Here is a 72089-nt window from a genome sequence, read left to right as displayed (position 1 = left end):
ACACACACACACACACAAACTGGCCAAAAATGTGCATTTCCAATAGGCTAAAGCATGAAAATGAACTTGGGGGGAATTTGCACATTTTGACAAACCACAAGGCACAGACAGAACGGATTTTATACACAGTCTGTACATCCCTAGTTGTGCCTGCTCAGTCTGTTGTTCAGGTGCTATCTATTGATGAGCAACTCCCTTGCTGCTCTCCCTTCTTATAGTTATTTATCTTTATACTGGGCTTGGACTGGGCTGCCCTTCAAACAGAGGACTGTCTCCTGAGAGCCCTTCAAACAGAGGACTGTCCTCTGAAAAGTAGAACACCTGGCCACTCCTACTGGGAAAGACCAGACATACCAGAGAAAGCATGTAAAGCAGCCTTCCCCAACCTGGTGCCTCCCAAATGTTTTAGATTACAAATTCCATCATCCCTGGCCATTGGCCATGCTGGCTGGGGCTGATGGGAGTTGAAGCGTAACAAATGGACTGGTCATTATATCTAAGTCAATTTCTTTAGGACCCAAATCACAGAGTTAGATTCAAAAATCATTTTTACAAATACCACTTAGAAGACTGGACTTCGAACTAGACTTTGGGCCATTAACTTTAATTGAGGAAATAAACTGTTGTTTTGATTATAGTCTATAAATTACACCATTTGATGGATACATTATTATTATTATTAATTTGGTTTACAGGAAACCAATAATTACAAAAGTCTACTTTCAATTTAGCCTTTATCACACTCCTTCCACCAAACAAGGCAGTATCTGTACTCCGTCCTATGGTTTTATCAAAACATTGTGAGTCATCTTCTCTTGGCCCAGAGATTATTCACAATGGGAACATTGTAATGAAATTATGTAAACTAATTACCTTCTCAACTCTCCACATGCAAATGGGTATCTCTTCCTAGCCTGCCGCCATTTGCTTGTCTTTTTGTTTTTGAACTGTCTGGGATTTTTAAGTGATGCTGACTTATTTCAACCCTCCCCTACAAGATGTTTGTGTGTAAGATCCTAAAAATTATATATATATATATAGCATATGATATACAACTTATACATTCCTTTAGCAATATAGTGTAGCATCCATATGGAGTTCACCTCTATTGAAGGCAACTGTTCAACTAAAGTTCATTTCTTTTGAATTCTCAGGAAGTAAAATCAAGAGGGACCACTGAGTAATAAAGAATATCAGTTATACCAAGGACTCTGAAGAAAACAATGTAAAGAATAAGGGTTCATCTTCACCATCACCCTTTGTTTCGTTTCATTTCATTTGATTCTGCTTGATTTTGGTTTGTATTTATTTATTTATTTATTTCATTTCTATACCACCCAATAGCCGAAGCTCTCTGGGCGGTTCACAAAATTCCGTTTTGTATCCCCTGTGTTCTCCCTTGAGTCTGTACATATCTTTGTATATTTTTGCAGTTCACCTATGGAAAGATCAGGACAGGGCCAAGACACGTAAGTAGGACAGGAGCAGGCTATACACCTAAATGAATAAGGGTGCAGTCCTATGCATGTTTAGACAGAAAAAAGGTATGCTGACTGGGGCATGCTGGGAATTGTAGGACATTTTTTTTGTCTAAACATGCATAGGATTGCACCCTAAATAAGAGAGCTTATCAACTGATTAAAGACATTTAAAATGGGTTAATCCCTAGTCTTTTAAACCAATTAATAGTTTAAATCAAAATGCCTACAAAACCTGAATATAGGTGCCTATTTTGATGTACTGAAGTAAGTTGAAGGAAATGCCTTCTTTAATACTTTCTTTGCATTTCTCATTACAGTAACATATCACAACTAAAATAGCCTCAAACATTCAACAAGTGCCTTTAAGTTTCAGGATGACCAACTGAACTTGACCTCTTCCAGTTAATCAACGGAAGCTGACAAGTCTCCTAAATAAAGTTTGCAACCCTTACAAATACTTAATGTGGTTTTACTAGAAGGTGTTCTAGCATTTCACCAATCTGAGATGGATAATCAGCTCAAAGGATCTCTATTGTGATGTGCACCCACCAGGCATCAGTTTTCATTGTAAACAGGATTGCACACTCTGTCAGAACAGTCAGGAGACGAGTTGTCACATATCAGATAGTGCATGTTTTTACAAGGACTTTTGTTTGTTGCCATTCTTCCCACTTTAGCAGAAACAAAAGATGCCCTTCAGAAATGGCCATATATTGTGATCCCAAATACAGTTTTTGTTTTAACTCAGCACTTCCTTGCGGTCATATAAGTTCAAAGTTGTATACAGCGTGTGCACACGTACCTACTTCTGTCAGGTGCCATGGAGTCAAAAACTCTGGAAGTCGCGTGTCAGCTCCTGTCCTTAGTCAGAGTGCCACCAGGGGTGGTGAATGACAGGCCCTTCAAGCCAGCAGGCAGAAATCATAGGGTGGATCCTTGCCCACAAGTCAGGTGGTCAGGAGGGACCAATCACCACATAAGTCCTCCTATATAAACCTCAGGGCCTGGTCTCAGGGCCTTGTGGACGATGGAACAAAAGGTGCCTGACAATCCTCAAAACACAGGCAGAGCTGATTTTACACAGTCCGAACATCCCTACTTGCAAACAAATCAAAGACAGGGACACCTGTTTCCATGTAATGTGTCCAGGATAAGTGCTCAGTTGCAGATGAGAAAGTGTGAACCATTTTCCCTTGATTATGGGTGGTGTTCCTCTTATCACACTTCTGTATTAGGCTGAGGATTTCTAAGAGAGCAATCCTATGGTCCCTTGGAGAGCATCTCAGGGACCATAAGATTGCTTGAAAAATCCTTCCAAGGTTGGAGACAGCACTCAGACCTCAGAAGGGGGAGTCAGAGATCTGCTCCTATCCCCCACCCCCTCACAGCTAGTGCAGAGATAACCATGCCAGCTGCCTGTGTGAGGTTGGGAACTTGACCTTGGAGAGGGGGGCAAGGGGGTGTTCTAGTGGGCGGGGAGGGGAGGAGACTGGAGAGGCCAGGATGCAAGTTATCCTGAGCCTCTTCCAGCCTCCTTCCTTCCCCAGCCAAAGCACCTTCACTAGACAGGTTGAAAAGCCCATTTAGTGAAATCTGCAGGCCTGGAGGATGGGGCAGTGAAGATTGCATCCACTGCTCCTCCCACCCTGCATTGGATGGTTGGATGCCTCCGAATCAGGGGCTTCTAATCACTGGGGGCACAACTGATAGGACTGTGCCTGAAGAGTCCCTGCAATTCTTTTACAGGAGGGGTATTGACCGTCTTTCAGCCCAATGGCCAAATTCAATTTCAGGGAAGCTCTTGGGGGGCTCATTCCAGTGGTGCATTTGGCCAAAGGCAAAAGGAGCAGGGCCCAAAATACCAGAAATACCAAACATAACATCATACTTTAGCTTAAAGTTCTTACTGCCAGTAATTAAGCTTTAGGAGCACCATTCCAGCCATTCCAGCCTTTTAGAAGGGGGAAAAACTGCAAAAACTGGGAAACTACCCAGTGACAGGTGGTTGGGGAAAAGGAGCCAAGGGAAGGGGGTGGGGCCATCTGGGGAACCCCAGAGGGCTTGATTGGGACCCCAGGTAGGTCAGATTTGGCCCAAGGGCTGGAGGTTCAATACTCCTGTTGAACAGAAATCAAGAAAAAAGAAATGGAAGTAATGCTGTTGTTTAAAAAGGAAACTATTCATTAAAAAAAACATTTTTATAGAACATTAGTTACAATTTTCAAAGATGTCCCTGCTTTTTCCAGAGTTTAATTTCTGAGTGTGGTCAATAGATGTATACTGTTCACCATCTGTACCAGGATCAATAAAATCAGCATTTATGTAACACACTGAAGACGTGTTAGGCTGTATTCATTCCAACTGTTATTATCAGAAACTCAGGATTATATGGAGTGAAATCTTTTCAAACTCTCTTATGTAAAGGCTGTAATTATTTCATTACTCGATGTGCTACATGAAGATAAGTAATGATTATTCAGAGTACCCTCATGTACAGGAAAGTCAGTTAATGCTTGGAGGCAGCTCATTTTGCCATTTTATGGAGAACTAACATGGAATTATGTGTCTCCTTTGAACAATCCTACTTTCTGCTATTATCTGATAATAGCAAGTTTCACTTGCTTCTCTGATGAAAGACAAAAGTGTATTAAAAACAGTGTTGGAGTTATTGTTCTACTGGTTAATCACCACTTTTGCCAAGTTTAGACTTGAGTCATAATTTGTTGCCTAGAGAATGTGAAACTGTGTTCACAGATGGTTCAGAGATACTTGTGCACATCAAAGTATTGCATGCAAGGTGTACCTCTTTCATTCATATCTGCAAGAGAGATGGATGGAAAGGTGAACCGTTATCCATCCTGTGTAGGCAGGCTGGAGACACAGGTCACAGGTCACATAGGCATGGCATAAGCATGCACATATAATCCAGTAGATCCACTGTCCCATATGCATGGGATGCTCAGTTTGCCCATGTGGCAGCAGTACATGTGGAAAGGGTCTAGATCAGGGGTAGGCAATGTGGTACCAATGGGCACCAATGTGCCCCCCCAACACCTTTCTTGATGCCTGCCAAGGTGCCCTACCCTTTCCACTATTTTTTAAAATGAACATTTTTTTCTTACTGGCAACTGGGGTTAAGCAAAGGCAAGGTAAGTAACTGAAGTAAGCTAATACTATCTTCATTCACCACAAATGCCTCTGGGCTATGTGAAGGGGCTCAGAGACATTTTTAGGAAGTGAAGACAGTGGGTGGCTGCAGACCAATGCTTTTCTCTTTTCTCTGCTGCTGCCAAGAAACTATGGGTTCAAAGGAGTCGTTTAATATGTTGTGGCTAGGGATGTGCGAATCAGCAAAACCCACACTTGCTGAAGTTCTCCAAATTCCGTCTTGAAGCTCAATCCAGCTCAAGTCCATATCAGTTTGCGAGGTTTGTTTGTTTTTTCTTTCCACACAAAAAATCTGTGTGTATTTCCATGCATATTTTCCTGAATGTATGCATTAGTTGTGCACATCTTTGTAATGTGCACATTCTTCTCCCAATAATTAAAGCTTATTTGTGTGCATTTTTCAGAAGTATGCATTTTTCATGCGCATTTTTCAAATGTATGTCTGCTGTCGAGCGCATTTTTTTTGGTCCAGGAATCACATTGCAAAATGTAAGGACCTCAGCCACAGATTGCATCCAAGTACATATTTAGCCTGGAATGTGCAAACTGCGTAAATCCTGATCAAAAACAAACTGAAAGGAATTTCTCATGCATGTAGCTCAGACCCCACCTCTGCCCTTCCACAATCATTTGGACAGGTTACCTGTACTTTGTGACTAGCCACATGGCCACCATTTTGTGATGGTTTCTACGACAATTTCTCAAATTGCCAAATGTGCCCTTTATCTAGGTATCTTAGATGATTACAAGCAGAACATGAGCCAGGAGGGTGACACTTGTGCTAAAAAAGCTAATGCAATCTTAGGCTGGATTAACAGAAAAACAGTGTCTAGATCATGAGAGGTAATAGTTCCGCTTTACTCTGCACCAGTCAGGCTGCATTTTGAGTATTGTGTCCGGTTCTGGGTTCCACAGTTTGAGAAGGACAACTGGAGAGCAACCAAGCGTAGGGCAACCAAGGTGGTGAGGGGTCTGGAGACCAAGTCCTCTGAGGAATGGTTGAAAGTGCTGGCTTTGTTTAGCTTGGAGAAGAGAAGATTAAGGGAAAAGATAATAGCTGCATTCATATACAGGCTCTTTCACAGAAGATGGTGCAAACCTGTTCGCTGTTGCAGGGCAGCAGAGGGCAGGACTCTGAGAACAACCATTGGGTGGAAATTCCAAGTAGGCAGATTTTTTTATTTTTATTATTTATTATTAAATTTATTAATCGCCCATCTGGCTGGTCACCCAGCCACTCTGGGCGATGTACAACGTACAATGAAACAGTTTAAAACAATAAAATTCTACAATAAAAACATTTTCTAAAATACCGTAACCCACCCCAAATGCCTGCCTGAACAACCACATTTTTAATGCACAGTGGAAGCTCATTAAAGAGGGGGCATGGCAGAGTTCCCTAGGGAGGGAGTTCCACAGAGTGGGGGCCACCACAGAAAAGGCCCTCTCCTTCACCCCCACCAGTCTAGCTGTCCTGGCTGATGGGACAGAGAGAAGGCCATCCGAGGCTGATCTTGTTAAGCAGCCTGTCTGGTGCTGCTGGAGGCGCTCCTTAAGATAGGCTGGGCCGGAACCATATAGGGTTTTAAAGGTCAAAACCAACACCTTGAGTTTGGCCTGGAAAACAACTGGTAACCAGTGCAACTCCTTCAGTGCTGGAGTGATGTGATCTCTTAAAGGTAGAGCTAAACATGAGAAGAAATGCCCTAATGGTAACAGCTGATTGACAGTGGAATAGATTGCCATGGGAGGTGGTGGGATCTCCTTCTGTGGATATATTTAAGCAGAGGCTGGATAGCCATCTGCCAGGTTTGCTGTAATTGCAAGATTCCTGCACCGAGCAGATGGTTGGACTAGATGACCTCCAAGATCCCTTCCAACTCCAGAATTCTATGGTTCTAAGTGGCATCCAACAATGATTTTCCATGGAATACATCCATGGAAGAGAGATCTCTAGATTTCCTCTCTTCTTTTAGTACCAGAGCCATGGGATCCTGTATAAGTCTCTACATTTGATAAATCACAATTGCACATTTAGATCAGCATCTGTGCATTAAGGTTACTCCAGATATTACATAGCTGAGAAATCCAGTTTCTTAAGATCAGTAGTTATGTCCCTTCTGGGATGGTTAAAGGCATGTCAACTTCATGTTGGTTTAAGTGGGTTGCTAGGTGTATGCAGAGTTGTGCTAAGTGTCCATGTTGGACTGCTAGAGTTACTGCTTCAGCACCAGCTCATGACAAGAGAGCCACTGTGGTGTAGTGGTTAGAGTGCTGGACTGGGACTTCAGAGATCTGGGTTCTAGCCCCCACTTGGCCATGAAGCTCACAGGGTGACTTTGGGCCAGTCACCGAGTCTCGGCCTAACCTACCTCACTGGGTTAAAATGGAGAGAAGGGTAAAATGGATAAAATGGAGAGAAGGAGGACTATGTGAGCTGCTTTGAGTTCCTTGCAAGAGGGGGAAAAGGCAGAATATCAGTGCAATAATAAATACATAAAGAAATCTGGGAGAGAAGGAAACTGTGGGCCAGATGTTCAAGGGTCTTGTGCCTCAATGCACTCCACATACCTTTGAACTGATCACCTTAGGGCACATGTGGGGAAATGGTGGGCCACATGCAGCTTTTCGCTCCTGTCTGTGTGGTTGTCAGAGCCCCAGAGAGCCCCACTCTCCATTCCCCACAGTTCAGCTGATCAGCCAGAGCTGTGGGGTGGGGCTGTACAGATTTTGTAAGATCCATTCCATCTGCATTTCATGGATTCTCAGGTAGCTTTCATTCTGTTGTCCACTCACTGATGGAATTGGATTTTTTCCAGTTTCCCAATGTGTGCAGATTCACCCTTGTGAAAATGTGCAAATCCCTCCCACAATGTGCAAATTCCCCCCAAAAATATGCAAATCCCCCCCATGCACATTTTCATGCTTTAGCCTATGGGGCAAATGTGCATTTTCAACTGGTGCTTTTTTATTTTACGTAATTTCTACAACTAAATTTGCATAACATTCCAGAAAGTGAAGAAAACTATCCACAAGACTGCTAAATCCATGCGACTCAGGAAAAGCCGGTCCATAAATGTATCTGAAATCATTTGATTCAGTTGCAGATTTCTTCAGCATCCCTACTCTGGGGAACAGATAACTGGGGGGAGAGGTTAAATTCTCATCCCCCCCCCCACACACAAGCAATCCTGGTCAAGACTGCTGTTTCCTACCACGAACAGCAGGGGGAATGAACAATCTTGATTGGGATCACTTGGGAGGGGGAGGTTAAAGCTTAGAACTTCATTGCTGGGAAAAAGAGAAGTACTAGATATCCTGTATTTGTTCCAAGACTCGAAGCAGGGTTGTAGGTGCTCTGAAGGAAAGTGCCTTGGATTAAAGCAGGCCAGCATAACATCTGATGCCCCAAATTGAAAGCAGCCATCCATATTTGAGCCTGCCCTGTTTTTGCATCCCCAGGGTTTATCATGCCAGACATGGCTGGTGGGTTGTGGTTAGGGATGGAGAATGAGTGATATTTGAGCTCACAGAGGTTCTCTGTTTTCCACCACAATGCTCAATTCAGCTTGTTCTTGTTCCCAAATGTGAATGTATTTCTTTTTTAACAGGAAAAATGCATGTTTTTAAAGTATATCTCCCCCATTGATTAAAGTGTGAAAATGCGTCCTTTTGGGACACTGTGCATTTTAAAGTGCATATTTTTCAAAAAGGATGCATTTTGTGAGTGCAAGCAGAAGCTCGAGTGTGTGCAAGCTTTTTCTGGGGAAAAAAAGCAATTGTATTCGGTATGGGGCATATTCTGTTGTTTTTCAGACTGAAACAAAATTCTTGTACATCCCAAGCTGTGGTCGACTTGGTGGATTAGAAGTTATGCAGGCCTGAGTTAAAGCAATCTGTGTGTTAATCACAAAATGGTGGTTTTATTTTTCTCTAGTTAAGTCCCATACATTTACATATACTTCATTATGAAATCACTTCAGCAACCAAAACAACAAGCCTCCTTAACTTGAAGGGTCAGTCGAAACACTGCCAAAGCAACAGCAGGAAAGGAGGCAAAATTCACCCACTGTCTTCCCATCTCATTATCCAGATATTTCCAGGTGGTGTTCACTTTGTGGTATCTCAGCTTGCTTGAGGAATGCTGAATACAAAACGTTCCCTTCCTCCCAGGATGGACCTGGGGGTGGGTGGCAGGTGGGGTGAAGGATTGGAATCACAATGAAGTTCAGCCCCTCCTGGATTGGAGCAGTGCAGGTAAAACCCCAATGGCTTCCCTATCTGTTCTGACATTTTGTGGTCTTCACGTGTTCTTTCCCCAACCACAGCAGGTGAAGATTCCTAATTAGAAAATTATGGCAGTTTCCCTACCTATTTGTTTTTGGGCCCCTGATGTCTTGACCTCTGTGATACATGAGTATATCTTTTACTTCGTGGGCCTCTTGTGTGTCACTTTCACAGCTTCACTGTCTCAGTCACCCATTTTCCAGGTCAGGGGTGCAGAACCAACAATCGTTAGTTGTTTTCATATTGGGATAATATGGGATAATATGAGTATTATAATTAAAGGACAACTAAAATGATCAAGGATCATTTTAGCTCACCTCCCCTATCAGGGAAGGTTACAACAGTTGGGATTGTTTAGCTTGGAAAAAAGGAGGGTAAGGGGGAGACATGATGGAGGTGTACAAAATTATGCATGTTGTGGAGAATGTAGACAGGGAGACATTTGTCTCCCTCTCTCATAATACAAGAACCTGGGGTCATTCCATGAAGCTGGAGTCTGTTTCCCGCCTCCCAGCTGAGCAGAGCAGAGCAGAGCAAGCTGCTCCAGCTGGTCCAGGGACTACAGAAGCAGGCAAGCTCCCAGAGAGCGAGCGAACAGAGCGAGCGAACGGGGGGAGCAAACAGGAGTTGGCCAGGGGAGTTCGGCAGGGGAGGTCAAGGGGGAGGCCCCTAACATTTTTTTTTTTAACTAACTTTTTCCCATTTATTTGTCTTGTAACACACACTTCCACACCAGTGGGACTCTGCTTTTAATCTCTACTGAGTAGAGGAGCAGGCACAGGCTAGTCTAGAACAATCACAAAGCTAGACACAAAAAGGGAAACGGGGCTATGGAAGGACAAGACTCCCCAGTGGTGGTGACCTGCAAGGTGTGTGCCATGTTTGTTTTCTTGCCTGAGAACAACATGGCCTACACCTGCAACAAGTGCAAGTTGATCACGCTGCTGGAGGAAAAAGTAAGTGGACTGGAGCGGCGACTGTCAACCCTCCGGGGAATAAGAGAACACGAAGAGTTCTTGGACAGAATGGGGGAACTACAGCAGCAAAGGGCAGACCAGAAGCTTGAAGAGCAACAGCAAGATGAGGCAGAAGTGGGAAATGCTGAGGAGAAGAAAAATGGAGTAGAGGATACTCCTTGGAAAACGGTGACAGTTAGGAGAAGAAGAACTAGACGCCACTCTGCACCAGTGGAAGCGGTGGAGCTGTGGAACCGATTCCAGGTACTTGCAGATGAGACTGGAGGACAGCCTGCAGAGGAAGAATCACAGGGGAACCTGCATGAGAGTGAGCAAGAGGCTAAAGGTCAGTCAAACAGAGGCGATGAAACCCAGGCCTACAAGAAGAAGAAGAGAAGAGTGGTAGTAGTGGGAGACTCCTTGCTGCGTGGGATCGAGACCCAAGTATGTCGTGAAGACCCGTGGACTCGCCAGGTATGTTGTCTCCCAGGAGGACAGATTAGAGACGTGACTGAAAGGTTGCCTGCACTCATAAAGCCCACTGACAGGTATCCCTTTCTTCTCATCCATGTGGGAACAAATGATACCGCCAAGCGGAGCTACGAAGAGATCACGTCAGACTTTGAAGCTTTGGGAAGGAAACTCAAGAACTTTGGGGCCCAGATAGTTTTCTCATCCATCCTTCCAGTAGTTAGAAGAGGGATAGAAAGGGAACGAAAAATACTCCGGGTGAATGACTGGCTACGAAGGTGGTGCCGACGAGAGAGATTTGGATTCTGGGACCACGGGCTATACTTCCTGGAAGATGGGCTGTTGGCTAGGGATGGGTTGCACCTCACAAAGGCTGGGAAGAATGTGTTTGGCCACAGCATGAAGAACTTCATCAGGAGGGCTTTAAACTGAATCCTACGGGGAAGGGAGATGTAATGTTGGGGGTAACAATGGACGTAGGCGCATGCACTGCAATGGAGAGAACAGCGCTGATAGCGCCCAATAATAGTCTTCAGACACATATAGGAAGAAAGCCAGACTATGAAGCACATGGTCTTCGATGTCTATATACTAATGCCCAGAGTATGGGAAACAAACAGAACGAACTTGAACTCTTAATACAGGAGGGAAATTATGACTTGATAGGTATAACTGAGACTTGGTGGGATGACTCTCATGACTGGAATACAGCAGTTGAAGGATATAACTTGTTCAAAAAGAACAGGAGGAACAGAAAGGGAGGCGGGGTTGCACTGTATGTGAAAAATACATATCTCTGCACAGAAATACAGGAGGAGGAGCTTGGTAGCCCCATTGAGAGCATCTGGGTTGAAATAAATGGAGCAAAGAATAAAAGGAACCTGGTGGTCGGAGTCTACTACCGGCCACCCAATCAAGGAGAAGCCAAGGATGAAACTTTTGAAAAGCAAATAGCCAATGTTTTAAGGAAGCATGATGTAGTAGTAATGGGGGACTTCAATTTCCCCGATATTTGTTGGGAGACAAATTCTGCAAAACATGGCCCCTCCAGGAAATTCCTGACTTGTGTGGCGGATAACTTCCTCCTACAGAAAGTAGAGGAAGGAACTAGAGGATCGGCTATCCTTGACTTGATCCTAACCAACAGAGATGACTTAGTGGATAAAGTAGCAGTTACAGGAACTCTGGGGGAAAGCGACCATGTTGTACTTGAGTTCTTGGTTCTAAGGGAAGCAAAAGCCGAGTGTACTCAAACGCGTACCCTGGATTTTAGGAAAGCTGATTTTAATAAACTCAGAACAATGATCAGTAAGGTCCCATGGCAAACAATGCTAGCGAGAAAAGGAGTCCAAGATGGGTGGGAACTTTTAAAAAAGGAAATTCTCAAGGCACAATCACAAACAATTCCAACAAGAAGAAAAGGTGGAAGACAACAGAAGAAGCCAATGTGGCTTCACAAAAAGCTTAGGGATGACCTGAAAACAAAAAAGGACACATATAGGAAGTGGAAAGAAGGCCAAGTAACAAAGGAAGAGTACAGGCAGGTAGCACAGAATTGCAGGGATGGCGTCAGGAAGGCTAAAGCGGAGAACGAGGTGAGGTTAGCGAGGGATGCTAAAAACAACAAAAAGGCTTTCTTCAGCTACGTGCATAGTAAAAGGCAGAGGAAAGAAATGGTTGTTCAGCTATTAAATAAGGATGGCAAAATGATAACAGATGACAAAGAAAAGGCAGAAGTGCTCAATTCCTACTTTGGCTCAGTCTTCTCCCAAAAGAGGGTCTATGACCCCCCTGGCAAAGGCGAAGTACAGGCTGAAGGGGCAGGATTGCAGCTTGAGTTCGACAGGCATATGGTCAAGGAACACCTCATTACTTTGAATGAGTTCAAATCTCCAGGGCCAGATGAACTGCATCCTAGAGTAATAAAGGAACTGGCAGAAGAACTCTCAGAACCGCTGTCTATTCTCTTTGAGAAATCATGGAGGACCGGGGAAGTGCCAGATGACTGGAGGAGGGCTAACGTTGTCCCTATCTTCAAAAAGGGTAAAAAGGAGGAACCTGGGAACTACAGACCAGTCAGTCTGACATCAATCCCTGGGAAAATTCTGGAGCAGATCATAAAGCAATCCATCTGGAAGCACCTTGACAACAATGCCGTGATTACTCGAAGCCAACATGGATTTGTCAAAAACAAGTCCTGCCAGACAAATCTGATCTCATTTTTTGATCAAGTCACCTCCCTTGTAGACTGTGGGAATGCTGTAGACATCATATACCTCGACTTCAGCAAAGCTTTCGACAAAGTGCCCCATGATATCCTGATGAGCAAACTTGCTCAAAGTGGGCTAGATGAAACAACGATCATGTGGATCCACAGTTGGCTACAGAATCGGACTCAAAGAGTGCTTATCAATGGGACCTTCTCAAGCTGGGGAGAGGTAACGAGTGGGGTACCGCAGGGCTCAGTCCTGGGCCCAGTGCTCTTCAACATTTTTATTAATGACTTGGAGGAGGAGGTGCAGGGAATGCTGATCAAATTTGCAGATGACACAAAATTGGGAGGGATAGCTAATACTTTGGAAGACAGAAACAAAATTCAAAGTGATCTGGATAGACTGGAGCGCTGGGCAGAAAACAACAGAATGGCATTTAATAGGGACAAATGCCAAGTTCTGCACCTAGGAAAAAGAAACCAAATGCACAGTTACAAGATGGGGGATACGTGGCTCAACCACACTACGAGCGAGAAGGATCTTGGAATTGTCGTCGATCACAAGCTGAATATGAGCCAACAATGTGATGTGGCTGCAAAAAAGGCAAATGCTATTTTGGGCTGCATTAATAGAAGCATCGCTTCCAAATCCCGGGAAGTACTAGTTCCCCTCTACTCAGCACTGGTTAGGCCTCATCTGGAGTACTGTGTCCAGTTCTGGGCACCACACTTTAAGAAGGATGCAGACAAGCTGGAGAGGGTTCAAAGGAGGGCAACAAAGATGATCAGGGGACTGGAAACAAAGCCCTATGAAGAGAGACTGAAAGAACTGGGCATGTTTAGCCTTGAGAAGAGAAGACTGAGGGGAGATATGATAGCACTCTTCAAGTACTTGAAAGGTTGTCACAGAGAAGAAGGCCAGGATCTCTTCTTGATCATCCCAGAGTGCAGGACACGGAATAATGGGCTCAAGTTACAGGAAGCCAGATTCCGGCTGAACATCAGGAAAAACTTCCTGAGTGTCAGAGCAATACGGCAATGGAACCAATTACCTGGGGAGGTGGTGGGCTCTCCCACACTGGAGGCCTTTAAGACGAGGCTGGACAGCCATTTGTCAGGGATGCTCTGACTTGGATTCCTGCATTGAGCAGGGGGTTGGACTCGATGGCCTTGTAGGCCCCTTCCAACCCTACTATTCTATGATTCTATGATTCTAAGCTGATTGGTGGGAGATTCAGGACAGATAAAAGGAAAGCCTTCTTCACACAGCACATAGTCAAACTTTGAAATTCACTACCACAAGATGTAGTGATAGCCACCAATTTGGATGGTTTTAAAAGGGGATTAGACAAATTCCTGGAGGAGAACGCTACCAATGGCTACTAGTCCTGATGCCTATATGCTACTTCCAGTAATCAGAGGCAGGAAGCCTATGTACATCAGTTGCTGAGAAATATGGGCAGGAGGATACTGTTGTACTCATGTCCTGCTGCTTGTAGGTTCCTGTCAACGGTTGGTTGTCCACTGTGTGAACAGAATGTTAGATGTCTCTTCTTATGCTCTCATATGGGGCAGGCTGCAGTAGAACTTCTGTTATCAGATGCTTGGGCATTTGTAATTTTATTTACCCAGGTTCGTTGTGTTGCCCTCCACCAGTTCAGAGATGCCCAAAGGGTGTGCAGATAATCTGATGGAGCCCCCCCCCATTCTTTAGCCCTGTACGGGGGGAGGGTGAATTTAGGGGAGGAAGTGACTGGATGGAAAGGTATAACTTCCCTACTCATACACAGTAACCCCAGTCCAGATTGGGGCCCCCACACTAGAGGTAAAAAAATGTAAGATCACCTAGATACTACACATTTAATGTCACTTCGAGTTTAGCCCTAAGAGAGGGATTGCACCATTAGTAGAAAACAGTAAAACGATTCAGCAAGGTCGGTAGAGAAATGGAGACTATATGACTACTGCTCTGGGAGTCCCTCCCTGCTGCTGGAGAATGGATTGTGATTTTCCTCATGGCTCTTGGGCACATCGTAACTAGACAAGCTGTATGATTAAACTGACAGCGGCAAGCTGAGAGCAGAAGGTCATCTATGCCTCTCACTGTGACTCAGTTGAAATAAGGTAGATTAATAGGTGTGAATCCCCATGAGAGATGAACCCACCAGAAGAACAGCATTAGGGAGGAAACAGTATTTCTGACATGAATAGGTGCTCTCTGCCTCTTCAGGACTGCCATCAAATCAGAGCTTCAGATCTTTGTTGTTGAAATATATTTTAGATAGTCACTAGCAAAAAGCATAAATGTAAAAATGCCTAGGTTCTTTCCTTATGTGTCCCAGTCTGATAATTTATCACACACAGCAATCAAGTTGAATATATTGATAATGATTAGTGTTATATTACTAACATAGTTGTTTCTCCAGTAATGCAAGTCAGGTTGATAATGAGAGGTGCTAATTAAGAACAATAACAGATAAGATGGGGGGAGGGTTGCTGGTTGTTGCTGGGTTTTTTAAAACCTACTTAGGCTGCAATCCTATGTATGTTTAGCCAGAGAAAACTCCTACAACCCTGGCTAAACATGCATAGGATTGCACCCTTAGTCTCCTGTAACTTTGACAGGAGACTGTCCTGCCGATTAAGGTTAGTGGAGCTTGGAAACTGGACATTTCTACAGTGAATTCTGTCTCTTTGATGCTAGAGGTGCATTCACAAGTCAAGTCCCAGGGCATTTCTAAAAAGGTAAAGGTGTCCCCAACCAGTCGTGTCCGACTCTAGGGTGCGGTGCTCATCCCCATTTCTAAGCCGAAGAGCCAGCGCTGTCCGAAGACGCTTCCGTGGTCATGTGGCCGGCATGACTGAACACCAAGGTGCACAGAGCGCTGTTACCTTTCCCGCCGAGGCGGTACCTATTTATCTACTTGCAATTTCTTGCTTTCGAACTGCTAGGTTGGCAGAAGCTGGGACTGAAGACGGGAGCTCACTCCGTCACGCAGCACTCGGGTCTCGAACTGCTGACCTGCCGACCTTCCAGTCTGCAGTTCAGCATCTTAACCACTAAGCCACCACGGTCCCTACAGGGCATTTCTACACCAGCCTAAAATCCTGCATTTAAAACAGGGCTTTCTGCTTCAGTTTTAAATGCAGGATCACAACTGATTCCCATTACACGTGCTTCCTTCTCTGTAGATGTCTGTTCCCATAGCGTTATGTTTCCGTGAAGAGGCATTACATGCGCTCCAGGTTCAGCGATACTTGCTCCTGGGTTCCTGCCCTTTCTCTCCCTTGCACATTACTGGTGGATGGGGACTGACATGCAGACAGACCCCCCCACCGATCTCCCTGGGCTCCGCCTCCCTCTTCCATGCTTTTGACCAGGCCCTGCTGCTTTGGTCAAATGCAGCAGCAGTCGTAGCCGCCGTTTAGCACAGCAGGGAGGCGTCCCAGCAGGTTGGAAGGCCAGCTCGCTCTGCTGCTCTGCCGCTCTGTTTTGAACTGGCGGGCTGTTCAAAATGGCGCAGGCGTGGGAAGGCTGAACACCCATCAGACCTTCGTCACCACCTTCGGCATCACGACCACACCCCCCACAACTGCCCACAGCTGCCGACACTCCGTGCTTCATTCACACTAGGGGAGAAATACACGGGGAGGACATGGCGCTCCATTTGCGCATATCTGGAAAAATACCCAAATTTTTCCATTTGAGGAAAACACGGGATAGGTGGGAGGGAATAGTGGAATAATGACTGGATGATGATGACATCATGTAATGGACCTGCACAATTCAGTGAGTGAGCAACCATGAATGCGCAATAAACTTGAGGTGTAGAGATACCCCCAGTCTACTGTTGATGTGCTCCTGCCATTTCAAGCAACTTTTGGCTGTGTTCCTAAAAGGAAATTGAGAGTGGAGCTGAAAGGGAAGGCTAAGCCTAGAGAGAAGGAAAAGACATGGATATTGGGAATTATTATCTGTTATTTATATAGTACCATCCCTGCCATGTGCGCTGGGAGTGGAGTGTGGTTGGGAGGGTGGGGTGGGGGAATGCAATCTAAATTTAGTATCTGTTGGATCCAGACTTACTCAGAACAGACATAGTCAAATCAGTTATTTCAGTGGGTCTGCTCTATATTTGACTAAGTCTGGGTCCAGCTCTAAATGTGCCTGTGTGTGTGTGTGTGTGTGTGTGTGTGTGGTGGGGAGGATATGTTTGCCTAGGCCAGGGGTGGGGAAACTCTTTCAGCCCAAAGGCTGAATTTGGTTTCAGAGAAGCTCTCAGGGCCGCATTCCAGTGATGGGCAGGGCCATGGGCGAAAGACACAGGACCCAAACACCAAAAATACTAGCATAGTTTAGTTTGAAGGTCTTACTGCCAGTAACAAAGTCTGAGGAGAGGCATTTCAACCTTTTAGAAGGGGCGGTGGGTGGGTGGGAAATGTGCAAAAGTTGGAAAACCACCAAATGATTGATGGTCAGAGGAAAGGGGGTGTGGCCAAGAAAAGGGGGCATAGTTGTCTGAGGGTCCCCAGAGGGCCAGACTGGGATTCCAGGAGGGCCAGATTTGGCCTGCAGGACTGAGGTTCCTCACCCCTGGCCTAGGCCATGACACCCACTCACTGGAAACTCTTTGGATGTCTTAGAGTTGAGCAGATAGTCAGAAATAAACAGAACCATGGGGAGGCAGCTCTGCCAAAGCCTGAGGTGGGTAAGCAAAGACTGTCCCCTCAAATCAGGCTACTGCTGGCCCCTCATCCCTCTACCTGTGCACCTGCCATTGCTTCTGCCAGCCACTCACATTCCCCCATCCTACCAGTGCAGCTTACCTGGTCCTAGGGATGGTGCGGGCACCCGATTCCATCCAGGAATCTGGCAGAAACCCCCCTGCCCGCACTGCTGAGCCATGCTCACTGGGCCCCTACCCCCACTCTACAACCCCTTGCCACTCGGTGAGCCACCTGCACTCATCCAGGCCCCATTCTTGAGCTCTGCAATTGCCATTTTGGGAGGAAAATGGTGATGGCATTTTAGATATACACAAAATGGGGCAGCAAATAGCCCACATATGCAAGTTGATAGGTGTAAATATTTTCCCCCAAATCAGTGATCACGGAGCTCAACAATGGGGCCCGAGAATGTGCAGGAAGCTTGCTGAGCAGCGGGAACTTGAGTGCAGGTCTGGGGGTCCACAAGCAGGGGCAGGGGCTGGGCGAGCACCCAGAGAACCCAGATGGGGGGGGCATCCATCCCTACCTGGTCCTGGTGGTGGAAGAAGCATGTTAAAGTGGAAAATGCTCCTGCTCATCTCCACAGCACCAGCTGCATCAGCAGATGCAGCCACCATTTTAAATCCCCCCAAATGCAATGCCTGTAGGCTGATGGCAGCAACAGGGAAACTGAGTTGGGCAGCTGGCCAGGGGAGGGAGTGTCCTTGTTCACCTGTCCCTCTAAATTTGCCATCTGAGGCACAACGATCACTGAGCCTCATGGTAAGGCTGGCCTTTTGGGGGGGGGGGCTACTAAAATAGCAGGGTAATGGAGAGTCCAGTGAAGGCTATGAGTTGCAATCTATGCTTAATTTGGGCATGAATTTGTATTGCTCGGAAAGGTTTTGTCATTCACATACATTCCCAGTTGTTTCCACATATTAACTGCCTCAAACGTTAATAGACAACAAAGCTATCTGGAGCACTACTTTGTTTTATTTATTTATTTGTTACACAGCAAAGCTTTCGACAAAGTGCCCCATGATATCCTGAGGAGGAAACTAGCTTAAAGTGGGCTAGATGAAACAACGATCCAGTGGATCCAGTTGGCTACAGAATCGGACTCAAAGAGTGCTTATCAATGGGACCTTCTCAAACTGGGGAGAGGTAATGAGTGGGGTACCGCAGGGCTCAGTCCTGGGCCCAGTGCTCTTCAACATTTTTATTAATGACTTGGAGGAGGAGGTGCAGGGAATGCTGATCAGATTTGCAGATGACACAAAATTGGGCGGGATAGCTAATACCTTGGAAGACAGAAACAAAATGCAAAGTGATCTTGATAGACTGGAGTGCTGGGCAGAAAACAACAGAATGACATTTAATAGGGATAAATGCCAAGTTCTGCACCTAGGAAAAAGAAACCAAATGCACAGTTACAAGATGGGGGATACGTGGCTCAACAACACGACAAGCGAGAAGGATCTTGGAACTGTTGTCGATCACAAGCTGAATCTAAGCCAACAATGTGATATGGCTGCAAAAAAGGCAAATGCTCTGTTGGGCTGCATTAATAGAAGCATAGCTTACAAATACCAGGAAGTACTTGTTCCCCTTTACTCAGCACTGGTTAGGCCTCATCTGGAGTACGGTGTCCAGTTCTGGGCACCACACTTTAAGAAGGATGCAGATAAGCTGGAGAGGGTTCAGAGGAGGGCAACAAAGATGATCAGGGGACTGGAAACAAAGCCCTATGAAGAGAGACTGAAAGAACTGGACATGGTTAGCCTTGAGAAGAGAAGACTGAGGGGAGATATGATAGCGTTCTTCAAGTACTTGAAAGGTTGTCACAGAAAGGAAGGCCAGGATCTCTTCTCGATCATCCCAGAGTGCAGGACACGGAATAATGGGCTCAAGTTACAGGAAGCCAGATTCCGGCTGAACATCAGGAAAAACGTCCTGACTGTTAGAGCAATATGACAATGGAACCAATGACCTAGGGAGATAGTGGGCTCTCCCACACTGGAGGCGTTTAAGACAAGGCTGGACTGCCATCTGTCAGGGATGCTCTGATTTGGATTCCTGCACTGAGCAGGGGGTTGGACTCGATGGCCTTGTAGGCCCTTTCCAACCCTACTATTCTATGATTCTATGACTTACATCCCGGCTTTTCTCCAAGTAGCCCAAGGCAGCAGGCATGATCCCCCTCCTCTCCAATTCATCCTCAGAACAAGCCTGTGAGGTAGGTTAGGCTGAGTGTTACTGATTGGCCCAAAATCACCCTGTCAGCTTCATAGCTGAGTGGGGACTGGAAGTTGGGTTTCTTCCATCCCAGTCCAACATTCTAACCACTACACCACACCAGCTGTCAAGCTCATGCCCAGATTAAGTACACAGTGTACTTTCAAGGAAAGGAAACACTGGGGTATCTTTGAGACATTGGGGCTCTTCCAAACAAAGGGCCATGACAGGGTCACCTGCAACCCACACAGAGACAGCCCCTATCTCTGCTCCTCCAAACAGACAGTTGTCACTTTCTGGAGTTATTAATCGTGCCCTTTTAAAACAGAGCAGCTGTAGCAGCCAGCCATGCTGGCCTGCTACATTGATCTGAATTCAGAGTCCATTTCGTAGCAGTCTGACCCTTTCCCATGATTCCACTTAGTTTCGCCATCCAAAATAATTAGTGCCAGGCACTGGTTGTGCTGGGAATTAGATCAACTGAACTCTGCCGCTTCTTTTTTATGGCAGTTTGCAGTTTTTGACTTGGCAGGTCCTTGGCCTTTAAAAAACACATTACTGATAGTTCTGACTCATTCATTTTGAACCGAACTCTGTAGGAGGCATAAAGGAATGTATACAAATTGAGTTGGTAGCATCATAAATTCCTTTTAAAAAGAAAGATTCTAAAATGTACTGTTGAATGGTTTCCTGTTGCAAACTTTAGGACTGAATTTTATGTTGGAACCCTATCCTACACTACCATACAAGGCTCATGTTGCTTCATGTTGAGTCTTGATTTCAATGAGAATGCATTAGGGCTAATTCAGGGCCGGCTCTCCCATTGGGCAGAGCACGGCAGGTTCCTCGGGGAACCAAGTGCTGCTGGTGGTGAATTGTGACAAGGCAGCAGAGACCAGAGTTGTGTGGGCCCTGCGGCTTGCCCAGCACTCCCTAAGCTACCCTGCTGTTCTCAGGAGGCCGCTGTCCCACCACAAGTGTTGAAACATGATTCAGCAAGCCTTCAAGATGAGGCTGGACAGCCATCTGTCAGGGATGCTCTGACTTGGATTCTTGCATTGAGGATGGCCTTGCAGGCCCCTTCCAACCCTACTATTCTATGATTCTATGATTCAACAGGGGTAGGGAACCTTTGGGGGCCCATGTGCACATTTGGCAATTGGAGAAACTGTCATGGGCACCACACAACATGGCTGCTATGGGAGGCACGGCTAGTCACAAAGGACCAGTAATCCTGCCCAGCTTCTGTACATGGGATAGGAGGCAGGGGGAAGTGCATGTGCCATCTTGTCCTCCTCCTTGGGTAGCAACATTTCTTGGGCTGGCCCTGACTAGAATTTGTTTTCCAAGCCAAGGCTCAGCACACATGAATAATGATAGAACAGAAAATGCCTTCAAGCCAGAAGTGCAGTTCCCCAGATGGCCATGGCCCTCCCCTGGCCACACCCCCTTTTACCCAACCACCGATAGTTTCCCGGCTTTTGTACAGTTTTTCACCTCATCCTCAAAGATTGAAATGCCTCTCCTAAGGCTTTGCTACTAGCAAAAAGAGCTTTAAGCTAAGAGTTGCTGGTTTGGGTGTCTGTGTGTGTGTGTGTGGGGGGGAATTTGGCTTCACCTACTTTGCCTTTGGGCCCTCCCCCTTTTCCTTTGGCTCAGCCCACCGTTGGATGTGGCCCCTGAAAATTTCTCTGAAATGGCATTCAGCCCTTGGCCTGAAAGAGTTTCTGCACATCTGCTTTAAGCATTTGCTAACTACCTTTCCCTCAGCATCACGAAGGCACATCTAGAGTAAAGGACAAATGCTTATAGTGGTTGGTGTAACTTCTAGACATGAAGCATGGCTTTTCTGCCCATACCCAAGCTGTGACATTGTGTCGACATAGCAGACCATGCAACGTCTCTTACGTACTCATGTGCTATGTGGAATGGAAAACTGCTCTTTGAGATGCACAAGTCCAAACCCACTTATAAGCTTAGACCTAGCAGTTGTTCTACTTAGCTCATTCTTTGGATCCTGGTTGTAATTAGGGATGTACAGATTGTGTAAAATCCATTTGGTCTGTGTTTAATGGGTTGTGAGGTGCCTTTTATTGAAGGCCCATCAATGCAACTGGATTTTTTTTTAGTTTCCAAATTTGGTCGAAATGTGCATGTGCAAAAATGCTCAAATTCCCACAAAATGCACAAACCCACCCCAAATGTGCATTTTACCCTAGGGGGGATATGTGCATTTTCAGCTAGGTTTTTAAAAAAAAATTGCGTATTTTTCTATGACGCAAAATTCCTGGAGGTTAGAAAAATGGTCTGCAAGTCAGCAGAATCTACCTGACAAAGAAAAACCCGGTCCACTGTGGAATCCGCTGGTCAGATTCATAAAAATCTGGATTCATTTGGTTCCATCGGAGATTTCTCTGACATCTCTAGTTGTAATCAATGTGTTCTTTACCTTTTATTTCAAATTCTTCCATTTGCATGATTTGAAGATACACATCTGAACTTGTTGGTTTTGCACATTTTAGAAATTTGGTAGCTGGCAAGCCATTTCAGAAATATCTTTACCAGCACTGAGGGTGTTGTCTGAGGATGCATGAGGAAGCCAAGCAGGTTTAAATTTATTCAGTGCCTGGATGAGAGAACCAACTAGAAATGCCATTTTATTTTTTAAAATTTTATATTACATTTCCATACCGCCCATTAACCAAACCTCCCTAGGCAGTTCATAAAACAAAATGTAAATTACAATAACATAGTAAAAACATAATATAACTCCATGTATGCCTTGAGTTACATGCTGGAAGAAAGGTGGGATGTGAATGCCACCAAATAATTAACTGAGGTCACAATCCTATGCATGTGAAGACAGAAAAATTTAGACAACATGGCTGGCTGGGTAATGCTGGGAGTTTTAGGACTTTTTTCTTCCTAAACATGCATAGGATTGCACCTTAAATAAATAAATTGCTATTCCAAAAATTCACAGGCATGGAAGCGGAGTGAAGTTCCAATTAATTCTTATTATTTATATCAGGGGTATTGTATATCTTTCAGCCTGAGGGCCAAATTTGGAGAAGCTCTTGGGAGCTGCATTCCAGTGATGGGTCAAAGGCAAAACAGGCAGGGTCAAAATATAAAAAAATAACCCAGTGTATTGTAGCTTAAAGCTCCTACTTCCCATAATGGATCCTTGGGAGAGGCATTTCAACCTTTTAGGGCGCAATCCTATCTAGATAGGCGGCTGCCTCCAAACATGGAGGCAACTGCCTATCCAAAGCAGGGCAGGAGAAGCATGGAGGGGATCGTTCCCTCCTCACGTCTCCTGCCCCACTTTTTCTGCTAGACAGCCTATTGCGGCTGTCTAGCTGCAGGAGCGTGGAGCGAGGAAGGAGGCTGCTGTATGACACATTGGATGTGTTGAACAGGCAGCTACGATCTCCCCGCCCTGGAACACCCCCAGACATGCCCCTTCCTGGCCCCTCCGTGCTCCTCTTGCGAGTGCGGAGGATGGGGCTGTTCTGTGCTGCCTCCGAAGCAGCACGGAAGCAGGGGAAGGTTGGTTTTCCGAGACCTCCCTGGATAACAGCATATCCTATGGCCATCTAGCCACTGTCTAGCAGCCATAGGATTGCTCCGTCCGAATGGGAAAAAAACTGCACAAAAGCCTGGAAGCCACCAAATGATTGGCAGTTGGGGAAAAGGGGGTGGGGCTGGGGAAGGGGTGGGGGCTTCCTGGGAATCAGAGGCTTGGATTTTGACCCTCACCAGGTCAGATTTGGCCTCTGAGCCTGGGCTTCTGCACCCCAGATTTATACAGTGCCATCCAAGGTCAGCATGCTTTGCAGGATAATAAGAAGCCAGCTACCAGAGAGAGATCCTTCTAAGTGGTGATGTCCTAGATGTGGAATGCTCTCCCCAGAGAGGTTTGCATAGCACCCACCTTATTCTCCTTTTGGCACCAGGCAAAGACCTCTTTATCTTCCAAAGTGTTTCAGATGCAAGTTTAATCCCGCTGATTGTTTTCTGCTGCTTTTATGATTTTGCCATGTTTTGCTTATTACATTTGGTTGCATCTACATGTTAATTGCTTGATTCCTTTTTGTAAACCATCCTAGGAATATAATAAACAAATAAAATTACGATCTAAACTGCTCACAAAGGGCTGCCTTGCTCACTTTAATGGTGGGAGCAGTTCTACACTCAGGCATCACTGGATTCCTGGAGCTGTTCCCTTCACTGACGTGCCTAACCTAAGTCACAAGCTTGCTGTTGCAATGCTGTACTATCCCACTGAGCTTCTTGGAGAAAGACAGAGCAGCATGCAAATGTGAATATACAATAGTATAAGTGAATGGAAGAGCCCTCATATGCGGGCACACATTATGCGCTTTGGATTGGATAGTATGTACATGCACAAAATAAAGCTACAATCCATCCAAAGTTCAGTACTCTACCAGAGCAATCCTATACACATTTACTCAGAAGTAAGTTCCATTACATTCAGTGGGGCTTACTTCTAGGTACAGAGGATTGCAGTCTCAGTCCCACTGATTTTGGTGGGAGAGTTATGCATATATTTACCTCTCATTCTCTGAAAACAATGGGCAGGGATGTTGCTAGACACTTAAGAAATTTGGGGCCAAGGCTCATAAGACACCAATCTGCATAAAATTTACAAATGCATATATATATATATATATATATATATATATATATATATATATATGTTGTTGTTCAGTCATTCAGTCGTGTCCGACTCTTCGTGACCCCATGGACCATAGCATGCCAGGCCTTCCTGTCCTGCGCTCTCTCCCGGAGCATGCTCAAGTTCATATTCATTGCATCCGTGATGCTATCTAGCCATCTCATCCTCTGCCGTCCCCTTCTCCTTTTGCCTTCAGTCTTTCCCAGCATCAGGGTCTTTTCCAGAGAGTTTTCTCTTCGCATTAGGTGGCCAAAATATTGGAGCTTCAGCTTCATTATCTGTCCTTCCAATGAGCAGTCAGGGTTGATTTCCTTTAGGATGGACTGATTTGACCTCCTTGCAGTCCAGGGCACTCGTAAGAGTCTTCTCCAGCACCACAGTTCGAAAGCATCCATTCTTCGGCGCTCAGCCTTCCTTATAGTCCAGCTCTCGCAGCCATACATTACTACTGGGAAAACCATAGCTTTGATTAGACGGACCTTTGTCGGCAAGGTGATGTCTCTGCTTCTTACTATGCTGTCTAGGTTTGCCATAGCTTTCCTCCCAAGGAGCAAGCGTCTTTTAATTTCATGGCTACAGTCACCGTCTGCGGTGATCTTGGAGCCCAAGAAAGTAAAATCTGTCACTGCTGCCATTTCTTCCCCTTCTATATGCCAGGAAGTGATAGGGCCAGATGACATGATCTTAGTTTTTTTAATGTTGAGTTTCAAACCAGCTTTTGCACTCTCCTCTTTCACCCTCAACAAGAGGCTCTTGAGATCCTCTTCTCTTTCTGCCATTAGGGTGGTATCGTCTGCATATCGGAGGTTGTTGATAGTTCTCCCGGCAATCTTAATTCCGACCTGTGATTCATCCAACCCGGCATTTCTCATGATGTGCTCTGCATATAAGTTAAATAAGCAGGGTGACAATATGCAGCCTTGTCGTACTCCTTTCCCAATTTTGAACCAATCGGTTGTTCCATCTCTGGTTCTTACTGTTGCTTCTTGACCCTCGTACAGGTTTCTCAGGAGACAGGTAAGGTGGTCTGGTACTCCCATCACTTTAAGAATTTGCCACAGTTTGTTGTGATCCACACAATCAAAGGCTTTAGCGTAGTCAATGAAGCAGAAATAGACGTTTTTCTGGAATTCTCTTGCTTTCTCCATGATGCAGCGAATGTTGGCGATTTGATCTCTAGTTCCTCTGCCTCTTCTAAACCCAGCTTGTACTTCCGGTAGTTCTCGGTTCGCATACTGCTGAAGCCTAGCTTGTAGGATTTTGAGCATCACCCTGCTGGCATGTGAAATGAGCGCAATTGTGCGGTAGTTTGAACACTCTTTGGCGTTGCCCTTCTTTGGAATTGGAATGTAAACTGACCTTTTCCAGTCTTGTGGCCACTGTTGAGTGTTCCAGATTTGATGGCATATTGAATGCAGCACTTTAACAGCATCATCTTTTAGGATTTTAAATAGCTCGGCTGGAATACTGTCATCTCCACTAGCTTTGTTGTTACTAATGCTTCCTAAGGCCCACTTGACTTCACTCTCGAGGATGTCCGGCTCAAGTTCAGTGACGGCACTATCATGGCTATCAGGGACATTCAAATCTTTCCTGTATAGTTCTTCTGTGTATTCTTGCCACCTCTTCTTAATCTCATCTGCTTCTGTTAGGTCCCTGCCTTCTTTGTCCTTTATCATGCCTGTCTTTGCACAAAACGTTCCCTTGAGATCTCCAATTTTCTTGAAGAGATCTCTAGTCTTTCCCATTCTGTTGTTTTCCTCGATTTCTTTGCATTGTTCATTTAAGAAGGCCTTCTTGTCTCTCCTTGCTATTCTCTGGAACTCTGCATTCAGTTGGGTATATCTTCCCCTTTCTCCCTTGCTTTTCGCTTCCCTTCTTTCGTGAGCTACTTGTAAAGCCTCATCAGACAGCCACTTGGCTTTCTTGCATTTCTTTTTCTTTGGGACGGATTTCGTTGCTGCCTCCTGAACAATGTTACGGACCTCCGTCCATAGTTCCTCAGGCACTCTGTCTATCAGGTCTAATCCCTGAAATCTATTCCTCACCTCCACTGTATATTCATCAGGGATATGATTTAGGTCATACCTGAACGGTTTAGTGGTTTTCCCGACGTTCTTCAATTTAAGACGAAATTTTGCAAGAAGCAGCTCATGATCTGAGCCACAGTCAGCTCCAGGTCTTGTTTTTGCTGACTGTATGGAGCTTCTCCATCTTTGGCTGCAAAGGACATAATCAATCTGATTTCGATATTGACCATCTGGTGATGTCCATGTGTAGAGTCGCCTCTTGTGCTGTTGGAAAAGAGTGTTTGCTATGATCAGCATGTTCTCTTGGCAAAACTCTATTAGCTTTTGTCCTGCTTCATTTTGTACACCAAGGCCATGCCTGCCTGTTATCCCGGTGATTTCTTGACTTCCTACTTTAGCATTCCAATCCCCTATGATGAAGAGGACATCTTTTTTGGGTGTTAGTTCTAGAAGGTGTTGTAGGTCTTCATAGAACCCATCAACCTCAGCTTCTTCGGCATCAGTGGTTGGGGCATAGACTTGAATTACTGTGATGTTGAATGGTTTGCCTTGGATTCGTACTGAGATCATTCTATCATTTTTAAGATTGTACCCCAGTACTGCTTTTCCCACCCTTTTGTTAACTATGAGTGCTACTCCATTTCTTCTAAGGGATGCTTGCCCACAATAGTAGATATGATGGTCACCTGAATTAAATTCGCCCATGCCTGTCCATTTTAGTTCGCTGATTCCCAAGATGTCGATGTTCAATCTTGCCATCTCATGTTTGACCACCTCCAGCTTACCTTGATTCATTGATCTGACATTCCAGGTTCCTAAACAATATTGTTCTTTACAGCATCGGATTTTCTTTTCACCGCCAGACACATCCACAGCTGAGTGTCCTTTCGGGTTTGGCCCAGCCGCTTCACTCTTTCTGGCGCTACTTGGAAATACCCTCTGCTCTTCCCCAGTAGCATATTGGACACCTTCCGACCTGAGGGGCTCATCTTCCGGCGTCATATCTTTTAGCCTTGTGATACGTTCCATGGGGTTTTCTTGGCAAGAATACTGGGGTGGGTTGCCATTTCCTTCTCCAGTGGACCACATTTTGTCAGAACTCTCTGCCATGACCTGTCCGTCTTGGGTGGCCCTGCACGGCATAGCTTATGGCTTCACTGAGTTATGCAAGCCCCTTCGCCACAACAAGGCAGTGATGGAAATGTTTTTATATGCACATTTAGAAATAACTATTAGGATTTATTTAATTTAAATGTCACAGACATCAGAGCCAGCCAATTAATTTTTCATCCAAACCACACCAAAGAAAATAAATCCTTTAATTAATTTGTACCAACCCCAGGATCATCCTAAAATCAGTAGTTCCTCTTCAATTATATATTATCTAGATCCATTTCCATCAGGCTTCAGGCCTGGTTTTGGAACAGAAACTGCCTTGGTCACCCTGCTTGCTGGGAGAGGGACAGGGGGAGTGTGACCCTGTTGATTCTCCTGGACCGCTTAGCGGCTTTTGATACCATCCATCAACAATGGTATCCTTCTGGATAGGTTGTCTGGATTGGAAGTTGGAGGTACCGTTCTGCAGTGGTTCCGCTCCTTCTTGGATGGTCAAATCCAGAAGATGGTGCTGGAGGATTATTGCTCTGAGCCTTGGCAATTATGCCATGGGGTTCCACAGGGCTCTCTTTTATCTCCTATGCTGTTCAACATCTACATGAAACCACTGGGGGAGGTTATCCGGAGGTGTGGGCTGAGGTGCCATCGATATGCGGATGACACCCAGCTCTACCTCTCTTTTTCATCAAACCCAGATGAGGCAGTGGCTGTTCTGAATCAGTGCCTGGGCACAGTAAGGGACTAGATGAGGGCCAATAAACTGAAGCTCAATCCAGGCAGGATGGAGGTACTGTTAGTGAGTGGTTAGTCTGCCTGGCTAGGTGATGTTCAACCTGTTCTGCAGGGGTTTGCACTCCCCCTAAAGGATCAGGTTCATAGTTTGGGGGATGCTCTTGGATCCAGGACTGTCACTTGAGGCACAGGTGAACTCAGCGGCACAGAGCACCTTTTATCAGCTTAGGCTGATATACCAACTATGCCCTTATCTTGACAGAGATAGCCTAGCTACAGTTATCCACACTCTGATAACTTCTCATCTGGATTACTGCAATGTGTTATACATGGGGCTGCCTTTGAACACGGTCCGGAATCTTCAACTAGTCCAAAATAGGGCAGCAAGATTGTTAACAGGGACTGGCCAATGAGATCGCATTACACCAGTACTTTTCCAGTTGCTCTGGCTGCCAGTCCATTTCTGGGCCCAATTCAGAGTGCTGGTATTAACATTCAAAGCCCTAAACGGCTTGGGACCAGCTTATCTGAAGGATCGCCTCCTCCCATATATGCCTGCCTGGACCCTAAGATCATCCTCAGGGTCCTTCCCTGGGAGCCCCCATCAAAGGAAGTGAGGCAGGTAGCTATCAGGAGGAGGGCCTTTTTTGCTGTGGCACCCCAGCTGTGGAATGAGCTCCCTAGAGAGGTTCACCTGGCACCTATGTTGTTCTCCTTCTGGTGCCAGGTGAAGACCTTTTTATTCTCTCAGTATTTTAGCATTTTAGCTTCTTAATCTTTTAGCTTTGCTGTTTTAAATCTGTATTTTAAATCTCTGCATTGCTGCTAAGTTTTATTCTGGTTGTATTGTTATATTGTGGTTTTAAGCTTTTATATTTTATATTGTTTTATGTTGCACTCTGTGGTTTTAATTTTTGTGAACTGCCCAGAGAGCTTCAGCTATTGGGTAGTATAGAAATGAAACAAACAATCAAATAAATAAATAAATAAATAGAATTAATTTGGAATTATTATTATTATTATCATTATTATTAACAATTCTATACCGCCCAATAGCTGAAGTGCTCTGGGCAGTTTATAAAGATTAAAAAACATTAAAAATACAATATACAGAGACGAAAAACCATTACATAAAAAAACATGAACAGACAATATACACAAAAGAAACATATATCAAAATATGTATATATCAAACACACAATCTCAAAAACAAACAACCATAACCATAAGACATTCCAAGGTCGATTAAAACTTATCATATGCTGCTGAATGCCTGGGAGAAGAGGAAGGTCTTAACCTGGCATCAAAAAGAGAACAATGTTGGTGCCAGGTGGGCCTTGTCAGGAAGATCACTCCATAATTTGGGGCCCTTGAAAAGGCCCTCTCCTTTGTTGCCATCTTCCGAGCTTCCCTTGTTGTAGACAGCTGGAGGAGGGCCTTAGATGTTGAGTCTAGTATACAGGTAGGTTCGTGTTGGGAGAGGCACTCGGTCAGGCATTGGAGTCCCAAGCCGTGTAAGGCTTTATAGGTTAAAACCAGCACCTTGAATCGGGCTCGGAAACATACAGGCAGCCAGTGTGAGTGGGCCAGAGTTGGCCTTATATGTTCGGACCTTCTGGTCCCCATTATCAATCTGGCCACCGCATTTTGCATGAGCTGCAGCTTCTGACTCATCTTCAAAGGCAGCCCCACATAGAGTGCATTGCAGGAATCTAACTTGGAGATTACCAGTGTCATGATTCCCTTGGCCCCCTCTTTCCTTAACCTCTCACAAACACACAGAAGGAGAGGCTTCAGTCTCATGTCTTTAATTCATTATTCACAGGTTCATTACAGATGCAAATCCTCAAAGACTCTCTGACTACAAAGGAATGCCTCCAGAGGATTCAAATGGGATCACTGAAAGTTGCCCGCAGTTTGAAGGGGCAGCAATCTGGCTAGGCTTAGGCCAGGGAGGTTAGTGTTAGGTTAGGACCTCCTTAGGGAGGGAGGTCCTGCCCCTCGCGTGCTGCTTCCTTGCGTAGCCTCTCACACATCGCTAACCGGTTCAACCATCTGAGCTCCGCCCCTGACTTTTCCCTCTTAGCTCTGCGTCTCCAATTCGCATCTCTTAAGTCACAGTCCTCAAGCCCCTCCTCCTCCTGCTCGCTGTTTCTCACAGAGGGGGGTAAGGAGGAAGCTTCGTGCCCAGCCATCTTGGAGTTGGTAACCTGAGAAGTACCCCTACCCATATCTAAACTGGCTTGTGAATAGGGATGTTGGAGAAATCATCCATGGACTCCAGTGAGGCCGGATTCTTTGGAATCCAGCCCCCCAAGTCCGTGGCGGAACAGCCTCCCCCGACCCCCCGAAATCCCCCCCAGGACAGACCTACCTGGTGGTGAATGCAGCGGCAGCAAATGCGGTGGCTCCGGCTTGTCTTCCGGCCGCTGCTGAGCTGCTGCGGCTGCCATTTGTGTGGCTGCCTTTTGCCATGATAGGCTACGTAAATACTTACATAGCCTATCATGGCAAAAGGCAGCCACGCAAATGGTGGCCACGACGATGGCCGCCATTTGCGGCCGCAGCAGCCCGGCAGCGGCCGGAATCCGGCTGCGGGCGGCCCCAGCCAGCAGCTCTGCAGAGTTGCCATGGAGAGGAGCCGGCTGGGGAGGATTCCGGGGGGAGGGACGGAGCGCCTCCCCCTTACCGCAGACGCCCCGGATCGGAACGGTAAGTACTTTTTGTACATCCCTACTTGTGAAAAAGCCTCCCCCAGGTCTGGCTACTCCTCTTCTGAACCTGAGCTGCTAACTCTCTCCCTGTGCTCAGAATCAATCCTGACAACCACACCATAGACAACTGAAGCCAGGTCATCCTTGTCCAGATAGGGGCATAGCTGGGCCACCAACCAAAGTTGGTAGAAGGCACTCCATGCCACTGAGGCCACCTGAGCCTTGGCTGTGAATAAGTGTAAAAAGATGCACACACAAAAGTTGCTGGTATGTTTTTTCATGAGCCCTTCAAGCATATTCCCGTGCAATTAAGCTTAGAAAAAAAGCTTCCATTGGCACCAGTGGAAGGGATTTTTGATAAACTTTATTGTTATGCAAGGGAGGGGGGAGAATTTGTTTGGGGAGGGTGTTTCAGCATGTGGGGAAGGGAGGATTAAGCATTCCCTCCTCTGTTGTGATCCCCTTGAAAATCGCCCCTTGCAAGGCAATTAAGCTGAGGAAAAAGCCTTCCATTGGCAGCAATTAGAGATGTTGGAGAAATCCACAACGTGTTCAAATGACTTTGGATTTCTGTGAACTCTATCTGTAGATTCCACAGTGGACTGGCTTTTTCTGACTTACATCTTCAGATTCTGCAGACTTGCAGACCACTTTTTAAACATGGGGGGGGGGATTTTGCCAATTTCCCCTCGTGCTAATGCGCATTAGTGCTCATGTGCATGAGCACGAATGCCTATTTGTGCAAGTGGAACAAAATTCTCATACATCCCTAAAAAAAATCTGATTTTGTCAATTAGTGGACAACAGAACGAAAGACACCTGACAATCCATGAAACACAGATAGAGTGGAGTTAACAAAGTCTATACATTCCTAGCACCCATGGATACTCAGGGCTCTAAGTAAAAGATCCAGAGCCCTGGTAAAGCTTCAGCACTGAGGCCTCATGGGCCCTGACCTAGCAACGCCCCTGCTCATGGGACCTAAAAGTGCTTTACCTTACCTTGTTCTGACTCTGTAAAAACAGGCTTAAAAATGATAATGGTTATGCCCAACACTCTCAATACCCAGTTCTAATCTATACAGATTTCTGAGCATCCTGGCATAATGGAATATAAAAATAATGTTTTATAAAGAGGGGACACACTTTGTAGAGCTGTTGGAAAGCCAAATGCTCATATTTATGGTAGCAGTCTGGTGGGTAGGAGGGTAGGGCAATTGGCAGGACTGAGAGTCAAAAGCTGTCAGGAAACACTCTTTAGAATAATTTACGAGTCATGCATACATTTTTATTCTGATATTGTGGCAGGGGGAAAACAGGCTCCCTTTGCAGTAATGAATCCAAGGCAGGATTGGTTTATCTTCCCCCACCCCTCTCTCTCTCTTGCCAAACATGGCTTGCATTAATCACCCAGAAGTAGCAATCACCCTCACTCTTGTGAATTGGCATATACGCACACATTAAAATGCATCTCTATTTTAGCAGGAAAAGAACAGTATTAATATTCCATTCTTGTTTCAGACTCAGATGGGGTAGCTCCTTCTTAAGCATAATGCTGCTGCAGCTCAACGCCACTCCCTCAGGAGGTGGCATTATTCAGCCACTTATCCTCACCTGCTCCTCGTTGGTTTCCTGAAATCTCACTTCAGCAAGCAACTTCCATCTGTAAAATCTGAAGCAGATTGATAACAATTATTTGACAGGGCCATAGTATGGCTATTAGCATGAGAACAGCCCACGCAAAGAGCTCTTTCAAACCCACTGTTGTTGTCAGAACCTTCACATTAAACCTATGCCTCATCCAAATTTGACTGTATTGGTTGTAATAACTGAACCATAAAATGACTTTTTCCATTAAATGTTTCAGTGTGTGATTATGCTAAAGGTGCATCCAGATCACTATTCTTCATTTTCATTATATCTCAGTTTATTTTCTCTCTTTCTTGGTAGTAATCTTTCTATGTTTCTCATATTTCCACACTGTGACCTCATGGAATTGCAGGTCTGTTATTGTTTGTTGTTGTTGTTGTTGTTATTGGGTTGGATCCAGATAGAATCATACTTAGGGTAGACCCACTGAAGGTAATAGGCCTACTCTAAGTTTGACTAAGTCTGGATCCAGCTCATTGTTTTGTAATTAATGCTAAATTCAGGCAATTTATTAATTTTTAAGTCTATCCCACTTTTCTTCCACTAAGAGAACTCAAAGGGATCCAGAATCTATCTTCCTCTAGAGGAAGGGCTTGACTTGCAGAAGGTCCCTCTTCCCGATTTTGGGAGATCCCCCCCTCCCCCATGGACCACAGCTCACCACACTCTGTGAAGCATTTTCAGTGGGCTGGAAGGATGGCTGTGAGCAAAAAGACCCAGGAATTCCCAGGGAATTCCGCATCTGCCAGAACAGTTGATGCTGTTGTGAGAAAAAGGGCTGGGGAACTCCACATCCACCAGCACATTTAATGCAGCTTTCATCTGGATCCATCCAACCCAAAGTGGCTAACACCACAGAGGTACAAGGCATCATGACAAGAGCAAACAGAATGGTAAAATATTCTAATAATCTAATAATCAGCAAACAGAACAGATTTAACAGTTCAGCTTCCCCCAGAGGCCTCCTTGAAAGATCCAGGTGTTCTGCAGGCACCAGAAGAGATATGCAGCACAACCTTATACAGGCCTACTCAGAAGTTAGTCCTACTGAGTTCAGTGGTACTTATTCCTAGGTAAGTGGGTACAGAACTTCATCGAAAGTGATGGTGCCAGATTGGTCTCTCTAGGGCAGCCTTCCCCAACCTCATCCCTTCCAGATGTTTTCAATTATAACACCCATCATTCCAGACCATTGGCCATGCTGGCTGGGGCATCTGAAGGGGAAGGCTGTTCTAGGGAGTGTGGGCACCACAACCAAAAAGTCCCTGTTCCTTATGCCCACCTGCCAAATCTTTGTCAATCACACCTCTATACGAGTTAATTTACAGGAACAAAACTGAATTGTGTGGCTGTGCTTTTTTTGTTTTGCTTTAAACAGCCTGAAATATGCATACATGAGAGTAAGTCCCACTGGACTTAATAGGGCTTACTTCTGGGTAGACATGCATGAGGTTGCACTTTCAAACTAGCACACATACACACACACCTTCTAGGGACAAAAAAAGATTTAATCTTTAAAAAAAAAAATCTTGTTGTGCCATCCTGTCACCAATTCCTGCCTTCGTCTATCTCCCCTTGCTATGGTGCCAAGTCACTTCACCCCATGGCATGGCGGGGCTGGTTCTGACACCAAAGAAAATCTTCCTAGTGTGAGTAGCATGCAACATCAATGTCTCTGCTCACATGACAAACCACAAGGCAAGTTAACCACAAGAACATGTTGAATGCTCGGCTTGAGAAGCCCTGAGTGTTTTGCTGGGTGTTTTGTGATAGGATTCTACAGTTCTAGAGCCTGGAATGTAGTGCTCTTAGGTCCATGAACATAAACCACAGGATGATGAGGACTGCCATAAAACGTAACTTTAATCAGCAGAGTCCAGACCAAATGTGATGTGATGTTAAGTTGCATGAATGCAATCAATGTGCACATTTTTTGTGATGTAAATTGCACCTGCGGGGATGCCTGAGCAGCATTGGGAATTGGGGCATGGAGGGGAGTTTAGGAATGCATTGCCACTCCCTGCCATGGTCCCAACCAAAATTGTTTCTCTGAAGCTGCTATTTGCATTTCAAGGGAAGCCGCCATTGGTGCCAATGGGAGGTTCCCTTGAAATGCAAGTCGCAGCTTCCAAAAAGTGCTTTTCGTAGCAGGGAGAAAAAAAGTTCAGCTTACTCTCCCTGGGGTCCCAAAGCTGTGCAAGCCCCCCCAATGTGGCTTTTGACATCATGACCCCCCGCCCCCGCCAAATGTGCATGCTAATAACATTCATGAAATCAACATCACCTAGTTTGCTCCCCTCAGCTAATGGTTTGTAGAGTAGTCTCAAGCCTTCTACTGCTCTAACAGCCCCATGTGATCTCTTATGACAATTTTTCCCAACCTGGCTGTGTCTAGACTCCAACACCCATCATCCCTGTCCAGTGCACATGTGCTGGCTGGGGTGATGGGAGCTGTAGTCCAGACACACCTGGAGGGTTGACTAGTGTTCCAAATAAAGGAGTGTCTCCAAATAAAACGTTCACTGCATTGACCAGAAAAAGCCCCTGATGTCAGTTTGCACCTTTATTTATTTATTTATTTATTTATTTATTACATCTATATCACGCCATTTTTCCTCTTTAAGAAACACCCAAGATGGCATACATAATCCTTCTCCTTTCCATCTTATCCTCACAACAACAACCCAGTGAGGTAGGTTAGGCTGAGAGTCTGTGACTGGCCCAAAGTCATCCAGTGAGCTTCCATGGCCAAGTGGGGACTAGAATCCGGATCTCCTGGCTCCCAGTCCAACATTCTAGCCACTACACCACACTGGCTCTTTAGGGCTATTCAATGACAAGCCCTGGACAGTACATCAAGACCAATAAAACCTGCATGGAGATGCCAGGTGGATGCTACTGGGGAATTCTCTTGTATAAGCTCAAACAGTGCTCAGTGCTCCAGAACTGTAGAATTTGTATGGAATGAATTCATTTAAAATACTCAATAATGAAATGGTGATATACAAACTCTAATTTGTTACTGCCAGGAAAATGCTTAAGATACAACTTTTGATCAGTGCTCATTGTACAGAAACAAATAGGCTGCTGTGTTTCAAGCAGGAATTAATTTTAGAAACTACAGTTACATTCTCCTTTCCCCAAATCCTGCCCTGCCTAATGGCATTTTCAAAATAACCATCCCACATTCTTTTCCTTGCTTTTATCTTGAGCAGTATAATAATGTTTCACAGGCAATTAAACACAGCATGGCTGAGCAGGTGTAAGTGGTGATTTGAATGCAAATAACAGGCGTATACCTAAAATAATCTTAGGTTAATCTAATTTAATCAGCCACCTTTGTTGCCAGGTACCTTTCATGTTAGCTTTGATTTACAAGCAAATTACTCTCCCAGCAAATAAAGAATTATAGCAGCTTCTGTGTCCATAGCTCATAGTCCTTTTCCCACTTATCCCTTCTGTATATATCTGTATATCTATATATCTGTATATCTATATGCAGATATATTAAATTAAATTGGCTGGTGCTGCTTATTTCTTCCTTGTGTTTTTAATTGTGTTTTTAATGTATTTGTTTTTATGCTATGATTTAATTAAGCTTTTGTTTTAATTTGTATTTCATTGCTAACTGCCTTGAGTGCCATTCTTTGGCAAAAAGGTGAGAAGTAAGTAAATAAATAAATAAGCTAATCTGTCTGTCTGTCTAATTTCAGTCAGTGCTGTTTACAAGCTACAAGCCAGACTAAGTCATGCTTAGTGAATGGGTGTCATTAAGTTAGTCATGACTAATGTTAATCCCATTGACTTCACTGCATCCTTTCTAAGTATGACACAGTCTGGACTCTGCCCATTGAAATAAAGAACAGTTATTAGAAGATGTACAAAAAAGGTTGGATTCTTCCTTCCTTCCTTCCTTCCTTCCTTCCTTCCTTCCTTCCTTCCTTCTTTCCTTCCTTTCTGTCTTTCTTTTCATGTCTCCAAAGTAGTATGCAATATTACTACAATTGTCATTGCTAATGGAAGACTAAACTAACAAGACACTTTATTGTTCTGAATAATCAATCTTAATAAAGCTCTTCTATCAACACAATCTCTTAATATCCCTCAAGAAGTGTTACTCTCATGTGCAGGAGAGGAAAGGTCACCATCAATAACAGAAGTGACCAATCAGACATGTACGTTTCTCATACTCTGATTTTCATTTTGTCTTGGCAGATCTGCATGGAATTGTCAGTAATCCATTTCTAAGATGAAGCTAAAGAAAGCAGATAGAAAGACTTCAAAATGAAGAAGGCCTTCCATGTTTATTTCTTACTTGTGTAGCAGAGAGTCCAAGGGTGAAAGGGGTTTTTTTAGTAGTAACCATACCAAAACAAAAATGAAAACTCAGACATTACATCGATAATTAAACCTTAGAAAAGAGAGGCGCAAGGGAAATAGCAAAAGAGAGAGTAACGTGAACATGAATAAAGTATCATTTGAAAACCAGAGTATTTGTCTGGGAAGTTGCCCTTGATGGAGGTTGGAAGGTTGTCCTCCTCAGTGGGCTTTGGTTCTCTTCCAGTCCTATAATTATATGATTCCTTTTTCTACCCAATGCAAAATGAGTTGGCAAAATTAAACAGTATGTCCAAACCTTTCTATATCAAAGACTGGATATTTTTATTTGGCTCACTGGAATAGATGGAATTATTATAGATAATAAGGAATAAGGATTATTCCTTAGTTATTTATTATAGATAATTATTATAGATAATAAGGAATAATAAGGGGAATAATTCCATCTATCTATAATAATAATATAGATAGATGGAATTATTCCCCACTCCCTTCCCCTAATTTATGGCCTTTTGCAACTTAAAAGAGAAAAAGAGATAATCTACTGAGTAATGTGTAGAGTCATGCTGGCTGACATATATACAGTAGATGAGGAGGTTATATTATACAAAGTACAGGAGAATCTCTGTAGGAGACCTTTACTGAAATTGATTCAATACAACAACATTGTGGGGGTCAGAAACATGCACACACATACATTTCACTAACCTTCCCCAACCTGGTGCCCTCCAGATGTTTTAGACTTCAACTCCCATCAGCCCCAGCCAGCATGGGCAATATTCATGACTGCTGGGAGATGTAATCCAAAACACCTGAAGGCACCAGGTTGAGGAAGGCTGTGCTACACACAAGCAACTTGAATGTACTTAGACTCTGTGCAATAGAGCCAATGAAAGTGTGGAAGCCAGAGACAGGGATGGGGGAGAAATTCATTTAGTTCACAGTGAATGTGAATTCACTTAATTTTGCACTTTCAAAGCACTATGCAAATAAACACTCAGTTATCCTTCGAAATCTGCACTTTTCTGAAATTTGCAGTGGATTTCTCCAATCAAAAAATGTGTACCATAAAAACGTTCAAATAGGCATTATATTAGGAAAACTGCTTGCAAAAAATGTCTACAAACATGTCTACAAAAAGGCATGCATTGGGAGAAATGTGCACAAAAGTGCTTATGAGTTTTCATACAACTTTTTTTTTAAAAAAAAATCTCAATGTTTCAGACAAACTGAATTTAAGATTGAGAAATTGAGAAACGGAGAGAAGCCAGAATTGAAAGATTCATCCAACCCTAGTTGGAGGTGGGGACAGCAGGTGTTGTCTGAGTCCCCCTTCCATGCATTAATTCCAAGTTTAATTGTGTGAAAAGTGTTTGTGTGTATATATTTAATCCAAGTGGAGGCTGGTGCTCCTATTTTGGCGGGGCTGTGAATCCATTCTGGGTTTTAGTCAGAATCAGCTAGAACTCTAAAGGAGCTACCCAAGGCGCTGAACATATTTTGAGGATATGGTTCAGCACCTTGGACAGTTCCTCCAGAGTTCTAGCTATTTCTGACTAAAACCCAGAATGGATACACTGCTCCACTGAAATAAGAGCCACCAGCCTCCACTATTTATTGGAAGTTTTAGCTGATAGATCTGATCTAGCAGTTAAATCAACTAAAGTCTGCAGACTTGTTTAGAATCCTTACGTAGCCAAATGTTTTCCCACTGCTGGAGAGCTACTGCTAATTCAACCTTTCTGAACTTAATTCCCTACCATGTTCTTTCTTCCCCCAATGGCTATTTCTGTGGTCCAGACTAGATGCCTTAGTGATATTCCCCTGAAGGCCTACTCATCTCTCCTTCTCTTCAGTGGAGCAGTGTGAAAATGAATTAAGAAGCTGCTAATACCACTGCTTTAGTGACTCAGAAGTCAAACTCCAAGCATTATTTCTTTATTTATTTAAAAAGAGGATTATAGAAGGCCAGGTCCATTCCCAGGGACAGCAGTGACAATTCTGCCATCCTCAAAAATGTAAACGTGGATCAAATTTTGTTTTAACTTAATTGCATTTCAGGTCTGATCGTGAACAGAATTAAGTAACGTGCAGGATGTGAGTACTGGGGACATATTTAATAAAGCTGAAGAGAATAAATTATAGAGCCCTTATGAGAGAAACATGTCTTGAGTAACAAACAGATATGAAAACACTTCCCTTATTCAGTTTCCAGAGTCATAATAAATCCCAGAGGGGTGTGTGTGTGTGTGATGTTAGTTTGTTGCAGCAAATACAACGAAGAATTTTTCATGGCTTTTCAAAGACCTAAGATGCAATCCTGTAACATTTAACAGGGAGTAAACCCCATTGAACTCAGTGGGGCTTACTTCTGAGCAGACATGCATAGGATTTCACTGTAACCACACAATCCTATGGCTGTCTGCTCAGAAGTAAAACCTGTGGTATTCAGTGGGACTTACTCTCAAGAAAGTATGGATAGGACGGTAGCCTAACACATTTAGACTGCATTTGGAGGAATGATAAACTATGGCTGACCATCATCATGTGAACAAGGCTTGGGTGTGTGCAATCCCCATCATGAGCACAAGGACAAGATTGGAAGCTTTCACTTCCACTTTCAATCAGCCACAGCTTTGTATTGCATCCAAACTGTATTCTGTGGGTGTTCTTAACAACTCCTTTTGGGGAAAGGTCTTAGAGAGGGCAGTGGTGGCTCAACTCCAGGCACTTTTGGATGACATAGGTGACCTGGATCCATTTCAATCTGGGTTTAGGCCTAGGTTTGGTACTGAAGTGGTCACCCTGATGGATGACCTCTGTCAAGAGAGGGACAGAGGGATTGTGACCCTATTTATTCTCCTAGATCTCTGAGGAGATTTTGATTCCATTGACAACATGTCTTTCTGGATCGATTCTGTGGACTGGAGGTAAGGGGCATGGTGATGCGATGGTTTTGCTCCTGGTCAGATTCAGAAATTAGCACTGGGGCATTTCTGCTTGACTCTGTAGCATTTATACTGTGGGGTCTTGCATGGTTCCATATTATCCCCTGTGCTTTTCAATATGTATATGAAACCACTGGGGGGCTTTTCTACATGAGGCCTTTAACCCACACCTTTACCGAGGCTTCTGCTTCCAGATTTTTTGGAAAACACATTTTTTTCCAAGGGGTTTCTTTCTCCGCCTTACTATATGTTCCATTACACAACCACTAGGTGGTGCTGTAGTATAGCAGAATTGCACAAATACATGAGGCTTCTATAACTCCATAGAGAAAAATACTAGACATTTCTTGTTAAGGAACAAATCACGAAAATGGTTGTGAAACACGGGAGAGGATCTGGAGGATGACAATGTCGTGAAAAGACTTGCAGACGCAAACTACCGTGAGTAAGGAATCATGAGCCCACAATAAAAGCCTTATGTAGAAAGGTTCTCAGTGAGGTCATCAAGGGATGTGGAGTGGAGTGCCATCAATATGCTGGTGAACCCCAACGCTATTTCTCCATGTCATCTGAGTCAACCTCAGTGACTGAGCCTCAGTAGCTCAGACTCCCCTTTACCAGTTTCAGCTGGTTCACCAGCTATGACCATTTGTAGATAGGGATAGCCTGGCTGCAGGATCCCATGCTCTGGCAACCTCCCAATTGAATTACTGAAATGCAGTGCACATGGGGCTGTTCTTAAAGGCAACCCAGAAGCTCCAGCTAGTGCAAAATGCAGCTGCTAGAATATTAATGGATGCGGTCAGACTGGATATTACACCAATCCTAAAGGACTTGCACTGGTTGCCAATTTGTTTCTGGGCCCAATTGAAGGTGCTGGTGCTGAACTATAATGCCCTAGAACATAAAAAGGGCCATGCTGGATCAGACCAAGGGTCCATCTAGTCCAGCATTCTGTTCATACAATAGCCAACCAGCTATCGACTGGGAACCCACAAGCAGGGCATGAGCGCAACAGCACCCTCCCACTAGGGATGTACGAAAGTCACTTACCTTTTCGTGGATTCTGTTCATGGGGGGGGGAGGCGTTCCATCCTTCCCCCCGGAATCCTCGACAGCCGGCTGTGCTCCGCGGCGGCTCCACAGAGCAGCCAGCCAGGCCCAGGGCAGGGCCATCTGCAGCCGGATTTCCGGCAGCGGAGGGCTCTGGGTAAAAACAAAAACAAAACGCATATGCATATGCAAATGGCGGCAGCTACAGCCGCCATTTGCGTTCCTTATTTTTCACCATCTTAGTCTACGTAAATATTTACGTAGACTAAGACGAAGACAAGAAAGGGGAACGCAAATAGCGTACTGGGCGCTATTTGCGTTCCCTTTCCTTGTCTTTGTCTTAGTCTGCGTAAATATTTACGTAGACTAAGATGGCGAAAAATAAGGAACGCAAATGGCAGTGGCCATAGCCGCCGCTATTTGCGTAAGCGTTTTTTTTTTACCCAGACATGATAGGCTATGTAAGTCTTTACGTAGCCTATCGCATCGTTGGGGAAAAAAAAGAGAAAAAAACAGACTGCAAATGGCAGTGGCAGCAGCCGGTTGGAAAACCAGCTGCTGCTGCCCCCGCCGTCAAAGCCGCCGCTGGAGCTGCCACCATCCGAAACATCCGCCCCAGGTAAGTCTCGTCCCGGGCGGGATCCGCGGGGGGCGGGGGGGGGTGGCAGGCTGTTCCACGAAGGATTTGGGGGGGGCTGAATGCACTGGCATTCGGCCTCACTGAGATCCGTCGTGGAATTCTCTGACATCCCTACCTCCCACCCATGTTCCCTTGCAACTGGTGTACACAGGCTTTCTGCCTCTGGAATTGGAGGTAGCACATAGCAATCAGGACTAGTAGCCATCGATAGCTTTCTCCTCCATGAATTTGTCCAACCCCCTTTTAAAGCCATCCAAACTGGTGGCCATCATTACATCCTGTGGCAGCGAATTCCGTAGTTTAACTGTGCGCTGCGTGAAGAAGTACTTCCTTTTATCTGTCCTGAATCTCCCACCAATCAGCTTCATAGGATGACCCCGGGTTCCAGTATTTTGAGAGAGGGAGAAAATGTCTTCCTATCCACATTCTCCATGCCATGAATAATTTTGTAGACCTCTATCATGTCTCCCCTTACCCTCCTTTTTTCCAAGCTAAACAATCCCAGCTGTTGTAACCTTCTCTTGTAAGGGAGATGCTCCAGCCCCTTGATCATTTCAGTTGCCCTTTTCTGCACTTTTCCCAGCTCTACAATATCTTTTTTTAGGTGTGGTGACCAGAATTGGAAACAATATTGCAACTGTGGCTGCACCATAGATTTGTATAGGGGCAGTATGATATTGGCAGTTTTATTCTCAGTTTCTTTTCTAATTATGCCTAACATGGAGTTGCCTTTTTTACAGCAGCCACACACTAGGTTGACATCTTGAGCTGTCCACCACAACCCCAAAATCTCTTTCCTGGTCGGTCACTGCTAGCTCAGATCCCATCAGACTATACTTGGAGTTGGGATTTTTTGCCCCAACATGCATCACTTTCCACTTGCGTACATTGAACTGCATTTGCCATTTAGATGCCCATTATCCCAGTTTGGACAAGTCCTTTTGGAACTCTTCGCAATTCCTTTTTGTTTTAACCACCCTAAATAATTTGGTGTCATTGGCAAACTTGGCCACTTCACTGCTCACTCCTAATTCCAGATCATTTATGAACAGGCTGAAAAGCATTGGTCCTAATACAGATCCCTGTGCGACCCCACTATTTATCTCCCTCCATTGGGAAAATTTACCATTTATTCTTACTCTCTGTTTTCTGTTCTTTAACCAGTTACTGATCCATAAGAGGACCTGTCTTCTTATTCCATGACTGCTAAGTTCACTCAGGAGTCTTTGGTGAGTGACTTTGTCAAAAGCCTTTTGGAGGACCAAATAAACAATGTCTACTGGATCACCCCTGTCTACATGTTTACTGACACTCTCAAAGAACTCTAAAAAATTAGTGAGACAAGACTTACCTTTGTGGAAGCCATGTTGATTCTTTTCCACCAGGGATTGTCCTTCTATATGCTTACCAATTAAATGTCTTTAATAATGCTTTCAACCAATTTACCCGAAACAGATGTTAAGCTGATGGGCCTGTAATTTCCCGGAGCCCCCCTGGATCCCTTTTTGAAAATTGGTGTTACATTGGCCATCTTCCAGTCCTCTAGTATAGAGGCTGATCTTAGGGACATGTTGCATATTTTTGGTTAGAAGATCAGCAACTTCATATTTGAGTTCTTTAAACTCTAGGATGGATACCATCTGGGCCCAGTGATTTATTTGCTTTCAACTTATCAATAAGGTTGAGAATTTCATCTTTTGTCACCACTGTTTGCCTCAGTTCCTCAGATTCCCTTCCTGAAAACATCAGTTCAGGCACAGGTATCTGTCCTATATCTTCTGCAGTGAAGAAAGATGAAAAGAAGTCATTCAGCTTCTCTGCAATCTCCTTATCCTCCTTCAGTACTCCTTTAACTCCATCGTCATCCAGTGGCCTCCCTAACTGGTTTTCTGCTTCTTATATATTTAAAGAATTCTTTATTGTTGGCCTTGATGTTGGTAGCAATATGCTCTTCAAAATGCTTTTTTGCATCTCTTATTGTCTGCTTGCATCTCCTTTGTGCAAGCTTATGCTCCCTTTTGTTTTCCTTACTTGGGCAAGACTTCCATTTTCTGAAGGAAGCTCTTTTTTCTCTAACACTGCTTGTTAACCATGCCAGCAACCTCTTGGACTTGGTGCTACCTTTCCTAACCTGTGATATACATTTTAGCTGGGCATTTTAGCTGTGGTTTTGAGTATTCCCCAAGCATTCTGAAGGGATTTAATCCTCTTGACTCCCCCTTTTAACTTTGTTTTCCCCAGTTCCCTCATTTTAAAGAAGTTTCCTCTTTTGAAGTCAAATGTGACTGTGTTGGACATCCTGGGCAATTTTCTACTTAAATATATATAAAATCTGATAGCACTGTGATCACTGTTTCCAAGTGGTTCAACAACATTTACATCTTGTCCTGGGTGACACCACTTAGGATTAAATCCAAGGTTGGCTCCCCTCTGGTCGTTTCCATGACCAACTGTTCTAGGGCACAATAATTTAGGGCATTGAGAAATTTGACCTCTTTGTCATGGCTAGGACATGCATTTATCTGATCAATGTGGAGGTAATTGAAGTCACCCATTATTACAACACTGCCTTGTTTGGAGGCTTCCCTGATTTCATTTTCCATGTCAAAGTCACTCTGAGCATTCTGGTCTGGGGGACAAAAGCATATTCCTAGCACTAAATTCCCCTTCATGGATCACTGCCTTGTTGTGGCGAAGGGGCTTGCGTAACTCAGTGAAGCCATAAGCTATGCCGTGCAGGGCCACCCAAGACGGACAGGTCATGGCAGAGAGTTCTGACAAAATGTGGTCCACTGGAGAAGGAAATGGCAACCCACTCCAGTATTCTTGCCAAGAAAACCCCATGGAACGTATCACAAGGCTAAAAGATATGACGCCGGAAGATGAGCCCCTCAGGTCGGAAGGTGTCCAATATGCTACTGGAGAAGAGCAGAGGGTATTTCCAAGTAGCGCCAGAAAGAGTGAAGCGGCTGGGCCAAACCCGAAAGGACACTCAGCTGTGGATGTGTCTGGTGGTGAAAAGAAAATCCGATGCTGTAAAGAACAATATTGTTTAGGAACCTGGAATGTCGGATCAATGAATCAAGGTAAGCTGGAGGTGGTCAAACATGAGATGGCAAGATTGAACATCGACATCTTGGGAATCAGCGAACTAAAATGGACAGGCATGGGCGAATTTAATTCAGGTGACCATCATATCTACTATTGTGGGCAAGAATCCCTTAGAAGAAATGGAGTAGCACTCATAGTCAACAAAAGGGTGGGAAAAGCAGTACTGGGGTACAATCTTAAAAATGATAGAATGATCTCAGTACGAATCCAAGGCAAACCATTCAACATCACAGTAATTCAAGTCTATGCCCCAACCACTGAGGCCGAAAGAAGCTGAGGTTGATGGGTTCTATGAAGACCTACAACACCTTCTAGAACTAACACCAAAAAAAGATGTCCTCTTCATCATAGGGGATTGGAATGCTAAAGTAGGAAGTCAAGAAATCACCGGGATAACAGGCAGGCATGGCCTTGGTGTACAAAATGAAGCAGGACAAAAGCTAATAGAGTTTTGCCAAGAGAACATGCTGATCATAGCAAACACTCTTTTCCAACAGCACAAGAGGCGACTCTACACATGGACGTCACCAGATGGTCAATATCGAAATCAGATTGATTATGTCCTTTGCAGCCAAAGATGGAGAAGCTCCATACAGTCAGTAAAAACAAGACCTGGAGCTCACTGTGGCTCAGATCATGAGCTGCTTCTTGCAAAATTTCGTCTTAAATTGAAGAACGTCGGGAAAACCACTAAACCGTTCAGGTATGACCTAAATCATATCCCTGATGAATATACAGTGGAGGTGAGGAATAGATTTCAGGGATTAGACCTGATAGACAGAGTGCCTGAGGAACTATGGACGGAGGTCCGTAACATTGTTCAGGAGGCAGCAACGAAATCCATCCCAAAGAAAAAGAAATGCAAGAAAGCCAAGTGGCTGTCTGATGAGGCTTTACAAGTAGCTCACGAAAGAAGGGAAGCGAAAAGCAAGGGAGAAAGGGGAAGATATACCCAACTGAATGCAGAGTTCCAGAGAATAGCAAGGAGAGACAAGAAGGCCTTCTTAAATGAACAATGCAAAGAAATCGAGGAAAACAACAGAATGGGAAAGACTAGAGATCTCTTCAAGAAAATTGGAGATCTCAAGGGAACGTTTTGTGCAAAGACGGGCATGATCAAGGACAAAGAAGGCAGGGACCTAACAGAAGCAGATGAGATTAAGAAGAGGTGGCAAGAATACACAGAAGAACTATACAGGAAAGATATGAATGTCCCTGATAGCCATGATAGTGCGGTCACTGAACTTGAGCCGGACATCCTAGAGAGTGAAGTCAAGTGGGCCTTAGGAAGCATTAGTAACAACAAAGCTAGCGGAGATGACAGTATTCCAGCCGAGCTATTTAAAATCCTAAAAGATGATGCTGTTAAAGTGCTGCATTCAATATGCCAACAAATCTGGAACACTCAACAGTGGCCACAAGACTGGAAAAGGTCAGTTTACATTCCAATTCCAAAGAAGGGCAACACCAAAGAGTGTTCAAACTACCGCACAATTGCGCTCATTTCACATGGCAGCAAGGTGATGCTCAAAATCCTACAAGCTAGGCTTCAGCAGTATGCGAACCGAGAACTACCAGAAGTACAAGCTGGGTTTAGAAGAGGCAGAGGAACTAGAGATCAAATCGCCAACATTCGCTGCATCATGGAGAAAGCAAGAGAATGCCAGAAAAATGTCTATTTCTGCTTCATTGACTACGCTAAAGCCTTTGATTGTGTGGATCACAACAAACTGTGGCAAATTCTGAAAGTGATGGGAGTACCAGACCACCTTACCTGTCTCCTGAGAAACCTGTACGAGGGTCAAGAAGCAACAGTAAGAACCAGAGATGGAACAACCGATTGGTTCAAAATTGGGAAAGGAGTACGACAAGGCTGCATATTGTCACCCTGCTTATTTAACTTATATGCAGAGTACATCATGAGAAATGCCGGGTTGGATGAATCAGAGGTCGGAATTAAGATTGCTGGGAGAATTATCAACAACCTCCGATATGCAGACGATACCACCCTAATGGCAGAAAGCGAAGAGGATCTCAAGAGCCTCTTGTTGAGGGTGAAAGAGGAGAGTGCAAAAGCTGGTTTGAAACTCAACATTAAAAAAACGAAGATCATGGCATCTGGCCCCATCACTTCCTGGCATATAGAAGGGGAAGAAATGGAAGCAGTGACAGATTTTACTTTCTTGGGCTCCAAGATCACCGCAGACGGTGACTGTAGCCATGAAATTAAAAGACGCTTGCTCCTTGGGAGGAAAGCTATAGCAAACCTAGACAGCATAGTAAGAAGCAGAGACATCACCTTGCCGACAAAGGTCCGTCTAATCAAAGCTATGGTTTTCCCAGTAGTAATGTATGGCTGTGAGAGCTGGACTATAAGGAAGGCTGAGCGCCGAAGAATTGATGCTTTCAAACTGTGGTGCTGGAGAAGACTCTTACGAGTCCCCTGGACTGCAAGGAGGTCAAATCAGTCCATCCTAAAGGAAATCAAGCCTGAGTGCTCATTGGAAGGACAGATACTGAAGCTGAAATATTTTGGCCACCTAATGCGAAGAGAAAACTCTCTGGAAAAGACCCTGATGCTGGGAAAGACTGAAGGCAAAAGGAGAAGGGGACGGCAGAGGATGAGATGGCTAGATAGCATCACGGATGCAATGAATATGAACTTGAGCACGCTCCGGGAGAGAGCGCAGGACAGGAAGACCTGGCGTACTATGGTCCATGGGGTCACGAAGAGTCGGACACGACTGAACGACTGTACAACAACAGCACTAAATTAGTTTTGGAGCCTGGTATTGTCACCCACAGTGCTTCTGTGGAAGAACCTACCCCCTGTAGGTGTTCGAGTCTGCTCGACACTATGCTCTCTTTGATGTACAGGGCAACACCTCCCCCAGTACACCCTTCCCCATCCTTCCTATAGAGTTTATATCCAGAGATGACCGTATCCCACTGGTTCTCTCCACTCCACCAGGTTTCTGTAATGACCACTATATCCAGGTTTTCCTTTAAAATCAAGCACTCCAATTGTCCCATTTTGGCTCAGAGGCTTCTAGCATTTGCATAAAAACACCTATAGATGGTATCTTTCCCCAGATGCCTCTGGCATGCGCATCTTTTACTATGGGACATTGGCCCCTTTGATTGGCTATTATGTTCTGCCATGTGCTCCTGGCCTATTCCCTCCCCTTCTGCATTTGGGCAATCAAAAACATTTTCATCTTCATCCCTTTGTGATGATTTAACCTGAACCAGATGTTTCCCAGCTCCTGTCGGCTTTCCCCTAGGGTGTAGTTTAAAAGCTGCTCTGCCACCCTTTTTATGTTTAGCGCCAGCAGTCTGGTTCCATTTTGGTTCAAGTAGAGCCCATCCCTCTTGTACAGGCCTGGCTTGTCTAGGGATGGCATAGAATTCCGCCACGGATTCCAGTGAGGCTGGATTCTTTAGAATCTGGCCCCCCGGAATGAGTGGCAGAACGGTCTCCTGCCCCCCCACACCCCCACAGAACCCCCCTGGGATGGAACTTACCTGGGGAGGATGTGGCGGATTTGGTGGCAGCAGCGGTTCTGGCGATGGCAGCAGCAGCTCCAGCAGCGGCGGTTGGTCTCCTGGCCGGCCACGGCCAGGCTGCTGTGGCAGCCATTGCTGTCCTTCAGCTGTGATAGGCTATGTAAGTATTTACGTAGCCTATCACGGCTAACCCCTCCCCCCAAAACCCAGCGTATGCAAATGGCAGCGGCTATGGTGGCTGCCATTTGCGTTCCCTATTTTTCGCTGTTCTAGCCTATGTAAATATTTATGTAGGCTAGAACGGCGGGAAAAAAAAGGAATGCAAATAGCACCCACTACGCTATTTGCGTTCCCCTTTTTTTCACCATAATAGCCTACGTAAATATTTACGTAGGCTAGAAAAATAGGGAACGCATATGGCGGCTGCCATAGCAACTGCCATTTGCATATGCTGGTTTTTTTAGGGGTGGATGGGTTAGCCGTGATAGGCTACGTAAATACTTACGTAGCCTATCACAGCAGCCTGGCTGGATGCAAATGGCGGCCGCTATGGCAGCCGCCATTTGCGTCCGCACCAGCCCGTCCGCGGACAGAAATCCGGCTGCGGACAGCCCTGGCTGGCTGCTCCGTGGAGCCGCCGTGGAGCCACCATGGAGCGGAGCTGGCCGGGCAGGATTCCGGTGGGGATGGACGAAGCGCCTGCCCCCCCACCGCCAATCAATCCGCGAAAAGGTAAGTAAGCTTCGTACATCCCTAGGCTTGTCCCAAAACATTCTCCAGTGCCTAACAATTCTGAACCCCTCCTCCCTGTACCACTGCCTCAGCCACGCATTGAGACTCCTCAGCTTTGCCTGTCTAGCTGGCCCTGCACGTGGAACAGGTAGCATTTCAGAGAAAGCCACCTTGGTGGTCCTGGATTTCAACCTCCTACCTAGCAACCTAAATTTGGCTTCCAGGACCTCACGACTACATTACCCCACGTCGTTGGTACCAACATGGACCACAACCACTGACTCCAACCCAGCACTATCTACTAGGCTATCTAGATGGTGCATGATATCCGCAATCTTTGCACCAGGTAGGCAATTCACCATGTTCACCAATTCTACATGCCCATCACAGACCCAGCTGTCTATGTGTCTAGTGATCGAATCTCCCAATACCACAAGCCTGCCTCCCCCCGCAGGCATCCTCAGTGCAAGAGAATATTTGTTTGTCTTCCGAGGAATGGGTCCCTTCTAAGGGATCATTTCCCTCTTCCTCAGAATGACATCCTCCATCCCCGAGACCCACATTCTCTATGACAGCAAAGGAGCTGTCACCCTGGGAGTGGGACACAGCTAATAGGTCCCTGAAGGTCTCATCCACCAACCTCTCTGCATCTCTTAGCTTCTCCAGGTCAGCAACCTTGGCCTAAAGGGAAAGAACTTGTTCCCTGAGAGCCAGGAGCTCATTACACTGAGCACACACCTACGACTTCCATCCAGCAGGTAGATAGTCGTACGTATGGCACTCAGTGCAATACACTGGATAGCCCCCACCCCCTGCTGGCTTTTTACCTTCATAACTGTTTTTTTTTGGGGGGGTTCCCTGGAAAACTTAGTTGTTTACTACTAAACAACTAGCCAGTGTGGTGTAGTGGTGAGAGTGTTGGACTCGGAGCTGGGAGATCCCGGTTCTAGTCCCCACTCAGCCATGGAAGCTCCCTAGGTGACTTTGGGCCAGTCACAGAATCTCAGCCCAACCTACCTCACAGGGTTGTTGTTGTGAGGATAAAATGGAGAGGAGGAGGATAATGTAAGCTGCCTTGGGTTCCTTGCGAGAGGAAAAAAGGCATGGTATAAATGCAATAAATAATAAATAAACAAACAAACAAACCTAAAAGGCTTGGGACCCAAATACTGGAAGGAAAGGGTGTCTCTATACCAGTCTGCCCTTGTCTTAAAATCTGCAGTTCAGGCCTGCTTAGGGTGCCTTCTTCTCATTGTATAACAGCTAAGGAAACAGCCTTCTGTGTTGTTGCACCCCATTTGTGGAACACTCTCCCCATGACAGCGCAAATGGCACCAACCTTGCAATCATTGTGATACCTGGTCAAATCCTTTCTGTTTGACCAGGCAAAACAGCTGGTCAATCTGTATTATGGTTTTTTACCGCTTTGTATTGTTGTTTTATGATTGTATTTTTAATAACGTATTTATCATGCAACCCAATATCTTTTGACGAAGGGTGGTTTATAAATACCCAGATAAACAAACAAATAAACAAACAAACAATGGTTTATGGAAACAAGCCATCTTCATAAACTAAAGTTTGAACTTGGCCTGTTTCAGTAAACCCTAGTTAAGACTAACCACAGTTTGTCTGAGTTCAGACATAATAATAACCTGCAGTTAATTAAAAATAGAAGCAAAAGCTTCCTATCTCTTCACCAGAGGAGGGAATGAGGGGAAGCATGCAAGCAAGCCCAAGGCTCACTTGGGCTTGTTTACATAACGATAAAGCACTGTTTATCACTACATCCAAATGAAGGCTTATAGTGGCATAAGCTTTCGTCAATTAGAGCATGGATAGTAGAGGAGCGTGGCCACTGGACACACCAACATCAGGGCTAGGCTCAGTAGTGTGGTCCCACAATCATTTATCAACCCACCTAAAATATAACCCTAAGTGCAGAGAAAACAAAAAAATAATTGGTTGTGTGTATGCTTTTTACAAAATGAACCCCAAAGGTCAAGCAGCATAAGACACGGCAGCCAGTGTGTCAGAGTACTATGCAAAGCACAAATGAATGAATACAGTATCCACTTACTTAAATGAATACAAGATTCAATCAGTGTGTGCTTGAACTATTCTTGACAAGCGGCTCACTGGTAATGAATAGGGACAGCAAAATCAATAGTAATGACAGGTACTGAAGATAAAACACACACACACACATCAATGTTTTTTGACATATGTAACAAATAGAACTGGAGAACAAGTATATTTCCTGTTACCAAGGAAGGTTATATTTAAAACAACAGTTTTAGTCTAATAGACTGGATCCAGACTTGATCATATTTAGAACAGATCCACTGAAATCAATGGGACTTAAGTTAGTCATGACTGGTCCCATTAAGTTAGTCCCATTGAGTTTAATGGGTCTACTTGAATGGATCTGTACTATGACTAAATCTTGATCCAACCTGTGCAATATATTTTATTGTTGGTTGATCTTATTATTTCTAGAATGCACTGACTATTATTGTTATCCTTATCGGAACATTATTTTGTAATCTAGTTCTTGCTTACTAATGCCAGCTGGGAATGATATGAGTGATGAACTTTCAATCCTATAGCACTGAACATTTCTATAGACCAAGATACTTTGAATTGCTCTAAGCAAAGGTTACAGGCATAGTTATCTAAATGATATAGAGTAGGATATACTCCATTTGACATACAATCAAAGCTAGTTAGCCCTGTTCATTTTCAGTAGTTACCTTCAACATAGCTTTGTGCAGCATCTCTTGTCTGGAAAAGCTAAAGCACTCATAAACCTAATTTATTATTAGTGATGACTTCATGACATGTTTAACTGCTGTCTGCCCTATCTGCAGTAATGCAGATCCAACAGATCCAGCCACTATCTTGTGTCATGTCTGTTCAACTTTTATATTCATTTTTCCACTACATTTTGTGGCCGTCCCTTAACTGGTTCCTGCGGTAGTTCTTTGTGGAATGAATGTTACAATTTACATGTGGGGAACTTCAAGCAAAATGGAACATGAAACATATTATCTCTCTAGGATCCTCGGGGTTTCTTTTGAGTGTAATGATCTCAATGAACAATGCCACAAGCAACTGACCTGGCAATTGTTTTTGAATGTATGATTTGTATACTTGGTAAACATTTTTTCAGCTCTGCTCTCATCAACATTCATGCAGTCTTAGCCCCAGGACATTTTCAATGAGCATATCTACCAGATGTCAAATTAAATAAACATATTTCTGGGTATCACCCTTTAATTTTTTTTTTTAAAAAATGGCTGTTTCTATACATTCTATAATGTATAGAATGTATAGAAAGAATATTATGTGGATACAGTCATTATATAGTTTGGTCACTAGGTGACACTGGAAACAGTTGAATGTGAGTAGAGTCAGGAGTTTCCTGTTCTGTTCTTAATTGAGAGACAACAAAATTCTTTTCCATCTTCCTTTAAGCCTTCCATGACACACAATCATCTCTTTGAATAATCCCACATTAGAGACATGCAGCCTGTCAAGCAAGCAAGTGGTAGCAATGATGAGAAAGAGGATGAGGAGCAATAGCAGCTGGTGACAATGGTGGGGAGAAGGTCGACTCACTGAGGGAAGGGGCCCATTGAAGGTGTCTTGCCTGAGGGTCCACAAAAACTTGGAGCTGGCACTGTTCCTATGTACAACTCAAGGCTATTTAGAAGTGTCAAAGTGCAAGGCTCCAAGTCAGAGCTGTAGAAGTTTCCAGGCCTTATCTAAGGGACAGATCATGGGGAGGCAGTGGGCTATACATGGACAACTGGGAAAATTTCCCCTTCAGCACCATCATGGCCTTTGTCAGAGGATGCCAATGGAAGCCCCATTGATTCCATTGAGACTAAAGTCATTTAGGGCACAATCCTATGCATGTTTAGACAGAAAAGTGTCCTACAATTCCCAGCATGCCCCAGCCAGCATGGCTGGCTGAAGTGATGCTGGGAGTTGTAGGACATTTTCAGCCTAAACATGCATAGGATTGCACCTTTAAACAGCATGAACAGATGCTGTGAGAATTACACCTTACCCACAAGCTTGCCCATCATAAAGTAATGCCCAGATGACAAGCATAAGGGAGCAATCCTATAGCCTCTAGTCAGTGGCTAGACAGCCATAAGATATCTTGTTTTTCGGGAACAGACCTCGGAGACTGTGCTCCAAGGTTGGTTCCAGAGAACCGACCTTCCCCCCTTCTGTGCTGCCTCGCAGGCAGTGGGGAGAAGCCTTGTGCTCCGCACTTGCAAGAGAGGAGCATGGAGAGGCCAAAATGAGGCATTCCAAGGGGCATTCTGGAGTGGGGAGGGTGGAAATGCCTGTACGACACCTCCTATGTGTCGTATGGCAGCCTCTTCCCCCGCTCTGCCCTCCCATGGCTAGACGGCTGAAAGCGGCTGTCTAGCTGAAAATGCAAGGCAGGAGGAGCATGGAGGGGACGATCCCCTCCGTGCTTCTCCTGCCCTGCATTGGATAGGAGGTCGCCTCCAAGTTCGGAGGCGGCCACCTATCTGCATAGGATTGCACCCTAAAGTTCTTTGTTGTTGTCTAGTCGTTCAGTCGTGTCCGACTCTTCGTGACCCCATGGACCATAGCACGCCAGGTCTTCCTGTCCTGCGCTCTCTCCCGGAGTGCGCTCAAGTTCATATTCATTGCATCGGTGATGCTATCTAGCCATCTCATCCTCTGCTGTCCCCTTCTCCTTTTGCCTTCAGTCTTTCCCAGCATCAGGGTCTTTTCCAGAGAGTTTTCTCTTCGCATTAGGCGGCCAAAATATTGGAGCTTCAGTTTCAGTATCTGTCCTTCCAATGAGCCTAAAGTTCTTACATGCAGTCTTATATGACCTGAAATGAGCATGTGGAACAGACTGCAATTGAGATCATGTACCAGTGAGTGACATTACTTTATTAATGGTTAAGAAGAGTTGTGAATGATTCTTGCATCTCCTTTTCCTGCTAATAGTGTAACTTCCAAACACTCACCACAGTACTTACAATCTATCATAGTCTTCCCCTACCTTGTGCCCTCCAGATGTTTTGGATTATAACTCCCAGCGTTCTTGTGCATTAGCCATGCTGGCTGGGGCTGATGAGATTTGAAGTCCAAAGCATCTGAAAGACATCAGATTATTTATTTATTTATTTATTTATTTCATTTCTATACCGCCCAACAGCCGAAGCTCTCTGGGCGGTTCCCAAAATTAAAACCAAACAACACACAATAAAACAATTTAAAAAATATAGAACATTAAAGCCACAATATAACAATACAACCACAATAAAACCTAGCAGCAGTGCAGGAGTTTAAAATACAGATTTAAAACAGCAAAGCTAAAAATTTAGAAAGCTAAAATGCTAAAATGCCTGTGAAAATAAAAAGGTCTTCTTCCTTCAGATTGAGGAAGGCTAGTCTATCAGACATATTTTGAAGCAACCTGTTTTTAACTGTATCTTAAATCTGATTTCTCTGGTTTAATAACTGAGCTGTGAATCAGTGTAAAAATATTTATTTATTTATTTATTTATTTATTTATTTATTGTATATAGTATATCACCCAAGAGCAGAAGCTCTCTGGGCAGTTCACAGAACAAAACTTAAAATCATAACATAGTAAAACATAATATAAAAATTAAGTCAACATATGTAAACTAGTTTGATCTCTGTGGCTTCAATGGGACAAATAATGGGACAAATTGAGGTAAGCTTTGTCATTTTCATTGTTCATAGATCACCTTGAAATGTTGCAGAGGAACTTTATTTATCCTCCCGTGCTTTGTGGACTTTGTGGACTCACCCTTTTTACACTGAGTGAATATTGGCTTTTCTTGTTAACACAAGAAAAAAAAAAATATGGGTATTTGCCCCAAAGAGATACAATCTTAAAAAAAATTCATTTAGCACCAGCATAACCAGCATCAACATAACTACAAAGATCCTTTGCAGTTTCTTCTTAAGCTTTTCCATCGTTGGTTGCATTGCAGTATGGACGATGAAATCTAATTACAGTATACACCTGCTAGTTCTACATCATTGGTATGATCAATGAGCTGCATGAAAAAGCTTCAAGCCAAATGTATGCACATCCTGTAAGATGAAGTGTTACTATGGCAGCAAACTACTGAGTTTATAGGAGTTCCTTTCTGGTATTCATGAATTCACTTTAGTTTGTATTCAGAGCATGTTGCAAAAGAGGCAAAAAAATAATAATCATTGCATTGTGTACACCTAAATCACTTCTGCTGCCATAGTGTTGTAAGCAAGAATTATTTTCCAATAGAGTGTAATAAGAAAGAATGCAAGATAATGTCTCCTCACAGTACAGCTTGCTTTGCTTAAGCTGCAATGGAACATTTTCACAGGAAAAGACCTACATGCATTAATCTGACTGGCATGTATTGTAAAATTTTTGCACATCACTTTTGTCTTTTATGATTATATACCCCAGTCAAGAAAACTGCAGACATAGGGTTGGATCCAGATTTATATTGGATCAACTGTGCTGGTGGAAGTAGACTCTTCCCTGTCCCCTCCTTCCCATGGCAGCCCCCTCCAGCCGCTCAGAAATGCTACACAGAATCGGGAGACCCTGCTGGATGGGGTACGGAGTGACTGTAGTAATTTAGGGAGCAATCTTATAGCCACTAGTCAGCAGCTAGATGGCCATAGGATATGTGGTTTTCTGGGAACTAATGTTCCCCTCCTTCCACGCTGCCTTGCAGGCAGCGCGGAACAGCCCCACACTCTAAGCTCAGAAGAGGAGCATGGAGTCACCAAAATGGGGTGTTCTGGGAGGCGTTCTGGGGCGGGGAAGGTGGAAATGCCGGTACGGCACATCCTATGTGTCATCCGGCAGCCTCCTCCCTCGCTTCACCTTCCTGCCGCTAGATAGCCAAAATTGGCTGTCTAGCTGCAAATGCTAGGCAGGAGAAGCATGGAGGGAACGATCCCCTCCATGCTTCTCCTGCCCTGTATTGGATAGGTGGCCTCCTCCGAGTTCGGAGGCGGCTGCGGCTACTATCCCCATAGAATTGTGCCCCAAGAGACATTTCCTTACAAGAAACATTGGGATGGGAATTTGGAGATGATCCCTAGAGAGTGGGGTGAGGGGGTGGAGCCAGGACTGACTGAGGGAGCTCCAGAAAAGAACTGTTCATTGTTGTAATTCTATTTAATAAAACCACCATGTTATCTTCTTAAGCTATGGACCCAGACTTCTTACATGGTGTCAGAAGTGGAGGCCACAAGGCTTCTGAAGCTGTGTAGCTTTCTTCTGCCTTGGGCCAGCTGAGTACTGTGGGCAAGAAGGGCCCTACCCAAAGGTCTGGTCTTGATTTAGTAGCAGAACCACCAGCTTCTACACCACAAAGGTAACTATGGAGCTGTTACAACCCACATCCAGCCTGCAAATGTCTGGGAATGTTGCAGAAAACTGGATAAAATTCAAGCAAAGAACTCTATCTGGCAGCCGCAGGGGCTGAAGGGAAACCTGATAAAGCCTGTAAAATCATAAATACTGCTTCATGTGGTGGGGGAGGAAGCATTAGAGATTTACAATAACTTCCAGTTTGCGGAAGGGGAAAACATGAAGTTCAGTGCAGTAATGTTAAAATTTGAGGAGTTTTGTATACCTTGAAAGAATGAGACCTTTGAAAGGCATACATTTTTATATGCATGCAGAAAAAGAATAGAGCAATATGCTATGGAGCGCAAAACTCTTAGCAAGACCTGTGCTTTGGGATCCAAACAGTCTCTGATCAGAGACAGGATTATTTGTGGTATTAGGGAGAATGCAATACAGGAAAGACTGTTACATGAAGAAGATCTCACACTAGAAAAATCTCTCAAGATATGTAGGGCAGCAGAGGTAGTGAGGGCCCAAGCAAAAGAACCAAGGTCAGCTGAAGAGACTGTCCATGCATTAAGCAAGCAACAACAGGGTCAGTAAAAGCTAAATGATAGAGTGCAGCAGCCACCTAACAAAGCTCCTGGAAAAGGAAACAAGGTTGAGCGAAGCTTGCAGAAACTGTGGCAGGCAGCATGGGCAAAAACAGCGTGCTGCATTTGGGAAGCTCTGTTAGAACTGTGGCAAGCACAACCACTTTGCAAAATATTGCAAGTCACAAGGACTAAATGCAGGAGAAGCCGTTCTTTTGTGGATGTCATGGAATCAGGCAGAGCGAATGGAAAGGTCCATCCAAACTGTTAAAAACTGGATGAAAAAGGCAGCTGATAGCAGAGGGGATTTATATAAGGCATTATTAGCTTACCGCAGTACGTCTCTGGACAACGGCTGGTCCCTTGCACAGTTGCTCATAAGAACAAGAATACGTTCTGCACTACCCATCACTGAGGAATTACTTACTACGCATGACCTTATAGATGTACGAAGAGAGAAAGAAGATCTGAAGGAACTGCAAAAACATAATTTTGACAAAAGAGCAAAAAAGCTCCTTGGTCTGCAACCAGGTGACAAAGTGTCCATGAGAAATTCCTGCTCCGATATCTGGGATCAGAGGGGCACTGTCCAGCAGCTAGTGCACCCATGATCATATTTAGTTCAGACGGATCAGGGAGAAACTTTTCGACGTAATCGTAGGGATCTCCGAGCACTCCCAAAAAACTATCCAGTTGCTCCAGCGGGTTAGAACAGAGCAGGCTGTTCATCAGCACCACTTGCATGTTCACAGCAGCAGGATGAAAAAGGAACTGTTCCTCCGTATGACATTATGGAAGACAAGGTGAAGGGAGGTGAGATGCCCCAGTGGTCAGGAAGGACGGTGAAAGCTCCACAGAGACTTATAGAAACTTGCTGAGCAGCCTGGTATAGAGCAGGGAAGTGAGTGGTAAAGACTCACTCTAGAGTGATGTGCTAGTAACTGCTCCTCTACAGAATTTAGTTCATAGTTGATTGTTGGTGTTTGTTACTTTTGGTTGAGAAAAAAGGAGATATCGTGACTGTAGTAATTTAGAGACATTACAAGTAACATTGGGATGGGAATTTGGAGATGATCCCTAGAGGATAGGGTGAGGGGGTGGAGCTGGGGCTGGCTGAGGGAGCTCCAGCAAAGAACTGTTCATTGTTGTAATTCTATTTAATAAAACCACCATGTTATCTTCTTAAGCTATGGATAGGGATGTACGAAACCACTTACCTGTTTCGTAAGTGGCATCCATGGTGGGGGGGGAGGCACTCCATCCCTCCCCCCAGAATCCTCCCTGGCCGGCTCCCCTCCATGGCGACTCCACAGAGCCGCCAGCCAGGTGCATCCGCAGCCGGACATCCAGCTGCGGCAGGTCTGTGGATGCAAATGGCGGCCAGCATAGTGGCTGCCATTTGTGTCCCTTCGCTGAGTCATGATAGGCTATGTAAATATTTACGTAGCCTACCAGAGCTCAGCGAAGGGATGCAAATGGTGGCCGGCATAGTGGCCGCCATTTGCGGCTGCAGCCCGGCAGCAGCCAGAGCCGCCACCGCCAGAGCCACCGCCAGAGCCGCCGCTGCTGGAGCCACTGCCGCAGCCAGAGCCACAGCCAGGTAGGCTCCATTCCAGGGTGCTTCCGCGGGGTGGTGGGGCGGGTTGCTCCGTTCTGCCACGGATTCCAGGGGGCCAAATTCACTGGAATTCGGGCTCCCTGGGATCCGTGGCGGAATTCTCTCACATCCCTAGCTATGGATCCAAACTTATTACAGTGTGCGTAGGTGGGGCAATCCCAAAAAATGAGGTGGAGGGACCTTCCACAAGCAGAGCCCTTCAACTTGCAGAAGGTTCCTTCCTCACATGGAAGGCAGATTCTCAATCCAACACATAGCAGAGCCAATGTGACTGCTGCTGCACTTCTTGAACCCTTTCCCTAGGCAGTTATCTACACATATAGCAAAATAGGATGGGGATGGGTTGGTCAGAGTCTGAAAAAAGAATGGAGTGTACCATTTTACACTGCAGGTAGAGGCGAGACCACCTTTTCAAATGTAATATTCACTGCAAGCAGAAAACAAGCCCAACAAGGAGAGGGCTGAGCTAGACATTTTCTCTTAGATGTGCTAGTCTTCTACTTGCAGGGAATTTTGGACTTGGGGAGGGCATTCAAAAATGGCATTCCCCACTGGCACTGTGAAGTGGTACAGTCCATGTGACCCCTGCAGGTCTCTGCCACCTCATTCCGCTACATACAGTATATAGATAACTTCTTAGAAAGGGGATAGATATATGGCTCCTGACTGAACCAGCCATTTGTTAAGATGAGTGGGGACAGGAAGAAAGAAGTGCTTGGACTCTACTTCTGGTCCTTCCCTCTTTCTACACCCAGCCTCCTGTCTACCTACCGTGTGAGTTGCATTTTACATAGGTTCTGACAACATGGACCATGTGCTAGGTAGGTAAATAGTGGTGTAGTGGACCCAGGGCTCATATGGATGAAACACCAGGACTTTTTCATCAGCAGGGATGATGACATCATCTGCCACCCTCTTCCCTCTGAGCTTAGGTGCAATCCTCACAGTAAGGGGCGGGAAATGGATTTTCCCAGCAATAATATATTGTGAGCTATCCCTGTTTTAATGCAAAGGGCAGTGCCCAATGGAGCTGCTCTGCCTCAGCTGGTTCTGTTGTAGTCGTGGGAATGACCACTTGCACAATGGGCCTTTTGCTCTTCTAAAAATGACCCCATAAATGAGCAGAGATACTTAAGTTTGGATTCCATTGGGTGATTCTACTGCTGTTGGATTTTTGTTGATAATCCTTATATTGCTGAAGTTCTTTATAGAGTTTGCTGATGCTCCTTATAGGATATGCCACAGTGGTGTTGCATTTGCAGAAAGCACTTCTGCTCACACAAGCATGACGTCTATTTTCAACAATTCACCTTACTTACCGCAGCCCTCCATGTCATATGCCATACTGTTCTGGGGGGTCCCCAAACCCTCAGAGCAGCTCTTCCACGGTCATGGGGAGGGGGCTGCAATGGATCGGATGGTCAGCAAAAATCAGGAACTTGTCATGAACTAATGGAAGTGCATTCCGGCAGCACAAAACCACCACTGGATAATGCAACCCACCATTTGTTGCTCAATTGGTTTTATATTGTTTTATTGTTATTGTTTTTAAAATGGTTGTTAGCTGCCCTGGAAGTTTCATTCTTGGGAGAGAACTGTAGGATATAAATTACAAACAAACACTCCCCCCCCCCTTTTATAGAGAAGCATCTCTTGGGAAGTATGTAGAAGCTTCCAAGCTTTGCATCATTTTTTCTTTAAGCCCACACAACCCCAACATTTATGAAGCTGGAAATCATCTCTGAGCAAAGCAATTTCTATGCCAGAGGATACATTATTGGCATACTGAATTTTATCAAGCCACCCACTTCAGCAGAATTCTATGAACTTTGGAAAGCACTGAAGGGGCATTTGAAAGTCTGTCCTTTGAATCTTTTGTCTTCCACGCAGCAGTGATAATAAAAGTAGGAAAGGATGGCATGCAGCCCCTGGCATTTCAAATTTGCAGAAGTCGTTGGAATGTTAGGTGAAAAGAACTTCATCTTCCATAGGAAGAGTGAGATGAACAAAAGCAAAATGCAGCACTTAATTCAGAAGAAAATAGAGCATTGTGACCTGAAATTATTATATTTTCCAGCTGAGAGATGTGCAAGCAGCTATGACCTAGAGGAAATGGCAGCATCATTTTAACGTAGAAAGAGCTCAAGAACAGAAGGTTTGGGCTTGCTAATAGGGAGACATACACCTCAATATAAGAACAAGAAGGATCAAGACCAAGAAGCTAATTATTATTAGTTCCTTCCTACATGAGTTAATTTGTGGGAATATCACTTAGCATGTTGTTGTTGTTGTTGTTATTTCTGTTATATACTTGTCACTTTCCAAGTCTGCAAGTGGGTGAGAAAGATGGCAAACTGGGCTTTCAAGCAGGAAAAGTGGGAGCCTTGAACAAGGGCCTAGCTTTCCTTTCTAGGGAAATACTGGACATTTGGGTGTGAAAAACAAAAACGCAAAACCAAATGCCACTGCAGGCAGATGGTACCATTTATGCTTCCTGAAAGCTGCTGGAAAATCACCCCAGCAGGCAACCATTAGGTGCAAGCCCCCCCGGGCCTGACAGGAAAGGAAATTAATGGAGGGACCTTGGCTCAGTGGAAGAGCACATGCTTTGTATGCAGATGGTCCCAGGTTCAATCGCCAGCATCTCCAGTTAGAAGGCTCTCTGGAAGCAGGTGATGGGAAAGACCTCTGTTGAGATCCTGGAGTAGGGATAGAGGGTGTCTGTTAAATCTGTTCCATCTGTGTTTCGTGGATTGTCAGGCATCTTTCATTCTGCTGTCTGCTCATTGATGAAATTGATTTTTTAATTTATTTTTTAGGGATATATGAGAATTCTGTTCCATTTGCACAAGTGCTCATCAGGACAAGTGCCCATTAGTGCTAATGCACATAACTGCAAGTATGCACTTGTGCTAATGCACATCAGCGCTAATACACACTTGCACAAATCTACCCCAAAAGTAAAAAAAGGGGGGCAGGTCTGTAGAATCCATATGACTTGGAAAAAGCGGAATCTGCAGGTTGGATTAATTGACACCTGAAGTCATTTGAATCCATTGCAGATTTCTTCAACATTCTGGAGAGCTGCTGCGATCAGGATGGACAATGCTGGGATACGTGGACAAAGAGTAGCCCTTTAAAGGCATTCAGCCTGTGCACATGAGGGCTAAAATGTTGGGGCGGGAGCGGGGGGAAAGACACACACGCAGCCCTGCTTTATCAGGGTTCGTGATCACAGGGAAGTTTGTATGTGTGTTACAAGACCTTCATGCTTAACACCTTCAGAGGAACTGGGCACACAGGGGTATTGGGGGTGAGGATTGCATGTACACTTTTGCCTCCTTACTCTTTTAACCCTCCCATGTGTAGGCTGAACACCTGCATAGGTGCCATGCCCCTCTAGAGGACTGGCTTTGGAGGATGTCCTGGAACCCAGGAGCCAATAATTGTGGAGGACCTGACAATGCTGGAGGACTTTGAGGCAGATCAGGAGGATCCTGGGCCTTCAGGAGAGGCAGCTGTTGGCTGTTTCCCTCAGTATGTGGTTAGCTCTCTCTCGGCTCTGGAGGCAGACACCGAGCAGTCGCTTAGCCCCAGGGAGCTCAGAGGCCTAAAGCTGCAGGCTTGGCCAGCTCCCAGACACAGAAGTGCCTGCCTGAGGAATAAGGACTCCTCATGAATAAAGCTATACTCTTGAGCAAGGCTCTGCTCATGAACAGACCATTCCCCAGGTGGCACTGATGGCCTACAGCTGTGCTCTGGGTGGGGCTCTGAAGGCTCAGGCTTGAAAGCCTTCAGTTCTAGGCACAGAGTGCTGGATCAACATCTGTATATCAGCTCCAGCCTTGTGTTTCTCTGATAACATAGGTCTTCTCTAGAACTTTGGGATGTCCGCTGACCTTGTCTTTGGAACTAACCCTGGCTTATTCCCTGAAGTTCTGTCCCTGCATCACTGCAAGCAGGACATATAGGATAATCAGCTAAGTTGTCTCTAAATGTTAAACCTCACTTTCTGTGAATTGCCAGGGCCCCAGTGACCCAGGAGGGATAACCAGCTCTGATACTTTCTCTGGGTCTCCAAACCACCATTTTAAATTTCCCACAGTGCTCCCCATGTAGCATCGCTCTATTATGGGGAAATGTAAAATGGTGGCCTATGTCCACCTGTAACTGCCACCAAATAAGCCTGTGTCCAGAAACCTTCCAATGTAGGAGATGTCCACCAGAGGTTACTTTGCCATGGGCCCTCTGAAACCTGGAGCTGGCCCTGGCCTATCACTGGCAACACCTTGCTGGTAAAACCATGAGGGCTGATGTCCAGGATTACATTTCCATGGATTTGGTCAGTGCTGTCCATATCAATTATTAGGAGTTACTTTACTTCTGCTGTGAGGAAAGGACACCACTGAGTGTTGGATGTAGTCACACACAGGCGATAGGCATAAACATCAGTAAAACAAAATGAGCAAAACCTCATATTCCCAAAAGAGCTGTTTGCTGTACAGTCTGCAAGTTGTTCTGATTTTTCCATACGTAGGAAATAGGCACCAGCTTCCAGATTAAGGATTCTAAAACAGCCCCTAACAATGTGTAACCTGTTTTATGCACATAGTTTGTCACACTATCCTTGGCATAAGTGTGATCCAGACACCACAATGAAATTGATCGCTCAGTTCCCAATGTTTCCCCTTTTAGCTTAATTATAGTTAGCTGCCAAATATATCAGCCACAACCCCGTTGACTTAAATGATGCCAAACTATGACTGATTTTTTTTTTGCTGGATTGTGGTCATGCCGTACATAAAATGAATGAATGTACGAACTAAACTCAGTGGCTGAAATCGTCATACTATGCTCATCTTACTGCCTCAAGGCCAACCAAAATGTATGAGGAGGGTGGCCACTTACACATCACCAAAAGAGAAGAGGACAAAAGAGGATTTTACAGATGTATGTAAAACTTGCATATGCTAATTTGTAGGTATAGATGCGAATGTAGAAATTATTAATATCATATAAATAGAAACATTTCTCCATAGTGGGGAAGACTGGGCCTCGGTGGTCTGCCTGCTTAGTCTGCTGACCACATGCTAACTGACGATGGGCCCCGTCAAAGCGCCTGCCTTTCTTATGGTTCTGTACCTTTAAACTGGATGTGGGCTGGACAGCCCTTTAAGAAGGATGCCTTCAAACAGAGAACTGTCTTCTTTAAAAGAGGACCCATGGCCATCCTACATGTAAGGCAATCATGTCTTAAGCATGTGCTTGCTCCACTCACAGGTAGGTGTGTGTGTGTATTTATTACACAAAAAGGTGTGTGTGGGGGAGGGAAACAGCTTAAGCAGTCTGCACCCCCCCCCCTCCAAGCTCACCTCCAATACCGGAAGTGAATGGGGCAGGAAGAAAATGGTTTAAATGTAAGGAGCACAGCAAAGTAAGTGGGGGAAGGATGGGTTTCTGTCTAGGTATGTCAGAGAAATCCACAACAGAACCAAATAAGTTCAGATTTTCATAAATCCAATGCAAGATTCCACAGTGGACCAGCTTTTGCCCTGTCAGGCACATTCCGCAGACTTGCAGATTGGTTTTCTAACTTTCCCGAATTTTGCGCAAATGTTGTCATAGAAAATATGCCAAAAAAAAAAAAAAAAGCTGGCCAAAATGTGCATTTCCCCCATAGGCTGAAGAATGAAAATGCACATTTTGGGGGAATTCACGCATTTTCACACATGTGAATTTGTGCAAATGTACATTCGCAATTTTGCACAAATTTGGAAACAAAATCCGATTCTGTTTTTCTTGTCATATGAACACTGTGCACAGGTAATACATTCAGAAGGCTTCTTGCGCTGTCCTTGATGTTCAAGAAAATGCAAATTGTGAATATATGCCATTTTGAGGCAGGCCATTAATCCATCTAGAGAACTGCCCACTCTGACTGCCAGATGCTCTCTAAAGCACATATGGGTAACTCATGGCCCATTGGCCACATGTGGATGGTTGCTCTCTATGTAACCCACAGCCCCAGGATCCCTTGTCCACTTTTCCCCACTGTGCAGCTGATGAGCCATCAGCAGGGTGATGGGGAACAGATCACTATGTCCATGCTGCTATTTGAGTGGACAAATGGCCTGAGGGGAAATAGTTAAGCATCCCCCCCTTCTTTTCCTTCTGCCATTTAGGGTTGTTCTGAAATAAAGCCAAAATTCTGGTATCTGAAAGGTCAGAAGAGCCAGTGTGTGGAGTCCAGTGGTAAATGGGCAAAGCTCCCTTTGAGAGATGGAGCCCATGAGCTAAACAGCAGGAACCCATCAGCAGAGGGGAGAAGCCCACAGAAAATGCTGTGTTCATCTACCATGCCCAGCTATTGCATATGCTTATGAGTCCCCCAACACAAAACAATATAGCCCTCAAACTTGTCAAAGCAGAAAAGAGTCAAAATTGCATAACTCAGGTGAGACCAGATTGTACACCTAGCCATATATATAGCAGGGAGGTATGCAGCTTATTATTCAGGAATTTAGCAGAAATTCTAGAAAATATTTACCTGTTTCTCAAATGAGAAACACTGAGGCTGAGAGTCTCTGCAGTTGGTGAATCTGTGGCAGAAAACTCAAAATCCATGCAAGGCACATCACCCTAGGTCAATGACCATGGTGGCTGGGAATTATGGGGCTTGTAGTCTAACACATCTGGAGGACACCAGGCTGGGGAAGGAAATGAACCAACTTAATCACACACTATAAATTCTCACAGTATGTATGTCATCAAGGAATTAAGACACTAAAAACATTTGCCTACCATGTCTCCCTGTCTCATCCTTGCACCAGTCCTGTCTGTCCATCCATCTGTTGAGCTATTCCCCATCCCTTTTCTCATCCATGTATTCATCATCCATTCTCCCCTTATCCATTCTCATCCCCACAGTCACAGTATTTAATGTGTGGGAAAAGAGAGTACAGTGTAGATCAGGGGCCCCCAACCTTGGACACATCTGGAATTTTGAGAGGGTTTGGGGCACTCTGACAAAATGGCCACCATGGCAAGGGGGCTTGCCAATTCATAAGATGGCTGCCATGGTGGGCATAGCTGGTTACAGAACACTCGTTTCCCAGAAGGCAAACTGGTGGCATGAAAAGAAAAGTAACTTGCCCACGAGGCAGAGGTGGGGGTCTGAGCTCTGAAATGCAAAAGCAGTGTTTTGAACCCAAATAAAGATGGTGCTAGAAGGCAGCACTTTGCTGTGCAGCATGACAACTTCCCAATTTAAGTGATCTTATGACATAAAATTAAACCAAGGGAGTATGGTGGGCACCAAGTGGGCGCACTGTTTTCCCCAAGCATCATGTTGGAGACTCCCAGGTGTAGATTCTCATATATACTAGCAGCAAAGTCATACTCAAAGCATGGATTCTTATGTAGCCAAACAGAACCATTCACTCAGAAGGTAGAGGTATCAGCCAGCTTGCAGAAGTATACATTTGGGGGGGGGGAGCCCCACAGTCCAATTAGGACCAAGCTTGTTCAGTGGCCATAGAACACTGGCTGGCTGTGGAAGAGTGGTGTGGGGGAATGGAAAACCAGAAGCCAAGGGAATGGTATGGGACATCCTGGAAAAAGGCATAGCTGACTGGCTGGCTGGAATTCTGAACAGGAGTACTCTATGCTGCAACATTTTGTTACAGGTCTCACTAGTTTACAGTCTAATTCTCACAACTTATTTTGCACACGATGACCAGTGGGTAAAGCACATGGAAATCCATGTTGTTTCCCAGGTTCTGCCCAGTGAGCACCTACCACCATCAGTATAGGCCACTTTTTGTTCATTCAGCCATGTGTGCTTTCATGTGTGCTAAAGGGATTGGGAAAGCTTTGCTTATGGAGGCAGAACATGGCTGTTGCTTCAGATTAATGTGGATTGTAAGCATGTGATCTTTAGTATGTGATGTTAGGAAATCATGGCGTAGGATGTGTGGAGAAGAAATAGTTTCTTAGGAATGTAGGGCACACGCCATGTAAGGATCTGGATATTTTTTTTTTTTTTAGCAGGTTTGAAATGTCCCCGTACTAGGCTACACTTCAACTTCTCATAAAGAATTACTCTAACCAACTATTTCAATGAATAGCTCTTGATAGAACCTGTAATTTCAATTACTGCATCTTTGTGTGTTTCAGAGTACAGTGAAATCTTATCTTTGTGGTCTGCTGCTCTGTGCTAATGACCTGTTGCAAACCTGTGTGTCAAAAAAAAAAGTTGGGCATAAAATAAATTGAATCTGAGCTATATTATCTCCTTCTTTGAAATACTGGTAGTCCCTTCTAATTATGCTAATAGGTAGGCTAAGCCAGAATGAATAGAGGCTACCTGGTCATCAGTAACCTATACTGAGGGCACAGTGGATTGCAAATTAACAGTACTCATCATTTTCCTATGGTAGTTGCCATAGTCTGCTGTTCATGTACGTTGCTAATTGGGTTAAGAGAGAGAGAGAGAGAGAGAGAGGAAGAAGAAGAAGAGGAAGAGGAAGAAAATTAGATTTTTTAAATACCTACATTTTCAAATTGATTTCTTTTTAGTTATCTGCTTTAGAGATGAGCCCAAACAGGATTGTCCAATATGCTACTGGGGAAGAGCAGAGGGTATTTCCAAGTAGCGCCAGAAAGAGTGAAGCGGCTGGGCCAAAGCCGAAAGGACACTCAGCTGTGGATGTGTCTGGTGGTGAAAAGAAAATCAATGCTGTAAAGAACGATATTGTTTAGGAACCTGGAATGTCAGATCAATGAATCAAGGTAAGCTGGAGGTGGTCAAACATGAGATGGCAAGATTGAACATCAACATCTTGGGAATCAGCAAACTAAAATGGACAGGCATGGGTGAATTTAATTCAGGTGGCCATTATATCTCCTACTGTGGGCAAGAATCCCTTAGAAGAAATGGAGTAGCACTCATAGTCAACAAAAGGGTGGGAAAAGCAGTACTGGGGTACAATCTTAAAAATGATAGGATGATCTCAGTACGAATCCAAGGCAAACCATTCAACATCACAGTAATTCAAGTCTATGCCCCAACCACTGAGGCCGAAGAAGCTGAGGTTGATCGGTTCTATGAAGACCTACAACACCTTCTAGAACTAACACCAAAAAAAGATGTCCTCTTCATCATAGGGGATTGGAATGCTAAAGTAGGAAGTCAAGAAATCACCGGGATAACAGGCAGGCATGGCCTTGGTGTACAAAATGAAGCAGGACAAAAGCTAATAGAGTTTTGCCAAGAGAACATGCTGATCATAGCAAACACTCTTTTCCAACAGCACAAGAGGCGACTCTACACATGGACATCACCAGATGGTCAATATCGAAATCAGATTGATTATGTCCTTTGCAGCCAAAGATGGAGAAGCTCCATACAGTCAGTAAAAACAAGACCTGGAGCTGACTGTGGCTCAGATCATGAGCTGCTTCTTGCAAAATTTCGGCTTAAATTGAAGAACGTCGGGAAAACCACTAAACCGTTCAGGTATGATCTAAATCATATCCCTGATGAATATACAGTGGAGGTGAGGAATAGATTTCAGGGATTAGACCTGATAGACAGAGTGCCTGAGGAACTATGGACAGAGGTCTGTAACATTGTTCAGGAGGCAGCAACGAAATCCATTCCAAAGAAAAAGAAATGCAAGAAAGCAAAGTGGCTGTCTGATGAGGCTTTACAAGTAGGTCACGAAAGAAGGGAAGCGAAAAGCAAGGGAGAAAGGGGAAGATATGCCCAACTGAATGCAGAGTTCCAGAGAATAGCAAGGAGAGACAAGAAGGCCTTCTTAAATGAACAATGCAAAGAAATCGAGGAAAACAACAGAATGGGAAAGACTAGAGATCTCTTCAAGAAAATTGGAGATCTCAAGGGAACGTTTTGTGCAAAGACGGGCATGATAAAGGACAAAGAAGGCAGGGACCTAACAGAAGCAGATGAGATTAAGAAGAGGTGGCAAGAATACACAGAAGAACTATACAGGAAAGATATGAATGTCCCTGATAGCCATGATAGTGCGGTCACTGAACTTGAGCCAGACATCCTAGAGAGTGAAGTCAAGTGGGCCTTAGGAAGCATTAGTAACAACAAAGCTAGCGGAGATGACAGTATTCCAGCCGAGCTATTTAAAATCCTAAAAGATGATGCTGTTAAAGTGCTGCATTCAATATGCCAACAAATCTGGAACACTCAACAGTGGCCACAAGACTGGAAAAGGTCAGTTTACATTCCAATTCCAAAGAAGGGCAACGCCAAAGAGTGTTCAAACTACCGCACAATTGCGCTCATTTCACATGCCAGCATGGTGATGCTCAAAATCCTACAAGCTAGGCTTCAGCAGTATGCGAACCGAGAACTACCGGAAGTACAAGCTGGGTTTAGAAGAGGCAGAGGAACTAGAGATCAAATCGCCAACTTTCGCTGCATCATGGAGAAAGCAAGAGAATTCCAGAAAAACGTCTATTTCTGCTTCATTGACTACGCTAAAGCCTTTGATTGTGTGGATCACAACAAACTGTGGCAAATTCTGAAAGTGATGGGAGTACCAGACCACCTTACCTGTCTCCTGAGAAACCTGTACGAGGGTCAAGAAGCAACAGTAAGAACCAGAGATGGAACAACCGATTGGTTCAAAATTGGGAAAGGAGTACGACAAGGCTGCATATTGTCACCCTGCTTATTTAACTTATATGCAGAGTACATCATGAGAAATGCCGGGTTGGATGAATCAGAGGTCGGAATTAAGATTGCTGGGAGAATTATCAACAACCTCCGATATGCAGACGATACCACCCTAATGGCAGAAAGCGAAGAGGATCTCAAGAGCCTCTTGTTGAGGGTGAAAGAGGAGAGTGCAAAAGCTGGTTTGAAACTCAACATTAAAAAAACAAAGATCATGGCATCTGGCCCCATCACTTCCTGGCATATAGAAGGGGAAGAAATGGAAGCAGTGACAGATTTTACTTTCTTGGGCTCCAAGATCACCGCAGACGGTGACTGTAGCCATGAAATTAAAAGACGCTTGCTCCTTGGGAGGAAAGCTATGGCCAACCTAGACAGCATAGTAAGAAGCAGAGACATCACCTTGCCGACAAAGGTCCGTCTAATCAAAGCTATGGTTTTCCCAGTAGTAATGTATGGCTGTGAGAGCTGGACTATAAGGAAGGCTGAGCGCCGAAGAATTGATGCTTTCGAACTGTGGTGCTGGAGAAGACTCTTACGAGTGCCCTGGACTGCAAGGAGGTCAAATCAGTCCATCCTAAAGGAAATCAAACCTGAGTGCTCATTGGAAGGACAGATAATGAAGCTGAAGCTCCAATATTTTGGCCACCTAATGCGAAGAGAAAACTCTCTGGAAAAGACCCTGATGCTGGGAAAGACTGAAGGCAAAAGGAGAAGGGGACGGCAGAGGATGAGATGGCTAGATAGCATCACGGATGCAATGAATATGAACTTGAGCACGCTCCGAGAGAGAGCGCAGGACAGGAAGGCCTGGCGTGCTATGGTCCATGGGGTCACGAAGAGTCGGACTGAACGACTGAACAACAACAACCAAACAGGATTCCCAATACTTTTGCATTATACAGAGATTTGAACTCGCTTTATGCCCACAACAAAATGCAAAAGCTGACGTTACAAGCTGAGACTAGCTGTTCTTCTGATATAGTAGGAAGTCAAGAGGGTGAGGTCATCCAGGGGTGAGGTCTTAAATGTGTGTATGGTATGGACCCTAATCTTGATGCATTTTCTTTTTCATTTTATAAAAAGGCTTGTTTGGGGACTTGGAGGGAGCAATCCTATGGCTGCTAGACAGTGACTAGACAGCCGTAGGATATGCTGTTATTCAGGAACTGAGCTCGGAGCCCGCACTCCGAGGTTGGTTCCTGGAGAACCAACCTCTCCCACTTCCACACTGCCTCGCAGGCAGCACAGAACAGCCCTGTCCTCCACGCTCGGAAGAGGAGCACAGAGAGGCCGGAAAGGGGAGTGGCTGGTGGCGTTCCAGGGTGGGGAGAGTGTAGCTGCGTGTACGACATATTCAATGTGACGTACAGCAGCCTCCTTCCCCACTCCATGCTCCCGCGGCTAGTCAGCAGAAAAAGCAGGGCAGGAGAAGCATGGAGGGGACGATCCCCTCCGTGCTTCTCCTCTCCTGCTTTGGATAGGCGTTCACCTCCGAGTTCGGAAGTGGCCGCCTATCTGGATAGGATTGCTCCCTAAAGAACAGAAAGCAGAGAGTATGAATAAATGGTAAATAGGGAGGTAAATAGTGGGGTTGCACAGGGATCTGTATTAGGACCAATGCTTTTCAGCCTGTTCATAAATGATCTAGAATTAGGAGTGAGCAGTGAAGTGGCCATGTTTGCCAATGACACCAAATTATTTAGGGTGGTTAACACAAAAAGGAATTGTGAAGAGTTCCAAAAGGAGCTCTCCAAACTGGGACAATGGACATCTAAATGGGAAACGCAGTTCAGTGTAAGCAAATGGAAAGTGATTCACATTGGGGCAAAAAATCCCAACTTCAAGTATAACCTGATGGGATCTGAGGTAGTGGTGACCAACCAAGAAAGAGATCTTGGAGTTGAGGTGGACAGCTTGATGAAGATGTCAGCCCAGTGTGTGGCCGCTGTAAAAAAGGCAAACTCCATGTGAGGAATAATTTGAAAAGGAACTGAGAATAAAACTGCCAATATCATACTGCCCTTATGCAAATCTATGGTATGATCACACTTGGAATACTGTGTCCAGTTCTGGTCACCACACCTAAAAAAAAGATAGAGCTGGGAAAAATTCAGGAAAGGGCAACGAAAATTATCAAGGGGCTGGAGCATCTCCTGTATGAGGGAAGGTTACAACAACTGGGATTGTCTAGCTTGGAAAAAAGGAGGGTAAGGGGAGACATGATAGAGGTCTACAAAATTATGCATGGTGTGGAGAATGTGGATAGGGAGACATTTTTTTCTCCCTCTCGCAAAATACTAGAACCCGGGGTCATCCTATGAAGCTGATTGGTGGGAGATTCAGGACAGATAAAAGGAAGTACTTTTTCACACAGCGCATAGTTAAACTATGGAATTCACTGCCACAGGATGCAGTGATGGCCACCAATTTGGATGGCTTTAAAAGGGGGGTGGACAAATTCCTGGAGGAAAAGGCTATCAATGGCTGCTAGCTTTGATGGCTATGTGCTACCTCCAGTACCAGAGGTAGTGAGCCTGTGTACACCAGTTGCTGCGGAACATGGAGGGGGGAGGGTGCTGTTGTGCTTGTGTCCTGCTTGTGGATTCCTGATCAACAGAGGGTTGGCCACTGTGTGAACAGAATGCTGGACTAGATGGACCCTTCATCTGATCCAGCATGGTTCTTCTTATATTCTTATGCCCATTCCTCTTTCCCTCCCCACCCAGTCATTACCACCCTTCTTCTCTCTTCACTGCCACCATTCTTCCCCTCAGTGGCTCACTGTGAGGGATCCTTCCTCATAGCGAGGCCAATGGCGCTCTCTCTCTCTCTCTCTCTCTCCCCCTCCCTCCCCCTCTCAGAAAGGCTTGTTTTGAGACTGGGGAACTCTGCTTTTCCTCCTCTTTTTTCAAACCTTTGCTTTGTGGTGGGGGATGAGTGCTATATGTGTATTTGTTTTAAAAGGTTGCTTTGTGTGCCTGTGTGGGT

This window comes from Heloderma suspectum, chromosome 5 (genome assembly GCF_057233095.1).
Source record: "Heloderma suspectum isolate Gila_16-S chromosome 5, 16-S_ref, whole genome shotgun sequence".
Classification (NCBI taxonomy): Eukaryota; Metazoa; Chordata; class Lepidosauria; order Squamata; family Helodermatidae; genus Heloderma; species Heloderma suspectum.
This window is presented reverse-complemented; position numbering follows the sequence as displayed.